The sequence below is a fragment of the Urocitellus parryii genome, chromosome 14, assembly GCF_045843805.1.
Source record: "Urocitellus parryii isolate mUroPar1 chromosome 14, mUroPar1.hap1, whole genome shotgun sequence".
NCBI lineage: Eukaryota > Metazoa > Chordata > Mammalia > Rodentia > Sciuridae > Urocitellus > Urocitellus parryii.
The window spans coordinates 36,046,306-36,107,253 of record NC_135544.1 but is presented as its reverse complement, the minus strand read 5'-3'; the positions used below and the strand labels follow the sequence as shown (position 1 = coordinate 36,107,253).

The following is a 60,948-nucleotide window of genomic DNA, read 5'->3' as shown; positions in this document are numbered from 1 at the left end:
TGTTCATTACCATTTGTAACAAGCATCCTTTCTCTAAGTTACTCTATGAGAATAATAATGTGTGTTAACGTTTAGGCATTGTGTTAAATATTTAGTATATATTGTTTTGTCCTATATCCACAGATGGGGCCAAGTGCAGTGGTGCATTCCTGTAACCCTCTTAGGAGGCTGAGTTAGGAAGATCCAGTTTGAGCTGCATCAGAGACTTAGGGATACCCTGTCTCAAAAAAAAAAAAAAAAAAAAAAGGACTGGGGATATAGCTCAGGGGTAAGTGCTTTATTTAATTAATTTATTATTTAAGCTATGTGAGGTAAAAAATGATATTAACACATATCTCTTTATCACTTGCACCACAGTTGCCATTCAATAGACATTTGCTATATTGCATATATGGCTGCCTGAAAGATAAAAATTAATATTAGAAACTCAACCAAGGATCTCTCAATTTATAGTGAATATGTTTTTCATTTCTTAGCAGTATTCCATTTGAGCAGGGGCTTTGCCTTATTACTGCTGTATTCTCAAGGCTTGGAACTGTTCCTGGCACATGCTAGGCAATTACTAACAATTCTACTTGTATGGCTGTAGGAAAATTAACTGGTAATGAATGATGCAAAGAAGCAAAGGCTCAACAACAGACAACATAAGCCAGGATCAGGTTTAGATCATGTTTTTGGTTTATACCTATCATATTCTATAAAAGGTTTTCTTAACTATTTATGGTTCATGGTTGCAAATTTAAAAAAATTAATTATCCTCTGAATCCCATTTTTATAATTGCAAGTTCCTTGCTGTGAAGGGAGCAAAAGTATTGGTAGATAGTATATACAAGGTCAAGAATTGGCCCAGTCTGAACCCTAAACCCCTTTAAGTATTGGAAATGTGATAAATCAATCCGTTACTTATTATTAACTTTACGTTGTTACAGATTATGCTGTATAGCAATTCCATAGCTATTATTTCCTTTGAGCCCAAGCCTAGAAAGGTTACCTTTCAGTAATCAGAAATTTCTATGTTAAAATGCAAATATTTAAAACTGGTATCACGAACCCTTAGTTTTTAAAACAGCTTTAGCAGTCTGTAGAAACAAAACATTAACAAGAATTGGACCAAGGTTGAAGGTGGAAAGCAAAGGAGCGCAATGACGGTGTACATGTGACTGCTTTAAGGGACCTGGGCAGCCTCCCTCCAGAACCTCCCAAAAGGCTAACTTTGACCAGCTTTGATAGAGCTGGGAGAGGACCAAGCGTTTTGTACAGACCTGCTTCCAAACACGACACATAAGAACAGACTCCAAACCATCTTGGCTTGCTGCTGTTTTTAACTTAAAATGAATAGCACTCAAGCAACCAAGAAGCTGCAGTCCCAAACCACCTGACACAAGAATCGAGAAAAGAGGGTGGGCTATTTCCTCCGTGGAACTAAAGAAGGGAACTGACAACTGGAGGAGGCGGGTCTGATTTGGGACCCCGCCCTCTCCCTGCTCATCTCTGATTGGTGGCAGCGTTTGGAGGGGCGGTTTCACAGACGAGGCGCTCCTGATGGCGCGGTCCCTCCCGCGCGGTGGGTGTGTCGCGGTGGGCGGGTGCGCGCGCGCTCGCGTCGGAGGACCGGAAAGGAGGCGGGGCCGCGGCTGCGCGCGCTCCCGGAACGTGCGCACCGCAGGCGGCGCGGATCGCAGGTCCGCTGCCAGAACCGGACCCCGGGTGCCTGTGTGGCGACAGGGCTCGTGAGAGAAGGTCGCGATGAACACGGTGCTGTCACGGGCGAACTCCTTGTTCGCCTTCTCGCTGAGCGTGATGGCGGCGCTCACCTTCGGCTGCTTCATCACCACCGCCTTCAAAGACAGGAGTGTCCCGGTGCGGCTGCACGTCTCGCGGATCATGCTGTGAGTGCGGCCGAGACTGGGGCTAATGGGGCAGGGCACCTGGACCCGGCCTGGCGGGGGCCGAAGCCGGGCCGAGGAGCGAGGGACGCCGGCAGGACTACCGCGCCGTCCCCAGGGTCCCCTCCGGAGCAGCCATTCACCCCTAAGGCAGATGTCCGGGGCGGACTTGCGGGCTCCCCCGGTTTTCCCGGCTTCCCCTCGAAACTCGCCCCCCTCCGTCGTAAATTCCCGGGCTTGCTCTTAAATTTTAATTTTGAGTTGCTCCGGTCGGTGCCTCCGCTTCCTTCCTGTTCCTCACTTCCCTCACCCACGCCTGGCCAATGAGGGAGCAACACAACAGCAAACCCGCGCCGCCGCCCGGGCCGCCGCCTCCCGCGCGTCCCGGGGCCGGTGGGTCCTCACACGTCCCGAGGTGCTGCCGCCGCGCGCGGGTCGGCGTCGGGCCTGGCTCCGGAGCTCCGTTACGCTTGGGGCTGAAGCAACTTGCAGGACGGCTTTCGTGCCCATCGATAACCGGAGTTTGTCCTGTTTGACATTCCCTTTGCAGTTTTTGTCTTTCCACCTTCAGAACGCAATAAATACTTGGAGCAGCTTGGAAGTTAGGACGGAGGTTAAGATACACTGAGAAAATTTTGAACATCTTAGCCTTCTGATTCAGCCTATTCTTGTTTTTCTAATTTATTTGCATTTTCTTTAAGCAAAACTTTGCTTGAATAAATCTGCGAAGACGTCAAAAGTAGAATTTTGGAATCACAGTTGCATTTCTTTATTGCCTATTTTTTTTCTTTTGTATTTTTACTTTAAAATTCTCCACCACTTTTGTCTTTGATTTGTGACATTTTTGATCTTAATACTCAATTATTCTATTCCATTTACTAACAAGATCTGTCTCCTTCTGCAGCCTTAGTTTAATTTCATTGTCAGATTCACTAACAAGTCAGTCATCTAATAGTGACTCCTCCCCCCCCCCCTTTTTTTTTGTTAGATACTGTTCTAAATTCACATAGACCTGGGTTAGAAGTCAGCACTGCCATTAAGGTCTATGAGGGCTTAGAATGTGTTTGAAACATTGAATAAATGTTTGGTGTTGAGAAAGTTTCTTACTCTTCTGAACCTTAATTCCCTTTTATTCAAAATGAAGGTAATGCCTAATTGGTACCCTTATGAAAATAATTTGAGGTAATTGTGAAAAATACAAAGTGGATTAGACATGTGGTAAAACACTCAAGAAAGAGCAGCTGTTATTTTAGTTTTCCATACTGCCTTGTAGTCATATGTAATCTTGAATCTACCCATCCTCCTGCTGTCACCAGTATTTAAAGAGTCTCTCTCTCTCTTTTTTTTTTTTTTTTAGCAGTTCTTATGTCTTCCTTTGTTTATTAGAGATTTCTTAAGGTATTTGAAAATAATTGAAGACATTTTTTAAAATATTGAATTATAATATTTACCCTGTTTTCACACTAAAGATTTCTCTGGTTTTTACTTGTTTCTTTGTGGAATTGCTGTTCCACCTGTATACCAAGTAGATCTTTAAATTATTATGTGAATAGTGTATGCCTTTATTATGAAGGATGGTAAAACTTTTCTCTTTACTTCTAGAAAAAATGTAGAAGACTTCACTGGACCAAGAGAAAGAAGTGATCTGGGATTCATTACATTTGATATAACTGCTGATATCCTTTAAGGAAATATTTATTTTCTTTTTCTGTAGTTTTGTAATGAGAGACATGTTACTTAGAGATTTGGGGGACAGTGAGTACCACCCAGTTGAGTCAACCAAACTTTGGAAGAAATCCTGTCACATATATTTTCATCAGCTAAATAGTTTTAATACTCGTTCATACTTAGAGAAAACTGTAGATTCATGAGTTTGTTGTGTGTATGTAATTTTAAATTCTTCCTTAAAGTGATTGCAATCTATGCATGAATCTCTTTGTGAAAAAAAATTAATAAAATTAGATCATTTGAATTAAAGAAGTAAAAATGTTATCAGAGCTCAGTCTGCCTGAAATATTTCATGTACAGTCTCCAAGAATCCATATCTTATGATAGAGGAGAGAAACATGTTTAAAAAGTGAATTACATTTGTAATGGTTCAAATGGCTGTTATTGAAATGAATGTTGTTAAATCATGTTAACATTTTGTTATTGTAGTTCTTTTTATAAGTACTGGTAGAACAGTCAAAGAAATCTTAATGAAAAGAATGACTTTAAGGGGATGGTTTAATTATTTTCTCCTAATCCTGAGTTTCCATCTCTTAACAACTCTGGTCATTGCTTATATGTAAATATATTGGCAGTGTTGTTCTCTGCCATTTCTGACCTGATCCTATCTGCCTTTCTAAGACCCATGATTTAAAATGGTCATGGAGATTGAACAGTCTGAACTTGTGTAGAGCAACTATCTGAACAATTGAAGCAGATAATATGCCTGGGGAATTTTTCTTCAGTTCCTACTATCTTGGAATTCCTTTTAATTTTTTAGAAATGACTGAATTTATAAGTAGACTAGGAATTAGTTCTAAAGGAACTTTTTTAGGAAGTAGAATGTGCCATCAGGCAAGTCTTACTCTAAACTTTGTGTGCTTTTAAGTCTTGACATCATTTAAAAAAAAAAAAAATCTATTCAGGCAGTGTAGATCTAGTATGAAAGTAGTCATTTTGTGTATCTGGAGAATAACAGTGAAATTTTCTGATATCTTCACTATATGTTACCAATCTCACTATTTATAGTTTATTTGGGTTTTCTTAATGCTGCTGAAAACACTTGAAATTGTAGCTGTTATTGTAAAGAACTGTCCTAGACTTCTCAATTCCAAACAAGTAATTCTTAGTGGCTACACATAATTAAAAGTAGAATGTGATAAACCTGTTGCTATAAATATATAAATATACATAATAAAATGACAATTTACATATGATATTTAATAAAATACAAATATAAAACTCTGCTCATGTGGAGGTACCAGTATGTAGTTTAACTCTAGTTAAAAGTGTACCTCCTTCCCCCAGGCTGAATGGTACCTAGTTAGCAATCATTTGCTTCTTACCAAAGCACTTTATGTAGACATTTTGATTTCTATGGACACGTAACAAAAGGAACATACATTTTACTGTACTTGGCTAATAACTTGAACTTAGTTCATGTTTGCATATTGTTAAATAGTGGTGATTTGGTTATACTTTAGAGCTCCAGTATTTCATGAATGTCCATGAAATAATAATTCATCTTTCTTTTGGACATAGTGGGTTAATATTAGAAATCTAAATTTTGGATTTTTTGTTATTTTCTTGTTAATCAAGGTATCTTAGCTAGTAATCCTTGCAGGAGTAGGGGAGCATGCTGACCTTACATTCTTTTTTGGCTTTGGAATGGGTTGGGTTTTATAAAATATTTATCCACTGTATTATTAAATTAGTGACTCAGTATGTTTCTGGACCACCTCTTCTTTTTTTCTATTTTAGTGTTAGTATTGCTGTGGATAATTAATTGAAGATAACAAAGATCTTTTAAAAGCTGTGTGCTTCCTTCTGTCTTGTGTATTCCTTAATTTGTTTACATTTAGAGAATATATTTGATTGGAACGTTAAGCAGTTGTTTCTTTATTTATCAGCAGAATATTCAACAAAAAATAATGTAAGTATATGTATTTAAGCATTTTTTTAAAATATTTTTTTAGTTGTTGATGTACCTTTATTTTTTTCATTTTGTGTGGTGCTGAGAATTGAACCCAGTTCCTCACATGTGCTAGGCAAGCGCTCTACCACTGAGCTACAACCCCAGCAATTAAAGCATATTTTAATAGTTACTTAAAACCTTATTCTTTATGCACAACAAATAGAGATGTTCATATATTAAAAATATCTGACCTGCATAGCTTAGTAAACACAACCATATGGAGAGGTGACTCTGCTAAGAACATTTTCTCTCTGGTAGCCTCTTTTTTTTTTTTTTTTCTGTGTGTACTGTAGCTCCTTAGCATTGTGGCTTCCAAAATGGTGTGTATGCACAGTAATTGATAGGTATATAAGGGATATTAGCGTTTCTGTTATGTATTTCCAAATTAAAATTAAACAGAAAAATTTAAGCTGTATTAATAGTTGCTTTGCAAACTCACATTAATACTTATTCAGTCCTTATCAGATGGTCACATGCCATGGAAATATTCTGGAGGAAGAGAAGGAATTCTCAGTGCCCAGAGGTTGACCGTACTACCTAATATATTCATTTATTCACTTTTAGCATTTTACAAAATATTGTAGTATATAGGGGATTGTATTATTAAGTTCTAAATAATTGCTATTAAATAGAAAAATAGCTAAAAAAAATGTCCTGCAAAGAAAAGAAAGATTGAAGATAATGCTGATGTTCCAACACATTAATAATAGGAAAATGGTAGAGCCCATATGTCTGTTCTGTTTTATCTGTTAAATCATGTTAAAGGATTAAAACAAAACAAAAAAAACCCAAAACACCTCAGTAAACTAATTAAAAGAGGAGAGAATTCCATTAGTTAAGATTATTTGAAATGAAAATTTGCATTAACTGTCAATGGTAAATAGTAGATGTATATTATATACATAAAAATGGCTTAGTTTATGCTCAAAGTAATTTATGATCAAAAACTCTTGTAGACTATTAGTGGTAAGATGAGAAATGGTGGTGCTTAACTCTGAATTACATATGAAATGAGGAAGTACTAGTGCTGCTCAGCTATATGTTCTTTAAGCTGAATGTTCTTTTATCCATAGTTGAGAACAGAAAGCTACTTGACAACATAAATAAATCAACAGAATTTGAGATCTGCTTAAAGCTTTCATTATGAAGATAGGTAATCAATACCTGTGAAGATTACTAAAAATTTTTTAATCATCTGAGATTATTTAAAAATGTATCCTAGTACCAAATATTTGTATTTTCTTTTTAAAAAATCTATGATAATGAGCTGCTTTGGTAGTGTTAATAAATCATATATCTTCAATTAATATCTCTGCTTATTGAGAACTGTTTTCCTTTGTAATAAATTTTATAATAAAACCTATTAGGGCTAGAGTTGTAGCCACAGTGGTTCAGTGGTAGAGCGCTTGCTTGGCATTTCTGAGGCCCTGGGTTCAGTTCTCAGCACCACATAAATAAATAAAACAAAAGATCCATTGACAACTAAAACAACAACAATAACAACAAAAACTATCATACTATTAGATAAAACACATCAAAATGATTTATTTTGTGATTGAAGGTGATAAGTTCAGTCTGATTTAGCACTCTGTTGCAGGTTAGGGTAGGCGTTAGGATATTTATATAGAATCTTGTTAAATCTTCTTAGGTTCTATTTTTAGTATTGATAACGAAGGTATAAAGTTGTAGATTGAAAATATATATGTAAGCAAATATAGGAATTATAATGTTGCTTATATGTTGTTGAGTTTCTTTTTTTTTTTTTTTTTGGTTCTAGGGATTGAACTCAGGTGATTTAACTCTGAGCTACATCCCCAGCCCTTTTCTATTTTTTGAGACATCCTCTCGATAAGTTGCTTAGAGCCTCTCTAAGTTCAGGCTCATCTGGGGCTTGTCCTCTTGTCTCAACCCTTTGAGTTGCTGGGATTATAAGGATATTCCACTGCTCGTGTCTTAAGTATAGTGGTTTTCACAGATTTTCATCAGTGTAGGCTAGAGATAGATTGTAGTTAAAGATTGGTCTGTGTTTTATTTGAACTGTATTTGTTTTCAAGGAAAATATATATTAATTAGTTTAGTCAGAATTTTTAGCACTTCAATTAATTATACACTTATTTTGAAAATAACAGGTGTTTCCTTAGGCTGTGGGACTATTGGGATGAAAAAGTTTTGATTCTTGTCCTTCAGCATCAACAAAATGTATAGTTGCTACTCTGATAAAGAGTAGCAACTATACACAAATATTGACAGGTTTCAACAAATTGTTGAAATAACTGTAACCTTTATGATTAATGTACCAAAAATATATTTATAATCCTGGCTTACCCTAGCATAACTAGTAGGAAAATGCTAATTTGGAACTTCCCCAGCATCCCTGGGCCCTTTATTTTTTATTTTGAGACAAGGTCTTGTTAAGTTGCCAAAGCTGATCTTGAACTTGTTGTTGTCCCACCTTATCCTCCCAAATTGCTGGGATTACAGGCATGTGCCACCAAGCCCAACTATTTCTTCAATCATAATGATTTTTAATATTTTTAATATTAGAAAGAGGTTTTAAGATGTTGGTTTAAGCCCTGTTTTAGAAATAACTTCTCTGTATTTCTTTTCAGTTAAGGTAGTCATAACATATTGAGCATTCAGCCTCACTAGTTGATGGATGATAGCTTCCATGAGGACAAATTCCTTGATATTTAGTAGGAGTGACAAGTTTTTTCTTTCCATTTTATACTCTTAATTTTTGTGGAACTTGGTTGTAATACATTGAAATAAAGTGGCTTTAAAGAATTATCTGATATCTAGAATTTTGCCATGATAAAACAGTGATGCACATTTTATTGTAAAGGGGGAAAAATGTTATGCATTCATTACTTTGGTGTTTCCTTGATAATTTTAAGTTCTTGAAGATTCATCCATTTTCCTGACATCATCTCATGTTAACTGGGATTAGCTCACTTTGTTTTCTCAGTATCATCCAGGGTCCACTCTGAGATGGACAGTATAAGAAATTTCACATAGAAAAGAGATTTAAAAGAATATTTCCTATCCAAGGATTCTAAGGACATTGCTTTTGGAGAGCATATAGATATTGAACCTTTTAGTAAGATCTTAGGGCCTTATATAATAGAGTTGACTGAGTAAAAGGAATGATTTCCTTAGGGAAATAATTTTTCTCTCCATGAAAAGTTTGTCCCCTTCTTTATATTATCTACTAGTACATATTTGGTATGCATCAAGATTTTAGCAAGTCTGTTCAAGTTGGGTTCCTTCATATGTGAAATTATTTAATTATTAATACTTTTAAATGATAAGATGCTGTTTCTGATGAGTTACCTAATTAATTTTCATTTTAATGTAGGCTCTGAACCAAGTTGTCCTCTGGGACAAGATTGTTCTGAGAGGTGATAATCCGAAGCTGCTGTTGAAAGATATGAAAACAAAATATTTTTTCTTTGATGATGGAAATGGTCTCAAGTGAGCACTTTTTAATTTTTTAACATTTAGTAAAATGTGAAAGAGAAAGATGTAATGTGTTTTCATTTTAAAAAAATATTAGAGGGTTAAAAGGAAAATTGGGAGAGAGGTATTTATGTAGCGCTGAATGGAAGATTGGGAAGAAATATAAATTGGGATCTAAGATAAGTAATTTGTTCTCTTGCAGTTTGTAAAATGTAATGGTCAAAACTAATAAAGGCATACAGCTTCTACTCTTACGTGTACAGGGAGTATAGGATTACTTATATATAATAAAGCTGTGATTGTCAAATTAAAGGTCACCTTTATAAACATAAGTCAGAGAAACCTTAAATGAGAAAGCAGTGCATTGGGTCTCGGAATTGATACTCAGGTTTCTAATATTGGTTCTCTTGGCTTTTCTAAACTTCTGTTGCTCTCATACAAAATGAGGGAATCAGTGATTGACCTCTCAGGACATTTTTACTTCTTACATTTTCTGAGGTATTATCAGAAAGAATTTTAAAAGAATTTTAAAACCAGACCTACATATTTACAAATAAGAATTTCAGATCATAATACATTTTGATTTGCTCCAGTTTGTGAAACTAGATAATGACAGAATTAGGCTTCAAATCATTGTCTTCTGATTCCTAGCACAGGTCTCATTTTATATTCACTGTGTTTCTTGCATGTAAGCTTTTTAGTTGTTATTAACTGCAGTTGTGAATAAGTTTAGATTGTTTTTTAAGGGATTCAATGAAATGTAATTCAAATGTAATGCTGGTGTCTTTCAGCATTGTCCTTAGATTTCAAGTGAGAAGAGAAAATAGTTCTGTTTACAGATTAGAATTCCTGTTAGGAATAACTAGTTATAAAATATTTGACACCTCAGTGCTTGTTTTAAAATGTTTTTATTGAACTATAAGTGTTTCTGCTGACTTCTGTTTATTATATCTTTTTATAGGGGAAACAGGAATGTCACTTTGACCCTATCTTGGAACGTTGTACCAAATGCTGGAATTCTACCTCTTGTGACAGGATCAGGACATGTATCTGTCCCATTTCCAGATACATATGAAATAACGAAGAGTTATTAAATTATTCTGAATTTGAAACAACATATTTTTATACTTAATGAATTATATCTCATTTATCTCTTCCCTTGCACCTTCATTTGTTTTGGGTTGTTACTTTGTGGGTTTTTTTTTTTTTTTTGGTTTGTTTTTGTTTTTGATGTAGAAGTAACATCAAAAGGCATATTTGAAGGGAAAGGTTAATAGCATACTCAAACTTAACCTTAAAAACAAAACAAAAACAAGGCTATCAGAGATAGCTATATCTCTGATATAAGAATAAGGATATAAGAATAAGGCAACAACATAATAAGAACTTGGTATATATTTGAAGTATTCCCTGTATTTCCATTATTCTTTATGGAATATAAAGTGAGCATGAAGGGTTGTTAAAACTTTCAGGTGCCTGTAGATTTATAAGAACTCTGAATTTTATGCTTGGCATTCATGCAAGTTCACATTGGTTGTGACTTAGATGTAGACATTTTCTTTTATCTCTTTTAGTGTATGTTAGATTACTGGAAAAATTAATATAGGTATTCGTTAGAAGCCTGGTTTACAAAAAAGCCAAAAGTGATAGAATTTTATTCCATTTGTTTTAGGATATCCATAATGTGTGTTTTTCTTAGATGACTAGCAGCTTTCTCCACTTAAATACTAAATACCTCTTCTATGTTGTAAATCATTCAAACTCTTTTTTAAGTCTCAAGTCAACCAAATGTGTGTCTTTTAGTGCTATCTCTAAAAATGTTCCTTTGTGTATCTTTATATACTTTTTAGCATTGCCATTGAAAGTTGAAAATCTTTGCATGATTTATCCTTTGAGTTAAGTTTGTTCTTGTGAGCATGCCAAGTGCCACTAAGTGGTAATTATTTGCAATTATCCATAGGTTCACATTTTAATAATTATTGGAATAGTAATAATATTTGGCAGTGTGCTTTTCCATTTACAAAGCACTCTTGTGTTTTATGTTAGCCTCAATAATCAAAGGAGGTAAGTAGTGCAAATGTTAGTTCTTTGCAGATCAAGAAACTGAAACCCAGAAGTTTATTGAATCACTCCAAAGTTAAGTAGCAAGGAATGAAGTTAAAACTTGAGCTCACATCTCAAGGTACTCTTAAGCTTATCCTTTCTCTTACACCTCAGTTTACAGACTAATCAAATTTGACTTGTAATTGTCATTATGTTTTTTATTACCCCAGACACCCTTTGTATCACTCTTAGAAGATGATTCCCATTGTGTATGAAAAGGACTAATTTTCAAGTTGCCAACACTTAACATAGTGGTAATATCTCATTTTCCACATAAATTCATTTTACTCACATTAAAAGTATAAAAAATGTAAATGTGTGAAAAAATAATGTAGAGATTAAATACATAATACATAATTGAGCATATGAGCATATTTAAGATGATTTATTTTTTCTGTAGAGGAGAAATAAACATCCTCAAAGGTAGCAATTGCAAATTATTATTAAAAGCAAGACCAAGCACTGTAGTACACTATCAGCAACAACCAAAAAGGGCTAATATTTTCTAAGAATAGTTTAAATAATATTTGTTTTGTTTACCTCATGAAATACATCACTGTTTAGTTACATTCATTTTTGACAGCTATCATATGTGGTTCATATAAAAGCATGTACATATGAGTTTTTAAACCAGCAAAAAAGGTCAAAGTTATAATATGAATACTAGACTGGGTTTGGCTCCCAGCTTTTTCATTAAACTTTTCAGGGTCTCAGTTTCTATATCTGTAAAACGACAGAGTTGGAGTAGTTATACGGTGATTCTTCACACAAGTCTATAAAATTTGTTTTATCTGATCAGCTAAGAGATTGAACAGAAAAGCACTTTAGTGATGTAAAGATGGGAAGATGATTAAAAGGTTAGCACATAAGTCATACTGATCTGACTATTGCTGTTACACATTTTACACCTACAAAATTTAACTTTATACAAATATTAGACATGTAAACTTAAAATCTGCAGAAGTAAAAAACTTATAAAAACTGGGAATGTTGTGATTAAATCAGGCTTGCCCAGTAAGCCTGAAATATTAACCAGGCATGGATTCTAGTTTAATAGGTGTTATACCTTTGGGGTGAGCGGATCTATTACTCTAAAAGAGATTAATATTGAAATTGAGTTACGGTTTGTTCATTTGACAAGCCCCCTTTTTGGGAATTTGGTGAGGGAGAGAAATAGACCCCACCAGTACAATATGGATGAAGTTTTTCATTTTTACTGAACTAAGGGAAAATGCTCAGGATTAAGAATGCTTCAACATGGGAATAAGGAATCTGCATCTCAGGAACTCATTTTTGGGTGTGCTCAGCTTTATTAGTTTACCATAATTCTACTTTTTGAAAATTTGATTTGTGTTCAGTTTGATAACCATATCCTTGGTCTCAGTGTTTTAAAGAGATCTCACCAAGTCTCTACAAAGACACAAGGCTTCAGACGTATAACGACCTAAGTATGACCAGAAATATCAGAGCTCGGAGATTATTCTGAGCAAAGAGAATAATAATTACTGGATACTTGTTTAAAGTAATTGCAGTTAGAAGTGAATTTAATTTTAAAATGTAGCACTCATCCTTTAGCAGTTTAACCTTGGAAAACTGGCTAAATCAGTGTTTTTTATTTCCATACTTGACTACCTTTAGTTTCTCTCTGCTGAAAGGGAAATAACAAAAAGCTTCAGAAATTCCTAAGGGTGTAATAGGAAATGGATTATTTTGAATTTCCTTTCCAGCTTTTAATTGGCTGGCCAGATCCAAGTTCTTTGGATCTGGCCAGCCAATTAAAAGCTTTGGAGTTGGGGTGTCAAATTAACAGGTGTTACTTTATAATACTTTGAATTGACTTGTAATGGATTTATGGGGGAAAACTCCATAAGCTGTGAACATAAATCTATCCATTTCAAAAGCTTTTCTTGCTTTTAGCAGAGAGCCTGTGTACATTACATGAAACTGCCAATAGTTTAAAGGATTTATTTCAAAAAGTTGTTGCATGTTTTGATGCAATTTGGAAAATTGTTTACTTCAAAAACACAGATTCACAAGAAAAAAATCCGTAAAAATATGTTTGAGGATTTTCATAATTGCAATAAATATTCAGCATTTTTTCTAATGAAAATGAATTTTGTTTATGAGTAAAAGTATGCATTTTGAAAAACTTTCAGATTTATGCTTTTTATGTGAAGCTGCTGAATTAAAAGTAAAAGGAAGAAACCAAGTCTAGTATGTTTTGGGGGATGGGGTAGAGGGGAGGCAGTTAATTACACCTAAATTATCTTCTCCAGAGACTGTATGCTCCTATACTAGACTGTAAGCCCTTTGAGGACAGGCTGTTGGATTTATCTTTGTACCTTCCCCAGCACCTAGCATAGTGCCTTGCACATGATAGGCACCCAATAAATATTGATAATGAAGCTATTGTGTTTCTGATATGGCCAAAATATGGGGACTGTTTGTAATTAACACTTTTTTCCTTTGTAACTGTTACTTTTTTTCATTCTTGAGCTCCTCCTGACTTTCAAGCTCATTTGACTATCCAACTTAGGTAAATGGTGCTCTTGCTCCAAGTACTCTGACCTACGTTGTCCCAGTCCTTTCATAAGGAAATAGATTTTATTATTATTTTTATTTATATACTTTTGTTACCAGAGATTGAACCCAGGGGTGCTTAACATTTGAGAACATCAAACCCTTTTTAGTTTTGAGACAAGGTCTCCCTAAGTTGCTTAGGGCCTTGCTAAGTTGCTAAGGCTGGGTTTGAACTTGTGATCCTCATGCCTCAGCTGCTTCATCAGTAGGGACAGGTGTACACCACCACACCTGGTGGCAATATGCTATTTTTTAAAAATATATTTTTCTAACTGATGGACCTTTATTTATTTGTTTATATGCGATGCTGAGAGTCAAACCCAGCACGTCACACATGCTAGGCAAGTACTCCACCACTAAGCCACGACCTCAGCCCTGCAATATGCTGTTTTAAGCTAAGCCTCAAATGCTGTTTCAATCCTTTTATATCATGAGATTATCTTCCCCCACCCCCAGTGAACCTAGGTTTGTTAGAAGTAAAATTCCGTTAAATTTAGAGTCTGCATATTTGCCACCTCAATGAGTGTGCAGTGTCCAAAGCTAGCTCCCCCAATACACCATAACCTGTTGGAAAAATAATGGAATTCTAGGCAACTATAGTGCACTGTTGTGTGGCTAATTTAGCTTATCCATTGTCTGTGAGTAGTTCTCTTGTACTTTAATTATTACTGCACTGGGTTCAAGGCCTGGGTAATAAGAAAGCAAAATGATGGTGGCTGGTGATAAAATATATAACTTTTTTACTTTAACACTTTAAAATTCCAACAAACCTGGCTTGAAGACAAACATGCATGTTTAAAACTCTGGGAAAAATGGGTTGAAATGTACAGCTGACTAAAAGCCAAATGTGTTTACTTAGCCTCTATCCTTGGGCTTATTGACTCTGATGCAGCTTCACTGCTACCATACATGTATCATCTGACTGCACTGAACCACTGAACTGTGAAAATTCTACTTTTTCTTTCTTTTTCCACTCAGAAAAAAGCAACAAAACAAAATGCTATCAAGACAGTAGTAAAAAATATATGCATTTAGACTAGATTTTTTTTTTTTTTTAACCTAAGTGTGTATACATCAGGGACGTGACGTCAGCTAGCTTTTGCTTTTGGTTTGGTTTCTTTTCAGTCCTTGGGATATTTTCTGTCTCTCCAGGTGAAGTATTAAAAACAATTCTGAGTTCAGTAGAAATGAATGAGTTATTGCTATAGGAAGGTATCTAATAGGTACACCTTAGTGTATCCAAAGAAACCTTGAGCTTGAAGGACCTGCCTTTTCCTGTGTATAATTTTATACACATTCTAATAGGGAACAGAAATGTGAGCCATGGGAACCTGAGGTTACAGGGGTAATCATATAAACTGGGTTCACTGTCTTGACCCCTACATCTTTTTTTTTTTTTTTTTTTGTATCAGGGATTGAATCTTAACCATTAGGCCATAACCCTAGCCCTTTTTTATTTTTTATTTGGAGACAAGGCCTTGCTTAGTTGCTTTGCTTAGGGCCTCACAAAGTTGCCAGGGCTGGCTTTGAACTTGAGATCCTCCTGCTTCAGGAGGATCTAAGCTGCTGGGATTGCAGGCGTGTACCATTGCACCTAGTTATTTTTTATTGGTTTGTATTAGTTATACACATTAGAATCCATTTTGACAAATGCATGGAATGTAATTTGCTCTAATTACCTAGTACTAAGCTATAAGTACCTAGTACTTCTGTTTACTCTCCCCCGGTTCCTTTTATGTATCTTTCTATTTGCTTATAGACTTTTTTTTTTTTAAAGTTAGTGTCTTGTGGCTATACATAATGGTGAGGGCCACTGTAGTATACTCATATATGTACATAGGAAATTTAGGTCAGATTAATTCCTTGCTTTTCCCATATCCTGTCTGTCCTCTCTTCCCCTCAGTCCCCACTGGTATTTATTTTGATGGAATCCCCTCCCCCATTTCTTCTCTATTTTCCCATTTTAGACTAGCTTCCACTTCCCAGACAAAACATTTGATCTTTCTAGGACAGTCTTATTTCACTTAGCATTATAGTCTCCAGTTCATCCATTTATGAGCAAATGCCATAAAGTCATTCTTTATGACTGAGCAATACTCCATTTACCACATTTTCTTTATCCATTCACTTACATTGGTTCCACAGCTTGGCTCTTGTGAATTGTGCTGCTATAAATATTGATGTAGCTGCATCCCTATAGTATGCTGATTTTAGATCTTCTGGGTATATATGGAGAAGTGGAATAGCTAGGTCATACACTGATTCCATTCCTAGTCTTTTTGAGGAATTTCCATACTGCTTTTCAGACTTGTCCTAACCAACATTATTTGTATTCTTGACAATTGCTATTCTGATTGGAGTGAGATGAAATCTAAATGTGGTTTTGAGTCGCATTTCCCATTTTCTCATATATTTGTTGGCCATTTGCATTTCTTTTGAGAAATGTCTAGTTCTTTTGCCCATTTATTAATTAGGAAAACCACCATTTACAGTATCCTCAAGAGCGCGCGCGCACACACACACACACACACACACACATACATACACATCCCTTGGGAATTAATTTAATGAAGGAGGTGAAAGACCTCTACAATGAAAACTATAGAACACTGAAGAAATTAAAGACCTTAAAAGATGGAAAGACCTTCCATGTTTATTGTCAAAATAGCTATTCTACCAAAAGTGTTATAAAGGCTCAATGCAATCCCCATCAAAATACAAACGATGTTCTTCACAGAACTAGAAAAAGCAGTACCAAAATTCATTTGGAAAAACAAGAGGCCCAGAATAGTCAAACCAATCCTGAGCAAAAATAGCAATGTTGGTGGCATCACAATACCAGACTTCTAATGATACTACAGAGCTCTAGTAACAAAAACAGCATGGTACTGGCAACAAAACAAAGACCTAAAATAGAAGAGGCAAACCCACAAAACTAGTTATCTGCTACTAGATAAAGTTACCAAAAATACATTGGAGAAAAGACAGTCTTTAATGGTGCAGGGAAAACAGGGTATCCATATGTAGAATGACACTTGACCCCTATCTGTCACCCTGCACAAAAGTCAACACAACTGGATTCTAGTCTAGGAATTAGACCAAAAACTACAACTGCTAGAAAAGAAAGTAGGCCCAACACGCCAAAATGTTGGCACAGTAACCGACTTCTTTAAGAAGACTCCTACAGTTCAAGAAATAAAACCAAAAATCAATGAGTGGGATGCCTGAAGTTAAAAATCTGCACAGCAAAGGAAATGTGTGAAGGGAGAACCAACAGAATGGGAGAAGATCTTTGCCACCTGTTCCTCAGATAGGGCGTGCTTTCTTTTTTAAAAGCTGTTTCCCTGTAGCCCTGCCTGGCTTAAGTTGGCAGGATATGTTATGCTTCTCAGCAGACTACCTGTTATCTACAGGAGAAATGCAGGCCCGCAATACCAGTAAGAACACAAGTCATCCTGAAGTGGGGGACTTTTGTGATACAGACCAGATCCCAGAACTCAGATAAGAATAATTTCCCCTAACCACAAAATCTGTAAGAACAGGTTTTATTTATAATGGATTAGTATGGACTAAAGTGACCTAGAATTGTCACACTGGAAAATTGAAAGCCTGATGTCATCCTGAAGTCAGCCAAAAGTCAAGTGGTAGACATGGTGGGACCCTGGACATGGCTGAAGGGCAGTAAGAGTGTGTGGTCCTCCTCTCTGAGTTGACCCATTCTCTTTCTTTAGAAGGTTTCCTTTTCCTATCCTTTCTAATGAACTCGGCCTGTTATTCTTAGTGACATGTTTGATATCTTTCCAGCATAACTGCAGGAGTCAGAATTGGAGTCAGAATTGGAAGGCGTGGAGGCCTCTGAGGCCACCACAGTTTTATGGCAGGCCTCTGCCCTGCAATAATCCACTTGTTTATCTGTGAATGTATTTGGAATTGGGCATCTGGGAGTTGAAAAGTAGAGGGGCTGAGCATAGAATTATTTATTTCAGACAAAAGAGCCTCTGCTCTTACAAAGGTTAATGTTTCTGTGTTTCTAAGCCTCATTCCCTTTTAGGGACTTTTTAGGGACTTGAAATGGTTGTAGCCTCCTGGGTAAATGAATTAGTACAGAGTGGGAGAGAATCTACTGGCTGTGGGTGAGGAGGAGGAATGTTCTCAGATGCACTGAGGGATCCAAAACAAAGTTATTTAAAGGGAGTTGGATCCTGAGATGTCTTCTCAAAGTTGTGTGGGCATCTTTCAGGTTTATTTTAGAAGTCTGGGGCTTGTCCCATTGCACAGCCTCTGCTGCTGCTTTAAGAATTCCCTTAATGCTGTTAATGCTATATATGCAGAAACAACCCCAAACTACCAATAATTTAGTTGGAAATCATACATTTTATAAAAGTTTTCAAATGCCATTTTAGAAGAAGAGACTGATTGCTACTGATAGTTACTCTCAGCTCCACATTTGAGGGCATAATTAAACACTCAGTTAAAATAACACCAACCGAGAGCTATAATAGATAACATTAAGATTTCAGTGACTTAAGAAAACAAGAGTTTATTTCTGCGTATTCAAGGAACAAGTGTAGTTGTTCAGACAGCTTTCATATGGTGTGCTAGGGCCCAGGTGCCTTCCATTCGTGTCTGTGACCCCAGGGTTTACAATTTTTCACTTCAAGCTGTCTGATCTGGGTTGGAAGAAAAAAGTAAGAGAAGGCTTACATGATTGGTTGGTTTGGCTCAGTAGTATCACATCACAAACTCATATTCCAGGGGTGAGAATGAATTGCACAGCCTTGCACAGATACAAGTGGCATGCTGGAATCACAATGTATAGAACAATCACTTCTCAAAAACAACCGTACATCAGGCAGGAAGCATGAATCTTGCACTGCTTATATTCTATTTTTGCTATGTTCACTAGCTTAAATTGATCATGCTGTAACAGCTCAGTAGGGAATAATGAACTGATTAGTGTGAGAATTTAAAAATATTTTTTCTATATCTTGTCTGTAGTGTGTAAGCATTTAGGATTTTCTGAAGATGAACATAATAGATTTATGGGTTAAGGGTCTAATCTGTATTGGACTCGAAACTCACCATATACAGCTAGCTATTCTATTTTAGTACTCTATCCAGAACTATTTTTTCTTGCTCAGTGTTATGATTTGGATATATGGTGTTCCCCAGAAGCTCATGCATGAAACAGTACAAGATAATTCAGAGGTGAAATGATTAGATTATGAGGTGTAGTCTAATCAGTGGATTAATTTACAGACATGGATTAACTGGGTGGTAATTGTAGGCAGGTAGGGCGTGGCTGGAGGAGATAGGTCACTGGGGGCATGCTTCTGGGGTTTATATTTTTGTCTCTGGTGAGCAGAGCTCTCTGCTTCCTGATTGCTGTGTCCTGAACTGCTTTCCTCCATATTCTTCTGCCATGATGTTCTGCCTTACCTCAGGCCCAGAACAATGGAATAGACTGTCTATGGACTGAGTCCCCTGAAACCATCAATGCCAAATAAACATTTTTCCTTCTCTAAAATTGTTCTTGTCAGGTCTTCTGATCACAATAATAAGACACAAAGCTAACTAAAACACATAGATTTGTCCCCACCCCTCCCCTATTGATGTTATTTATATCACTTTATTCAGTTCAGATATGCAAAGGATCTCTTTCTAAATGCTGCTCAAAATGTTAGCCTTAATCCACAGTTGCCCATGCTTGGACTTGGAAGGGATACCTGGAGTGTGTCTCAATTATGTGTAGGTAATTTTAAACATTTGGGACTTGTCAAAACTGCTGGGATCACCATAGGTTTGATATAAGAAACAAAAACAAAATTTGTTTCACTGAAATCACACCACCATATGCACACGCTGCAGTCACTTCTAACTTCCTTACTATCCTCAAACTTGCTAAGAAGATTCCTGCTGTAGGGTTTGCACTCATTTCTTTTTTCTGGATGATGATGATGATGATGATGATCATCATCATCATCATCATCTTTGCAGTGTTATTCTTTATAGCTCTTGTTGGCCCCTGAGACTGGTTACACACACACACACACACACACACACACACACACACACACACACACACTTTAATTGATTGTCAGTTTCATGGTAGGGAGGTTTTTGTTTCTATTTTGTTTTATTATAGGAAACAATACAGATTTGCTGAGTAAATTGAATTAATAAAAGGCAAGAAAATGAGAGTGTGGTTAACAAATTTTATGTGCTATCTACCGTAAGTGTCCTAGGGAGATTGATTACCAAGGAACTCCTGCAGACATTTGAGATATTCAAGTCCCTTATGGAAAATATTATAGTGTTTGCATATAACTTATGCACATTCTACATTATACTTTAAATCATCTGAAAATTACCTATGGTACCTAATACAATGTACATGCTATGTAAGGAGCTGTTAGATAATTGGTAAAGTGACAAGAAAATAATGTCTGTACATGTTCAGTACATAGCCTTTGTAGGTCCAGCTGCATAGTACAGGTCAACAACAAGGAGACTTTTTTCAAATGTGTTTGAAATGCAGTTGGTTGGATCTACAGATGCAGAACCTGCAGATATGGATGGTTGACTATATATTGGTTTACATGGTGTTTTGTTTGATATAAGGCAGGCATTTCAGAATATTGCTTACCAAATTTTCTAAGGATAAATGAATTAATTTTTAGAGTGAAAAAGTTGTAGCAGTATCTCATGGTGACAAATGCTGAATATTAAATAGTGGAAGGAGAGGGATACAGAATAATTTATATTTGAAATGGATTAAGTAAAGGATAATCAAATCTTTTAAAACGTATTTTTAGTTGGAGATAGACACAATACCTTTAATTTATTTATTCATGTTTATGTTTATGGTGCTGAGGATTGAAACCAGTGCCTCACATGTGAGAGGCAAGCATTCTACCACTGAGCCACAACCCCAGCCCAAGGATAATCAAATATTTATGAGCTTATGTCATTTACCTCTTTTTTACCCTTTTAAGGGAGAAAAAGAAATACAGAAAAGTGCATGAGACATTTGTATATGGTTTAATGAGTAATTATAAACATGTGCCTCTGTAACTACTACTCCAATCAATGATTAGATGAGCACTACTACACCAACCTTCTCACACCATACTTCTGGATCACAACCTCTTCTTCACTGTGTTCATTTTTGTATGAGTGGTTTTCTTGCTTTATTTGAAAGCACCTATGCTGCATCATATTAGTTTTAGTGCCATGATGAACGGTAGGATCAACTTAGTTTACTTGCAAAAATTTCTATTTCTTGATTCAATGAGGGTTAATGATTGGATATACTCCTCATGTCTACAGAATCTATTCCAGAATCCAGATTGAAAGCACTATTCCTTTTGGGACACAGAAGAGCAGTAGCATTCATGGAAACTCTTAGAGCTTCCAATAGTTACATTTCTAAGCAATGTAGTTCAGTTTTGTTTGGTTATGAATATAAGTGAAAACTTACCATAGTAATTTTTGGGGGCGTGTCCTGCTGCCTTGGATGAGTGTTAAATTTAAATGATTCATTTACTTTTTGTATAAAACTGTAGTTTATTCATTTTCACCATCATGCAGTGACCTGTTTTTCTATATTGCCATTCATAGAAATCCATAGAAGACATAATTGATTGATGTGTTCTCTTACTGATGGATATTTACTGTGAATATTCTTGTTTAGGTAGTCTGGTATGTGTGTTTGTTTCTCTAAGGAATGGATCTTCAACTTTTTTGGCTTGTATATTATATGAAAGATTTTCTGAAAAATATAAAACATTATTAAGCATCAGAATTTTTCAATATATTAAAATAAAAATGTGATTTTGGCACAAATATCAACATTTGAAAGTACAAACTATCACCTTCTTTTGCATTACTTTTAGTAAATATATTAAGTGCATCTAGAAGAATTTAAATACCATAATGATTTGATACTCAAAACATCCATTTTCTAAAGAACAAATTCTCCCTTAATGGTTAAAAATTTTATCATTTCCTGTTCTCTTTCAAATTATAAATACATTTCTCTTCTCCAGCCAAATTTTATTCTAATGGTAATAGTATAGAAAGAACTTTTCAAGTCTTACTGATTACCATACTTTTTGGCAGGCAACAAAAGTACATACGTAAATCGGAATTGAGCTTTTTGTTTTCTGTCACCTCAATGTTTGAAGTGTTTAAAAATTATTGTAGGGTAAGTTATTTCTGTAATTATCAATAGTATACAACTGACAAGTCATTTTACTGGAAGTTTTGATAAGTAATTGTTAAATGCAACTCTTGATGAGATGGAATCAAGATGGGATAATTTTTGGTATTTTTATTAATGAAATTGTCAACTTATCTCTTTGTTCCCAGGTTTTATCCCTTGCAGCAATGCACCATAGTAAGATTCTGGATGAGGTATGTCTTTCTTCTGAAAAGGTTGATTGTGAAAGGGAAAATGGAAGAGGACCTCAAGCTTGGGCACACTGTCAACCAGATTAGTTTAGAAAAAGAATGCAGGTGAGAGTAGAGCTGATTTCCATAAAGCAGTCTATTCCCATGTACAGAGTTTCATGTTCCTCCTAATTAAAGACCAGTACTCTCCATATATAGCCAAGATTGGAAATTTCTGAATTTTGAAGATTTCAATACCACCATCTTTATATCACCTTACTTTCTCAAAGTGGGTTTTCTAAGTATATGAACTCTCTTAGCTTAGACTTTGCTTACATTTTGGTTTGCAGAGTTCAGTTCATGGCAAGCTAATGAATATCTAGTGGTATGTAATTTTGTTTATAATTTTCTTTTTCCCTGATTGCTAAAATATTAGATTTTTCAAGTGGATTTTCTGGAATTTTTTAGAAAGTGACTATTAAAGCCTGCAAATTTTCTATTTTCTATTGATTTGCTGGTGGCAAGGACTCCTTTAATTCTTCTCCCAGCTTATGTGGTATATAAGAGAACTAGTGTCAGCTTTGAAGTCAAAATATTTGAATTTGCATTCTGGTGCTGCCTCTTTGTGTCTAAGTACACTTGGGTAAGTTGTCTCAGTTTTGTAATAGAGAGTAAGTTGCCCAAGCATTGTGTTTGATAGTGAATTGTATGTGCCTGCTGTTATTATGTGTGCTTTGCATATATTTAACTCATTTAATGCTCACAACAACCCTGTAAGGTAGGTACTATTATTATTCCCATTTTAAAAAAGAGATAGCTCATATAAAGATAGACAAGTAAATTGACCAAGGTTATAAGGGTAGTTACTGGTAATGTCAAAATTGAAACCTTATTATCTGTACCAGATTCTGAACTGTCTTTCATATAGGCTGTGCTGGTTCCTCAGAAACATGGAGATACTCATACATTTCTTTCAGAATTGATGTGAGAAAAATGTTTAAGAAAGAACTTCCAGTATTGTTGGCACATAGCAGATTTATTATTTCTGTGAAAGGTAAGACAGTAGAATAGTTAGGAAACAACTGAACAGGACATAAACTTTGAAGTCTGTTGACAAAGCACATGCTTTTTTCTTTTACAAATAATTACAAATCAAGTTTTGTAGTTGTTTCATGTTATGCAAAACAATGGGTCTTGCTCCAGTGTCTTTTAATTAATATAGGAAGCATATTCTGTAAAGAGCATACCAATTTTTCTGGTTGGAATAAAAAAAAATCTATTAGAAGACTGTGTAGTGGAAATAAAAGAATGGAAAAAATCTGTACCTGAGCTAAATCATGCAGATAAAGTTATTAACAATCCTGAAAACTATGGACAAATTTACCCTCATTTTTACTATCTGGTAAAAAAGCATCAGAGAGAAACAAGAAATAATAAAACTTTAACTAGAAGTTGGTGACACAATGCATCAGACAATGAAGATGATTTTATTCTGGTGATTGCAATATGTGGATCATTCATTTGTGCAGAATAATGTCTCAAAGAAAAGAAAAGAAGGTTGGGATTTTTCAGAGGCAGATAAAAAAGGAAGTCATGGGAAATTGTGGACAGAGCAAGTCTTAACTGATCCAGGAGGTTAGTTATTGAATGTGTCAGAGGAGGTCCCTTGCAACATAAAAGGTCAGGAATTTTTTAAATCATTCTCTTTCCTGGGAGTACATGGCTCAGAAAGTGTTCATCATTGTTATTGGTATTGGGAGAGCTAAGGAAAACGCAGAACCTCTAGTGTAATAGAAAGGTCATGGGTCAGAGTCCAAGTTACAGTGGTCAAGGTAATAGGTCACTAGCCTCATCCAAAGACTAAACCTTCAAAAGAGATGAGGAACATGAGGCAATTCCATCTGAAATGATTTTTAACTTTTACTTTAAAAATTGGTATTTCACTGACTACCTGCTTTTTTTACTGATTATAAATCAAGACATTCTATTAAACAAGTAATATTTACTCAGCATCTTCTCTGTACAAAGTTATAAAAATTATTTATATTTAAAAATCAGTGCATTGCATTATTATTTCTCTGATTTGGTCATAACAATTCTCCACAATCTTTCCAATTGTGAAATAAATTCTGTAAGATGGGTTCTAATATTTTTCTTTTGTCTATACTTCCAGACTAATTAGAAATATGGTTTTGTTAGGTAATTTAGCAACAATTTTAGTTTTGAATAGGGTGATGGGTGGGAAAAAAACTAAATATATTATTTAAAGTCCTTTATTGATCCTTTAAAAAATTACTATTGGTTTACTAGAAGTTGCAAAAACATTAGTTTCAATGTACTTTTCATGTAGTTTTCCCTCATGGTAACATCTTTCATAACTGTAGTTCATTATTGAAACCTCGACCTAGACATTGGCATTAGTACAATCTGTAGACTTTACTCAGGTTTTATTAATTTTGCATTTTTCATTTGTATATGTGTTACATTACACTTTCTTAGGAGATTTATTTTGTTTTGTAGTAAAGTGAGGAGTTCTCAGCCCTTGCCTTTAAGATTTCTCCAGTTGTCTTAGAGAGTTAAAAACAAAGCATTGCAATTTCAAGGATTGTTAATTGCAATTTCAAGTGATAAACACTTTAAGATGTTATAAATCATTTCAGATGAAATTGCCTCATGTTCCTCATCTCTTTAGAAGGTTTGTCTTTTTATAACATTATCACTTGTCACATCAAATCCCTTAGCCAAGATTCTCCAATGGGTGCAATAGGCAAGGAAGTTTAAGCTCCTAGGTGCCTTAGAATTCTTAGAGTCGGCAAAAACACTAAGGAACTTCATTGCCTGGATAACCTGTGCTGTGTTCAAGTTTAGGGTAACTGGTTGTAATGAAATGCTCTTGACCATTGCATGACCCATGAACTGGTAACTCCCAGACTCTGACGGAAAACATAAAAACTGTCTACAATGTTGTTACAACAGATGATCTTACCCATTTTTTTTCCTGTAAAATATGTTTCAGAGCTGCATTAAGTACCAAGTCTTGAGTGATGTCAGCAAAGTTCATATAAAATGACAGAGGTGAGCTGCATTGCTTGGTTGGTATTGCTAATTGAGGCCAGAGAGACTAATCTTAAGTCTTATGTTGGTCACTTCCCTTTGAACAAAGAGGATACAAAAGATCTCCAGAAGAACCTATGAAGATGGTAGATCTATGTCAGTATCATTTTTCTTTTATGACACACTCATACCACATAAAAATGCATTGAAGTTTCACAAAATAATACTTGGATGGAGATATGGTACTTTCTTCTTCTGTTTCATTTTAAAAACTGGTTGTTGTTGGGGTTAACACTAGTCAATGTCTAGGAGAGCTTGTTGTTCCAGGCAGCAAGGTAAGAAGTGCAAGGTAAGAAGAATGTGATAACAAAATGGGAGAGGGAGCTGGCCACTTTCCTTGTCTCCAGTCTTCAGGTTGGAATCAAAACAGAGACCTTGGTTGTAAAGTAAAAGAATGTACTATGAAACACCTGAAGAGATCCACCTGCATAGTGGGCGTGAAATCTATCCCATATATTCCACCTGCTTGCAGGCACAGTGTGTGAAAGAAAATGAAAGAGAATATGAAAAGAAAAAGAAATGGAGATAGGTCTCAAGGGATCAGCGATGCTTTATGAAGCAGTGGAGGGGCACATTTTCAAGAGGGAAAGTGGCAACTGGCTACAATATGGGTCTGAGTTTTATAGGGTTTAGAGGGGCTGAGTCCTAGCAGAAAACGTGTTGGTACAACTGGAAGGAGAGCTTGGGCAGCCAGGGGAACTGCTGTAGATAAGGAAAATTGCAACAAGTTCAGAGTCCATTACTCTCCCTTTCTCCTTGTGGGTGGTTATTTTCCATGTCCTTCAAAGAGTGTGTATAGAGATTATAGGGGATCAGTACCGGGGACAGTCAGTTCAGCTATAGGTGGGGCCCAGGTGCAAGTCCTTTTTCAGCTGAGGCCTGGGCTTCTATTTTATCCTGCTGCAATGACAAACACTCCAATTTACCCCAGACATTTTCCCCCCACACATGGCAGGAGGGCAATTAGAGAAACAGTTGTAGATAAAGGAAGTTCCCTGGGGCCTATTTTCCATATCCTTCAACATGGCCCTCCATGGTGTCCAGGCCTGTCCCATTGAGGAGTACATATTAAAATGTCCATAAGTTCTCTGTTGAGTCCTCCATGTTCTCTCTTTGAGATCAGAAAACAGTTTGCTGGGGTCTTTGCAAGTCTGGGGTTGAATAGTGATCATTACCTAATAAATTAATTTCAGGACTCCTTGTTCAAAAAAAAAGAAAAAAAGTCAGTTCAGACAGAAATAAAAATTGAGAAATTTGGAGCCTAACAAAATTCATAATAATAGCTGTAATTTATTGGCTACTTATTATGTGGTAGGTGATTTTAGAACAATGATCAGTCACAATATTCTTGGGATTCATCATTCAATAAATGTTTATTGTGTTTCTATTCACCTGATAAAGCAGTGACCATAACAGAAAATTTCCTGCTCTCATGTAAAGTATATTTCATATCATAAGTACTACGGAGAAAGTAATCTGAGAAAGGGGTTAGGAGTGTTGGGGTGCTAGTATAAATGAGGCAGTGGGGAGAAACTTTTTTCATAAGATAATCCCTGAAAGAACTGAGAAAAGGAACCATATGCATACCAAGTAGAAGAGAAATCCCAGCTGAGGTCACAAGAGCCAGACCCTGAAGCCAGAGAGGAGCTTCAAGGGATAAATTAGAAGTGTGATAAAGATACAAAATTGGATTTGGGATATTTAGCTCAAAGTGAGACAATAAGATGTTTTGAGCACAGGTCTAGTTAATTCTGAAGTCAGAGCATTCTCCATTATAAGAGATGGCATGTACTAGTTAGAATTCACCTACTGTTTTAGTCAGGTTTTTTTTTTTTTTTTTTTTTTTTTGCCACTGTGACCAAAAGACCCAACAAGGACAATTTGAAGAGGAAAAGTTTATTTTGCGGCTCATGGTTTCAGAGGTCTCAGCCCATAGATGGCTGATTCTGTTATTCTGGGCCCAAAATGTGGCAGAAGATCACAGCCAAAGAGTGTGGAGAGGGAAGGAGCTCAAGACATCACACCCAGAAGGGGGTGGGGAGGGCAAAGGGGAGAGGGAGAGAAGGAGAGCGGTGGTAGCACCTGCACACTCTAAGACACACTAGGTTAGCAAGTGCTCTGCTCAACAAAGACAAAATATATGCCAGAAAGAGCACCCTTAGGGACCTACCTCCTCTAGCCACACCATACCACTCAGTTAATTCCTATCAGGAGATTAATCCACTGATTAGGTCAAACCTCTTATAACCCAATCATTTCACTTCTAAACCTGCTTGAGTTGACTCACACATGAGCTTTGTGAAGGACACCTCATATCTAAACCATAACAACCTACTATACATCATCACCTCACTTTTTACTCTAAAAATTTGGCGGTCATCTGACATTGTCCAGTAAAGAATTCAAGTAGCTCTGAGTAGAAGTCACATAATGAAGGAACTTGTCAATAGAAAAAAGACACTGGGCCTCCGTGAACTTTACAAAGACTAATAGGAGAAAGAGGCAAATATATCCTGTGCATTTAAATGACAAGTGAGATATGGAGAAGAAATCACTTTCTGTGTAAAAGAAATGTTTTCAATTCAGTGTAAAGTCACCAAAGCAGGAAGCAATTTTTAGCAATATATTTTTTCTTGTTTCTTGGTTTTAAAATTCATTTCTTTACACTAAAAAATATCCAGACACTATACCTTGAGCATTTCAGTTTACTTTCCCAAAGTGGAAATTCATGCCGCCAGTTGTGTTCTTATGAAAAGTTTTGGAAAAAACAGAATGCACCATTATTGTAGTCTTTTTCTCAAATGCTAATATTTTTTTCTGATAATTGGTCCTTTGGTGCCCTCTGGTGATTAGTTGGTGAAAACAAGTAATAGTTGTATTTATACAGTATAGCGTTCTCTCTTTCTCATATTGCCATTTAAAGTTTGCAATACTGAAAAACAAAGAAAAACTATCAACAAAAATGAGAGTGAACTTGTAATTCACTTGGTCTTGACTCCATAAAAATCATTAAAAACTTTGAGAGTGTTAAAGTAAGAGAAAGCAATGTCTAACTCCATAAGCTCAGGTAGGCTCAGAAACCAATGTCAGGGACAATAGTCCAATTATGGAACTAACCTAGGTGTCCATCAATAGATAAACGGATAAATAGAATGTGGTATATACACACAGTGGAATTTTACTTAGCCATAAAGAAGAGGAAAGTATGGCATTCACAGGAAAATGAATGGAACCAGAGAACATCATGTTAGGTGAGATAAACCAAACTTGAAAAGCTCTCTCATATGTGCAAGATGAGAGAAAACCAAACAAACAAAACAGAAGGAAAAGGAATTTCATGAAAATAGAAATAAGATCAGTAGAGTAGCGAAAGGTGATGGTGAAAGGGTCTAGAGGAGGGGAAGGGGATGTTCAGGCAATGACAGGCCAAGTTATGCTATGTGCATATACAAATATATCACAATAAATTTCCCAGTTATGTAAATATTGGAATGTACTGATAAAAAATTTAAAGGAAAAAATGCCATAGGAAAAATTTATAAATCTTTAAGAATGAGACTAACAGAAATACATCAGTTTTATCCGTTCAGTGTGCACTTTGTAAATAAATCCTTTCAAATTGAAACAATACAAATAAATTTAAAAATCAGATTAAAAACAAAACACACTAACAGTAAGAAAGAATGGTTATTTTTCTGGGCAACCTGAACTATCAACAGGTTGACAAGTGTAGATGATATGATCCTATATGGTATACAGCTGCTCATCATTTTTACTTTCTCCTTTTCTTGTCATTATATTTTAGGTATCTCTTGTCTCAATAACATGAAGCAGATTTTTGAAATCAGGTTGATAAATTATTTTAATGGGTGGTCATAGTGATTATCAATATATTTAGACTTATTTCTTTCCTTTTACTTTGTACTTCATACACAAATGTATTTCCATGCTTATTTCTTCCTCTTAGTTTTATTTTGAATTAACTGAAACGTTCACTTATTTTTATTTTAGTTTAAATTTTGATTAAAAAAATAGTGTTAACCTTGAAATATTACCAGGAATATGTAACAGATTATTGAGTTAATGAGTCTTAAATAATACGTAAGAATGTAAAGTATTAAAAAGTGAGCTCCACGGTCTGGGATTTTGTCTGTCTTTGCCTACTGCTGCATTACCAGCTCCTAGAAAAGCACCAGGCAAAACATGGGCATTGGAACATTTTAACCATGTTCACTTGCTCATGACCTACATTCTGCTGAAGCTTATTATTTTAGTGGTTTTTTAAAAAACTTTAACATGGATTTGACAACATCATTTTCTCTATCACAACTACAATATAAGAAAATATAGATTTTCTTCTGTATTTATCATTTGATCTACTTGCTATTACTTCTTGCTTTTCACATTCTTTTTGAAGTCCTTTGTTAGATGTTTCTTTGGTAAACAATTGAGGGTGGTAGTGCTCTTAATTTTTACAAAGCAATTTGTTGTCCATAGTTTTGAAAAGTTTTTCTGGGTATTTGAGAGAAGATGGACTATTATTTTCTTTCACATTATCTTTATTTATAGATATTATTTCTCTGTCTTCTGCCATATATTTTAGCATCTAAGAATACAGCTGTCAGTCCAATCACTGTGTCTTAGTCTCTAGATTTCCCGTGGATTCTTATTAGTCTTTTCTTTCCTTTTTGATAAAAGTTGTATTTTGTATGTACATGCATTAATTTCTTTTGTGTATTACAAAAAATTTTCACTCTTTGAATGTTGCCACTCTTTTTCGTATGTTCATATTAGACATGTTATACCTTACTTCATTTTCCACGAACCTAACTTTTCTCTTATTTATATGTATACACATATATATGCATATTTGTTTGTGTATACACATTTTTCTCTGAATTATTGTCTTCAAATCCATATTCCAGGCTACTACTTCTATTTTTCAATTGTATCTAATTAGCTATTTAACTCTCGAAATTATTGTTATTTTTTAAAATTCCACTTTGTTCTTTTAAAATTTCTCTGACCCCCCTTTTTTTTCCTTGAGTTACCTAGTTCTTTCTCATGTATTTAATGTCATCTTTTGTATTTGAACATTTTGTACAGTATTTTTATATTGTGTCTGAAAATTCTAATGTCTCAAGATTTGTTTCCCAACGAATCTCACTCATAATAACTTATTTCTTGTGTATTGGTAATTTAAAAAAATGTGCTCCCACATTTGATAGGACTTTTAAAAAATGCTGGGCACCTAAATTGGTGATTCTCTTTAAAGGACAATTTGCATGTGCTTCTATCTTGGCCCAGTTTATTGCTCTGACCTGAAAACTCATAAATTTTCAAGGATTGTAACTTATCATGAGAATTCTAGGTCTCCACCCTTCCCAGCCCCTCATCTTGGTGTGGGCCCTTTTTAATGAGGGTATTAGTCTTAATTATGTGATATAAATATGGTTACAAATACATAGTGAAGTAAGGGAAGGCTGCATCTGGAAATTAGGAGACTTATGGTAAAAGCTAACAAAATAATGGAATATGTAATATTTTAAAATATTTTTAAAAATCCAAAATATTTTAAATATCCCAATCCAGCAATTCCCTGTACAAAGATTTACCCTAGATAAATAATTATAAATACATGTAAACATATGCAAATACTTACAAATTAAGATACTTAATTTGTAAGTATTTGCATATGTAGTTGAGTCCCTAGGAATGAAGGAAGCCCTGATCACTGTACCAGCAAAGAAATCACAACCAGTTGAGGTATAGAATGGGTAGTAGAGGAAAGAAATTGTAAATTTAAACTAAGCCTTCATGACTAGTTATAGTAATAAACATTATGGTAGCTTCCATTATTTTTTCCCTTGCATGATCAGATATATATTTATTAATTTACCTCACCTATTTGGTTACTTTTGGTTAATTTTACTCTTCTATCCCATAACCTAGAGAATATTAAAATAGAGTATTGAATTGGAAAATGAACAATGAATGCAATTACTGATGAGACTTTGGGTCTGTCTTGTCAGGGTCAGTGTGAGCATATTTTTGTTTGCATGAGGGATACTATTATTGTTAGGAAAAGTTTCTTTTTTTTAATGTAAATGTTGAAAGGATGATGTATATGGATGTTGTATTGTCAAAGAGATGGACTGCCAAGGAAACTGGATTGCCTACATCAACACCTATTCTTAGAGTTTTCTAGTAGGCAGAGGCTACAGAAGTAACATCACAATTCTCAGTCTTGCTTGTTGCTAGCACTGCAGCTAGTGGTTTAGTTTCTACCTAAAAGATGCACTCACAGGAGCCTCATTCGGAATTGAGTCACTAAAGGAGAGAGGCAGAATGTAGGACATCCATTTGGCTGACACAAATTACTTTAGTAAATTAAGTTGTATTTCTGAAATAACTGTGAAAGCAGTGCCATTCTTACCATGGCAGTGACAGAAATTTTATTCTCTGCCCAGGAAATTATTTCTGCAAACTTAGTCTAAACACTGTTCCTTCTGATCTTCTACCAGTTCTGTGAGCTATCTAGGTAGATTTTAATAATTCCTTTCTTTCTAAACTGTAGCAGATTATATTGTTTGAAATTAAAAACACTAGCCAATATTTTATACATAAGTGCACCTACATGCTGACAGATACTCTATCCAATATTCGAGGGACTGAGAGATTAAGCTCAAAAGATAAGTAAGACTTATTTTATATACTTAAGAACCTTATTTTAAAACTAATCATAGCTCTTGAGTTCCAAGCTATGGCCATGCAATGTGGAGAGGCAATAGTCAAGGAGTTGACTTTGAGTAGGGCATATACATATACATGCCTACATATGTATTTAATAATACATATTATGCTATTGTTTATACAAGAATGAAAATTCAAAAAAATATATAAATATATATTATAAATATGATATACTTACAAAAGTGGGATATTTCATATTTACTATTTTGACACCCATATTTCATTTATGACATGAAAATTTTATCATTTTGTTAAATATTCTACAACATCGATTTGTATGTATTACCAATATTAACCAAATTGATCTATTATTTAACATTTAGGATTTTTTGAAATAAAAACACTTCAGTAAGTATCTTTATTTGTAAGTATTTGCATATGTTTACATGTATTTATAATTATTTTTCTAGGGTAAATCTTTGTACAGGGAATTGCTGGATTGGGATATTTAAAATATTTTGGATTTTTAAAAATATTTAAAAATATTACATATTCCATATATTAATTAAAATGGCATTTCAGAGAGGTTATGGTCAATTTTAAGACACCTGATAATTTGTAGGGATTTTTTTTTGCACCCTTGGTCACAGATTTTATTATTTTTTAAAAATTATCAATTTATGGGTGTAAAAAAATCCACCTAATTTTAAAATTATGTGTTTGATTATTGTGAAATTGGAATAACTTTATGAGTTAGTTTTCTTTGTTATATTGCTTCATCATGGAAGCCATGATTTGAATTCATCTCCCAAATTCATGTGATGGAGACTTACTCTCCAGTGAAACAGTGTTGGGAGGTGGGGCCTTTGGGAAAGGATTTAGACCATGAGGACTCTGCCTTCATGAATGGACTGATTCCATTATAAAATGTGTGATGGAGGGATTTGGTACTTTATTGCTGCTTCCATCCTTTCTTCCATGTGAGAACACAGTGTTCTTCTCCTCTGGGGGAGGCAGCAACAAGCCACCATCTCGGAAGCAGAATGGGCTCTCAGCAGCTAGCACTTTCATCTTGAACTCCTACCCTCTAGACCTAAGAAAAATAAATTTCTATTCTATGTAAGTGACCTACTCTTGGATATTTTGTTATGGTAGCAAAAACAGACTAGCACAATGTCTTTGCTAATATTGTCCTATGATTTTACAATATTTTTAGAATTAAAAATAATTGTTTCTTCTTCTGTCATAGAGTAGAAAATATGAGCTTTTGCCACTTACTATTTGTGTAGTAATTATTATTAGTCTTGGTTTCCTTAATTTTTTATTGTTTTTTAGTTATATATATAACAATAAGATTTATTTTGATATAATGATAGAAGCATGGAATTTAATTTGTTCTAATTCAGTCCCCAGTATTTCATCTTTCCCTCCCCTCCTAACTCCCCCTGTTTCCTTCCCTCTACTCTACTAATCTTTCTGCTATTTACTTACAGATTTTTTTTATTAGTACCTTGTGGATGTGCATGATGGTGAAATTCACTGTTACATTTATATATGTACAGAAGAAAGTTAGGTCAGATTAATTCCACTGTTATTTTTTTATCCCATCTCTCCTCTCTTCCCTTCATCCCCCTTTATTTACTCCACTGATTTTTTCTCTATTTTTTTATACCACACCCTCATTTTGGATTAGCTTCTGTATATCAGAGAAAGCATTCAACCTTTGACTTTTGGGGACCTTGCTTTGTTTCATTAACATGATAAGTTTCCAGTTCCATCTATTTACTGGCAAATTCCATAAAGTCATTCTTCTTTATGATTGAGTAATACTCCATTGTATACCTATACCACATTTTATTTATCCATTCATCTGTTTAAGGGCACCTAGGTTGGTTCAATAGCTTGGTTATTGTGAATTTTGCTGCTATAAACATACATATATAATAAGAATTACAATGCAAACAAAACAAAACAAAGTACATGTATAAAGGCATGAATTGGTGTGACCATACTGTATATAAAGATATAAAAAAGTTGTACTCTATATGTATAATAAGAATTGTAATGCATTCCACTGTCATGTATTTAAAAAAATAAAATCAATAAAACTAAAAAAAAATGGGAAAAGGAAGTTGAAAATAAAGCAGTGGGTTAAAGATCGAAACAAACAAACAAACAAAACAAAGAAAAACATTGCTGTGGCTGTGTCCTAGTTTTTTGATGCATCTCCATTCTGCTTTCCAGAGTGGTTACACTAATTTTCAGTCCCAAGAACAATATACACATTCTCACCAATATTTTTTGTTACTTGTATTCTTTATAATTGCCATTCTGACTGAGTGAGATGAACTCTCATTTTACAAAATAAAAATTTAGTTTTGCTTTGCATTTCTCTAATTGCTAGAGAACATTTTTTCATGTATTTTTTGACGATTTATATTTCTTCTTTTGAGAAGTGTCTGTTTAGTTCCTTTGCCCATTCACTGATGGGGTTATTCATTTTTTTGGTGTTTTTTGAGTTCTTTGTATATACTAGATATTAAGGCTCTCTCTGAGATGTAGGGGGCAAAGATTTTCTCCCCTTCTGGTGGCTCTCTGTTCATGCTTTTAATGGTTTCTTTTGTTGTAAATAAGCTTTTGATCCCCACTTGTTGATATTTTATTTTACTTTTTGCACCCAAGGAGCCTTGTTAAGGAAGTCAGTTCCTGAGCTTACATGTTGGAGTGTTGGGCCTACATTTTCATCTGGTGATTGCAGGATTTCTGGTCTAATTCCAAGGTCTTTAATTCACTTTGAATTTACTTTTGTGCAGGGTGAGAGACAGGGGTTAAATTTTATTCTATTACATATGAATTTCCAGTTTTCTCAGCACCATTTGTTTAAAAGGTTATCTTCCCCAATGTATCTGTGTAGTATAATTCAAGGCCCAGTATTATGATGCCTCCTACGTCATTTTTCTCAGTAAGGATTGCTTTAGCTATTCTGGGTCTTTTATTTTTCCAGATGAATTTTGCAACTACTTTTTTTTTTTTAGTTCTGTGAAGAATGTCATTGGAATTTTGAAGGAGATTGCATTGATTCAATATAGCACTTTTGGTGGTATGACCGTTTTGACAATATTACTTCTGCCTATCCAAGAACATGGAAGATTTTTCCATCTTCTAAGACTTTCTTCAATATCTTTCTTTAGTGTGCTATAGTTTTTATTGTAGAAGTCTTTCACCTTTATTGTTAGATTGATTTCCCAGGGTTTTTTTTTTTTGCTATTGTGAATGGGATAATTTTTATAATATCTTTTTCAGTGGGTTCATCATTGGAGTACAGGAAAACAGTTGATTTACAAGTGTTGATCTTGTATCCTGCTACTTTGCTAAATTAATTTACGAACTCTAGGAGTTTTCTGGTGGAGTTTTTTGGGTCTTCTAATTATAGAATTATGTTATCAGCAAACAGATAATTTGAGCTCTTCTTTTCCTATTCATATCCCTTTTATTTCCTTCTTTTATCTGATTGCTCTGACTAGAGTTTCAGAATTATGTTAATTAGCTGAGGTGAAAATGACCACTTTACTCTGCTAAGGTAAATTCTATCACATGTTTTTTTTAGTGTTTTAAACATGAATGAGTACTGTACTTTGTCAAAGTTTTTTTCTGCACCTATTGAGATAATCATGTGATTCTTTTCCTGAAGTCTATTTATGTGGTGAATTACATTTATTGTTTTCTGTGTGTTGAACCGAACTTGTATCCCTGGGATGAAACCCACTTGATCAGGGTTCTCTATATTATTAATGTGTTTTTGTATATAGTTAGCCAATTTTTTTTTCAAGAACTTTTGAATTTATGTTTATCAAGGATACTAGTCTGAAGTTTTCTTTCCTTGATGTGTCTTTGTCTGTTTTTTGTATTGGGGTGATTTTGGTTTCAGAGAATGAGTTTGTAAGTGTTCCCTCCTTTTCTCTTTCATGGAATAATTTGAGGAGGGTTGGTATTAGTTCTTCTTTAAAGGTCTTGTAGAACTCAGCTGAGAAACCATCCAGTCCTGGGCTTTTCTTTGCTGGAAGGCTTTTGATAGCTGCTTTAATTTCATTATTTTAAATTGATCTGTTTATGTTTTCTATATCTTCCTGGTTAAATTTGGGTAGACCCTGTCTCTGGAAATTTATTAATACGATCAACATTTTCTGCTTATTGGAGTATAAATTTTCAAAATAGTTTCTGGTGATCCTTTAGATTTCAGTATTATCTGTGGTAATATTTCTTTTTCTATCTTGAATTTTGATAATTTGAGTTTTTCCCTCTTTCTTTTGGAGATATATATATATATATATATATATATATATATATATATATAAAATATCATTAACTGTATTTTTAGTTTGTAAAATCTTTAGTTAGTTTTTGTTTGGATGATCTATCCAATGGTGAGAGAGGCATGTTATAGTCACCCAATACTATTGTATTGTAGTCTATTTGGCTCTTCATATTGAGAAGGGTTAGTTTGATGTATATAGATGCTCTGTTGTTTGAGGCATAAATATTTACAGTCATTATATCTTGTTGTATAATTCCATTAAGCAGTATGAAATGACCTTCTTTTCTCTTCTGATTAATCTTGGCTTGAAGTTCACTTTATCTGATATGAGAATAATAAACCTTGCTTGCTTATGAGACCCATGTGACTGGTGTATTTTTACCTATTCTTTACCATCTGTCTGTGGATGTCTTTACCTGTGAGTTGAGTCTCTTGCAGGAAGCATATTGTTGCAGCCTGTTTTTAATCCAATCTTCCAGTCTATGTCTTTTGATTGAAGAGTTTACACCATTTAAATTTGATGTTATTATTGAGAGATGATTTTTATTTTATTTCCTGCCATTTTGATTTCTTTCTTTCTTTCTTTCTTTCTTTCTTTCTTTCTTTCTGCTGGGGATTGAACCCAGGGCCTGTGCATGCAAGGCAACACTTGACCAACTGAGCTATATTCCTAGCCCCATTTTGATTTATTTCTAATACTTAAATTGAACTTAATTATCCTTTAATTGACTATTTTAGTGTAATTCCTCCCTATGTTGGTTTTCATTTTATTTTTTATTTTTTCTTCATGAAATATTTTATTGAGTATGCTTTATAGTGTAGACATTCTAGTTATGGATTCTTATAGCTTTTGTTCATTATGGAAGATTTTTATTTCATCTTAAGTTCTGAAACTTAATTTGGTTTTCTTGTTTTGCATTCTTTTCTTTCAGAGCTTGGTGTATATTATTCCAAGTCCTCCTGGTTTTTAGGGTCTGGATTGAGAAACTGTTGAAATTCAGATTGGCTTACTTCTAAATGTGACTTTTTTTTTTTTCTTGTAGCATTTAAAATTCTATCCTTATTCTGTGTTGGGAGTCGTGATTGAATTGTGGGCTTGTCTGAGCCATCTCTAAGTGGAGATGTGCCCCTCAGAGAACTCTTGGTGTCATCTCACCAATCTGTGATCACTCCATTGCCTTGGCAATGTCTTGCTCAAATGGAATTCTATGATACCACAGAATTTATTTGTTCAGACAGCCCTAGGTTCAAATGCGACTCCCTAGATGTGGAAAGAGTGTGCCCATATAGCCTTGAGGTACCAGCTGCCTAGAGGAGGGAGAATTACTGTGCAAGTGATAAGTTTCCAATCAGGCTAATTCCCTACAGCCTCTTACTTCTTGTTTATCTTGTAAATGTTTTTCTAATGATAAATCTCCCTTTGATATGTTTTACTGTGAATAAAACATTCATGGACCTTTTTCTTGGAGAAGAAAAACTAGTTATAGAACAGACCCATCAGGTCCCATCTACCCACCAGGCCCCAACTGTGAATCTATTTTCCATGTTTTTGTCTTTATTTCTAATATTTATTTCACATTTTAAATTTCTTAGCCAGCTCACACCTCTCTGTGTAGTTAACTGACAACAACAATTGTCATTGTTGTTGGGACACAATGACAATTATGTATGTTAGGCATTTTCATTATAATATGTTATGGAGTTAACCTATTGTGATTTTGTATATTTGGAGTCTTATATGCTTCTTGTATTTGAATTTCCATCCCATTATTAATATTTGGAAAAAATCTGATATTATTTCATTGAAAAGATTGTCTATTCCTTTAGCTTGTACTTCAGAGCCTTCATCTATACCAACCACTTTTAAATTTAACCTTTCAGTGTTACCCCATGTTTCTGGAATATTCTGTTTATGGTGTCTTCTCATCTTGTCTTTATGGCTAACTTTGTTTTTAAGATTATGTACTTTTTATTTGAGAGCTGAAAATCTATCTTCAAAATGGTCTTATCTAAGGGTGATGCTTTCCATTGAATTTTTTTAAAAAAATCTTTATTTACTTATTTTTATGTGGTCCTGAGGACTGAACCCAGTGCCTCACATGTGCAAGGCACTTAGCTATAGCCCTAGCCCTCCACTGATTTTTTAAAAAACTTTTTTGTTAGCTGTACATGGACACAACATCTTTTTTAAAAAATGTATTTATATATTTTTATGTGGTTCTGAGAATACAACCCAGTGCCTCACATGTGGGAGGCAAGTGCTCTACCACTGAGCTACCATCTCAGCCCTTTCCACTGAATTTTTAATTTGAATTATTGATTCATTCATTTCTAGGATTTTCATTTTCTTTTCCAGAATCTCTATCTCCTTATTGAAGTTATATTTTACTTTCTATGTTTTTTCCTCTGATTTCACTCCTTAAATCTTCTTTTAGCTCATTGAACATTTTAATCATGAACTTTCTAAATTCCTTCTCTGATATTTTTCCACTGAGGCTTCAATGAAATCTATTGTTGAAGCATTATGGGCTGTTTGAGATGGTTTGTTCCCTTGTTTTTCATATTATTTGTACATCTACCCATCTACTGGTATAATTCTCATTTCTTTTAAGCAAAGGACTACTTTTGAGCTTCTTCTCTTAAAAGCGCTAAGTTGAATGAATATACAGAAAGTGACCTCTGTAATATCAGCATCTCTTGAAGAGATGCCACTTAGCCTATTTACTATAATCACTTCAATACCAAGCCTTGTTCTATTCAACATTGTAAGGCACAAAAACTTGTTGCAATTACTATCCATGGGTTTTTGAAATTCAGGTATAAACCTATGGTAAGGTTCTGGGATAGGTTAAATTTACTAGACTTACTATAACCTTAAGTGAGGGCTAAAAGTGGGGAGGAAGAAAGATTGGACAAAAAGGAGATGGAAAGGGGGGTGGAAAAAGATATAAAAGAATAATTTACAGCAAGGTAGAAAGGAGAAGTAGATGAATGGTGAGTATTTGAGGTAGTAGTAGATAATGCAAGAGGATGACTAGGGGGTAAGAGGAGCATGTATAACTAGAGTTAGGGAAACAAAGATAGGAAGATTGATTCCAATTAATTCTTCATATCATTAGATGAAATATATTCAAAGGGTTGAAGGTACAATGTTGGTTACTGAGTTAACAATTATCATTTAAGTTATAGAGTTATTTATATGATTAAAGCTGACATTATAGTTGTTTATAGTAAACCATGTCAAGGTGAAAAAATTCTTGTTGAATCTTGGTTTGGATTTCATTGGAGTTTGAACATTTAGCAGATATCCCTCTGTCTTTGGCTGCAGATCTCTCTCAAGTTTCAGGGGCATCAAAGCCAATTCCCTAGTTGCTATGAACCTTCTACCAGCAACTTCTGGTTTGTCAGCTCAGGGGCCTGAAGCTGACTGTTTGGAGGGCACAATGTTGTGTCTCGGCTGTTTCTGTTTTGTGCAGAAGTTCAGAATGCAAGCTCTGGAGCATCTCAGTGTACTTGTTCCCCTCTATAGGATCCTTTTAAGGGTAATGAAGATCCTGGTGGCTATCTCTTGAGTGCCAGAACTCTGATTGTGGGTTTTCTGTGGGTATTTTGTGGTACAGAAGTATTCCCCTGGACTATGCTGCTCTCTGTAGTGAAGGGTCTCAGGTGGTTCACCTTGACTCAAGTTTCCACTGCCCCAGGTTGTTAATAGCACGCAGTCTGTTTACGCAGTCTGATGCAAAGTCCCCAAAGTATCCAAACGATGTCCTTTCACTTGCCAGTTGTGGTCAGAGCTTAAATGTCTACTGACTTTATGACCTTGGTTTACTCAACATGTCAGGAAGTCATGTGTCACATAAAACATACCATGTCCTCAGGGGATGTGAGAATTTTACAACAGATTAAGCAATACTCTTACTTATTTGCTCTTGGCATATTAACATGTATTTCTGTTTACCCAGTTAAATGCATTTATGAGTTGTGTTATGTATTTTACATTTAACTAACCACTCTTTTTCCCATCAGGGTTGCCTGGGTTATGCTGAAAATGTGAACAGTCCCAAAATTTCAGTGGCTAAATAACACATATTTATTATTATTTATAATACATATTAAAGAGATTAAAAGGGTTCTAACCTCTGTAATCCAGTCCCTGAACTTGACAACTGAGGACTCAGTCTCAGCACAAACTTCAGGATTTCTGAGGCAAGGAAAGACAAGGAGAAGGAGAAGAAAAGTGAGGTGGGTGGGGTGAGGGGTGGAAGAGGGTGGAGAGAGTGAATCAGAAAATGTCAATTTTTCAGATCATTTTGAGTAGGAGGATTATTTGCAATCTATACAATAACAACAGTAAACCACAGTCATCAGCTTTTGCTTCTGAATCCCCCATGACTTCTAATCTCTTTTTCTTGACTGGTTACAAATCAGGGATAAATAACAAGTCTATTTGTTCTTGGAAGGATTGTCCTGTTTGGTGGCATTTTGTCAAAAATCCAGTTATTTACCTCCACTAACTTGGTCTTAGCTACTCTCCAGCATTAAAGGAGAATTAAAGAAGAATTTCAGAACTACTCTGCACAACATGGGGCCTCTTTTCAATAAAGCACCAAGAGTGGATCTGTACAGAAGTGAGTTCAGTAGAAGCCAGGTAGTCAGGATAATTTAGAGAAAAACAGTACTAGAAATGGCAAGAAAGGGAAAGTTGGTATAACTCTGGAGTTGAGTTTAGTGTTTGTCTGTAGAACATTAAGCAGACTATAAGAGTTTGTGCAAGACTACTGAAGATAAACATATAGCACCAGAGAAGAAAATTTTTAAAAATTACATTAAGAATAAGAGCAATTGTTAAAAAAAATGAGTGAATGGGTGACACACACACATCTACAATTTGACTCCTTCAAATTAAGTACTTTGCATTCTTCAGATGAGTAAATCCATAGCTAACATTGGTTGGCTGATAAGTGATGGTGCTACTATGCTAATCCAGGTCAGTTTGATTCTGTGGCCCATGGTTTTCTAATTTTCAATAAGGAATATTATTTCATTTAGTCCATTTCATCTTAACTAAAGAACATTTATCAATGTCTTGAATTATGAGACATTGGTTGTCGATAAGATCATGATACTTCATATTTTATAATCAGATTGTATAGCATGTTCAGGTTATTTTCAAGCAAATAACATTCTGTGGCAAAGAAATGCTTATTTTAAGGTCATTCCCATCAGCCTTTTGACGACTGAATTAATTATTGTGAGGCACTGGAGCGAAGAAGAGCAATAACACTTATAAAATGAAAGCTAGCATTAAGTATTCACTTAAAGTAGAAAGTGAGTCTATGACAATTTTAGTTGATTTCCACTAGATGGTACTATTGAGTTCAAGATTTAACCTGCTACTTATTTTCATGCAGGAATTTGACTAATTATAGAAAATGTGTATATTGTGTCACTTTCCCCTTCCATATTAATATTTCAAAAAAAATCCACATTATCTTTTATTCATTTTGGAGGTTTAAAATATCAAAATTTATAACCTCTGTAAATTTGAAAACACTAACTTGTTAATGATTTGGCATGATATCTGATTTTTGAAAACATACTTTATATAAGCAATCTTTCATGAAAATGGTTCTTCTGCTAATTTTTCATGTGTTTTAAGTTTTTATAACAGCTATTTTTCTTTTGAGGCAAAATGTAGATTTTATTTTCAAACTATTCAAAGAGTAGAAAATGACAAGAAGCTGAAGTTTTTCAAATTTTGTGTCAGGCAAGATAACATTTGAGTGGATGTGTTTATGTGTAAAAATAGACTACCTGTGGGTTCAAATTTTTGTGTGAATTGCCAAGAGACACTACAAAAATTCTGAAATACAAGTAATACTTCTTTCATCTTTTAGTTAGTGAATGATGAAGACACAATATATAACTAATTTCTCTGATTCTGTGAGTATGTTATGGAAGAATAATAAAGAAAAATGGGGCACTATATTTTTATTTTCTGTTTTCCTAACTTGATGTACAACTGGAAGGGATTCTAGGAGTTATCTAATCCCTCTCCATTCTTGTACTAAGGAAGAAACTCAGAACTTGGACTACTTTGCTGAGTACTTTCTTGCTGCCTGCAAGCTTTTACCTGACTCTTGCTTACAGACTGTCCAAATGCAGGGCCAGAATCATGAGGAAAGAATCAGGGCCTTCAGTCAGTGTTTATGGACAATCTCTATTCTCTTCAATAACATTTATATAGTTAAAAAGTAATATCAACAACATTAGCATGGATAAATAAAAAATACTATGCCCCTTGAATTAGTTTATATAGTAAAAAGGCAAAGACCTTGCTGTCATATAGAACTGAATATTGAATGACAACTTTCTTGTTACAACCTGTGTGAACTTTGGCAGTTTTCTGTACCTCCCTGGCACCCAGACTTCTCAATTGTAAAATGGAATTAAGCAGCCAGATGCTATGACTGTATCTGGAACTGCAACAACTTGGGAGGTTAAAGCACAAGGACAGCTTGGGAGTTTAACATTAGCATGGGAAAACTAGTGAGACCCTGGTCTAAATAAATAAAAATAAATAAATGTACTATAAAATGGAGTTAAAATACATACCTCACGGAATTGTTCTGCAGCCTAAATGAAACAACACACTAGACTTTCAATAGTTACCCCTTTGTCTCATTAAGAAATCATTTTTTAATGGGAAATATCTTTTAAAGCTTAACTTAAGGCATGGATCAGCAACATTTGAAGGCCCGAGTCTGTCCATTTAGGGGTTGAGTTCTGACCCTTCTAATAATGATCAATCCTGATTAATTCTTTGGCTCTAGATTGACAAAGCCTATTTGATTGATTGCATAATATGGCCAGATCAAGCTAATACAAACCCATAGACTATAAAAATCAACAATGAGATGTAGAAAAGTCACAGACAACAGGAATGCACTATTTATAGAGGTTGTGTAACTGTTCTAGGATTGAAGTGACCTCGACTGAACTTAGCACAATGCAACAAGGCAGGATTACACATTGCACTCTTTTTCATTACACTCCATTACTTTTCTATTCCGAAGAATTTATAATAACATTTGGTGACAGATTCTAGACATGGAAATATTCTAAAACTGAGCATTTATGTACTTGAATGGTTCCTTTCCATTTCTCTTATAGTCCAGCAGATGTCAGTCATTCTCTTTAGATAGTATTTATTCCCACCGGCCTATAACTAGCTGAAGAGAAATCACCATTAGTTATGTCAAAGTGACAAGTTTGTTGATCTGTAACAATAATAACACTCCCCATTAACCTGTCATGGACTCAAGGCATTTTGCATTCAAACAATGATGAATTTTTATTTTCTCATTTAATTTTTCAAAAAAAATTTCTTCATCTCAGTTTCCAAATTGTGTAACTAGGAAATAAATGAGAAAACAAGGAAGACATGCAGGGAATGTAAATGTGCATTTGTGCTAGAATAATTTGTTCAGTTGCTAAAAGTGAAGAAGTGCCTTTTAAAAACAAAAAATACATTAAGTATAAAAGTCACTGTATTCTTAGATGTTTCTCAGAATATTTTTGTGTTTTAAGCCTACTTTCTCTTTTTTATGGAGATTAGTAGAGTATCCTCAAGGAGTATTATGTTCATTAAAAGGGAGCAGTATTTATAGTTTTTTTTTTTTTTGCAAACCCTGAATTTATTCTGGGAAAACTGATACTTTCTATTAAAACTTTTTTGATTCTTGTTCTTCAAATTAGTTTATAGAACCAGTTTGGCTAAATAAAATATATATATTTAATATTTTTTTAGTTGTAGTTGGACACAATGCCTTTATTTTATTTATTGTTATGTGGTGCTGAGGATCGAACCCAGCACCTCACACGTGCTAGGCGAGTGCTCTACCACTGAGCCACAACCCCAGCCCCTAAATAATATATTTTAATACAGATGTTTATGCTCATATCATGTTGAGCTAGACCCTTCTGGATCTCATGTAGAAGCATCTTTACCTGCTTCAAAAGATCCTCATTATTCATAGGCCATTTACAACCCAGAAAAATAAAAAACTATTATGTTTCTCTTTATTTATTAGCAATTATTTATAATTACACAGTGCATAAATTCAAAATAATTTACATGGCTTTTAAATAAAAAAGCCAATTATAAGAAGTCTGGATTAAACAGTAGTTATACTTGGAAGAAAACAAATAATCAATGAAAAAAATTATGACAGAAAATTAAGGCAAGAAAAAAAAAAGAATTGTACACGAACACCTGTTAATAACTTTATAAAAAAGTACAGTGTCATAGTTGAGTAGGAAAATATGCTATTATAAAATTCTGAAAAAATTACATGCGGAGAGTTTTACAACATGACAGTAGTATCTAGAATAGGTTCTTCCACTTTTTTATAGTAGACCTTTTCCTCATGGACTTGGTTATATTTGTTACATTATAAGACAATACATCAGAATTTATAAGGTAAAAGAAGAGAGAGGCACTTTTATTCATTTGGTCTCACATGGTCCACTTTTGTGATTAATTATTCAGCTATCTAAGTGACCATGTTTCCGATTTTCAGGGCATATGGAAAAGTGAGAAGACACAACAGAAAGGAAGAGACAATAGAACTGTTCAGATAGTAATGATGGACCAGAGACATGATGAAAATTACAGAATAAAGTATAGAAGGGAGCTATATGTGTTCCCTGGGTGGAGGTTGTGCTAATGAGCTGCTAGCATTTGAGAAACACTGATTGATGAGCTTTGCTGACAATTGCTATGCAGCCATATTCCCATAAGAAGTCACAATTGTTATCACAGTATCAATGCACAGTAAAACAAACACACTGCTTTTTGCATGAACTTGAACATTCAGTCTTAGAGATGAGTACAATGGAGGTAAGTAAATCTTCTTCTTCCTATTTTCCCATATCCCCATTTTTAAAAAGTTGTCAGGTATTCAATCATTGTCATGGTTATATGAAACTCTGAGTCCCCATAGTTTATTATTTTTCAGCAGTGTTTTTGAAATACAATAATTTAGAGATCTCTTGACTCTTGGATTTACATTACAAATGCTAGTGTTATGAAAGTTTTGTTAAATTAGTCTACACTATGAAATATGGGCTTTTAGTATGTTGTATATAAACGTGAAATTGAAACACTGCCATGATCTTTGTTTAAAGAATTTAAAGCTAGTTTTTAAATATTAATGAGTTTTTCTTGAAAATGTTTTGCAAATACAGTTTATATTTCTGAGGATTGAGATTGTAGATTTACTTAAAACAAGAATGGCAGTCAGAACCTGGGTCTCTTCTGGGTTCAACATTTTTTAATGTTTCTCTGTGCCACCTGTCAGGGGCTGAGCTGAGCTGATCTGAAGAAAGCTGAGCCGCCAGTCATTGGAGTAGTCAATTAAGACAACACAGCAAAATGAAAGCGACAGTCCAGTCTTGAATGGCTTTCTAAGATAGTGTAGCATGAGGGAAAAGTTCCAACTTCCATATTGTTCCATTTTCATCCCAGAAGGACACTAGGTAAGGATCAGGTGTCCTAGTGCACCCTTGGAGGGAATTGTCTCACTACCATAAGAGGCCTGAAGAAAACTCTTATGATTTTTTTTTGAGGGGGCAGGGCCAGGGGTTGGGGTTGAGAGTCAGCAGGAGAGGGAAGGACTGAGTGTAGGAACTATGAGTACTGAGTTAATGCGGAAGTTTCCTCCTGAGTAAGGAGGCCTCAACAGAGCCTTGGAGGAAGTCTTCCACATGGAGTCAAAGTCAACCAGGCTACAAATGCAGATATGCCCAAGAGTATGGGTGGTAGCGGATGAAAGCAGGGAGTGGGGATTTCTTAATTCTGTACTTTAACTCTATTCAGTGTGCTGGCTTTGCAACTAGGTCTGCTTTGGGGAGAGCAGCTATCTCTGGAAGGCCTGCCAGGAAAAGCCTTGGTGGTTTGTTCATGGCTGAGCATGAAAGATCAGGTGTAGCTAGGATTTTGGCCAGGTGTTAACTGCATGCTTGTCTAAAGATTTTTGTTTAATGTGATCTGTACCATTGATTGCCATATTGTTTGCTTCTAAATCACTAGTTACACCATCTCGTTCCTTTATTTTGGAATTGAGTACATATTATTGTTATATCAAATCAAAATCACTCTAGCTAACATTCAAGGCCTCTGTTATCCAACTCTGTATTTGCTCTTCAGACTCTCCTAGGCCTAAGATGTTCTTTATCTTTTACCCATGACTTTTCTTTATCAGTTCTAGTCTTTCTATCATGCTTAGACCATCTTGTCTATCAGCTCCACCCGCCAACTTACTCTATTTCTTTTAGTTTTTGTTCTTGTTTGTTTTCTGTGGTGTTGGGGTGAAATCTAGGACCTCATACCTGCTGAGGGAGGGCTCTACCACTGAGCTACATCCTTTGCCCCTCTATTTCTTTTAAAACTCAGCGAGGTTTCTCAATGAGGTCATTGCCTTGCTCCTGACCCTGACTCTTTTTGCTTTTGCTTCTGCTGCTCTGTAAATCCTTCAGCCCCTGTTTGCCTCAGATTTTTCCATCATATTACCAAAATAGAAACACGTATTTATCAAACAGCTTCAAATTATTGTCAAGTTGTTATTTTTTTTAAAGATGCTATAGTCCCACCTAAATATTAGGTGTTACATTCCCATCTTGGGCACTATATCTGTGTCTCCCTGGTGGCGGGCATCGTGCTTGGTATTTTCATTTATGTCATCTAATTTAATCTTCACAAAGGTCCACAGTCAGGTGATTTTTATTATGTTTTTATACAAGATAAAACTGAATCTCAGACAGTTTAGGTAGTTATATCATATGTAAAAGACCTGTAGAGTTGTGAGAAGTTGTGAACTCTTTCTTGCTCCAAAGTTCATGCTTTTTTTCTTCTCCAAGATGCTGCACAATAGTGACAAGCACATTATTGACAAATACAAGCACAATAGTGACAGAATAAACAAAGGAGAAGTGATGATAATTTATGTTTATATATTCTCTGCCTTGAGAAAGAGTGTGTCTATTTATCTTCATTGATAAAGTTGTTTCTAAGGTTTTACTATTTTAAAAAAAAGATGCTTAGTATTACTAACAAGGCAGTGTCATAGAGTCATAGGCCTTGTGTCTGTGGTCCAATGTCTTCATATTTCATCCAAGCTGTGTCCTTTTTTTTTTTTTTTGGTAATTGGTTAAGTTGCTACCAGCCTTGGGTCTTGTTTTCCTCATTTCTCAGATGATTTCTGAAGTCCATTCCAGGCTTAAAATTCTATATTATTTATTTTTACTAAACTCTGGATTTGTTTTATTAAAAAAGTTCTCAGTCCTCCTTCCCCAATATATAACCTTTATATCTCTATGTCCTATCATGGTGTTATCCTTCTGTGGGAGAGATTTCCATCTGAGAATTAGAGTATGATACTTTAAACATTTTTTTCCATCATATGACTTAAAGTGTCACATCTTTACCTGAGTTTCTCTTAAAAGGTGCCAGTAATGTATTAGTGTTTTATGTAAACATTTAACCTAAGCATCATTGTTGATTTAGTCTCATTCTTAAAGTCATACTTCTGTAATTTCTGGAGTCAAATAAACAATTTTGAGGGTGCTTTCAATTTCTTCGGGTTCTGCACATGTTTTTAATACATTGATATTGTCATTGTCATTGCTACTTAAAATGTATTAAAACATTATCTTCACAGCAGATATCATAGGAAAATTCTCAAGGACTTACATTCAGTTGAAGTAGAACAAAAATGCAATTCCCTTTCCCTGGTATGACAAGAGGAGAAAAAGAAAAAGGAATTTATTAAAGGTATTCCTACGTGAGTAATACTGTTTTCTATATTTGAACATGATTTGTGTGTGAACTTCAAAGTGTGTACTTGTGGAAAGTCAAAGCAAAATTGAGGAACTTAGTAGGATGTATTTTTCACTATACATTCAGTATATGTTTTAAAACATTGATTTTTTTTCCATGACTGTTCTTTGGTCTTGAGAAAAGGGAAATGATGCAGGATGAGATGGTGAGAATAGTTAATGGAAACAATAGTAATGAGTCACAGTGTGAGTCTGTGTTTCAGAGATTCCCATGTTTAGCAAAAATGCTTGCAGAGGGTAATGAGAAAAAAAAAAACACACTGCTTTCAAAAATATTGTAGTAGCCAAGAAGAAAGTTCAAATTTTAAAAAGCAAAATGAATGTCCACGTCATTACATACTACCCCATTTCCTTGAATTATGGCCGTGTGAAATTGATTTCTCTGTAGATTGGATTCACTGGCAGTTTCCTTTCCTGCACGGTCCCACAGTTCCTTTTCCTTTCTTTAAAGAGCAAAAGTGCCCCTCAGATTTATTATAAATCGTAATGTCCATCCTCGCCACAGGAACCAATCTGATACGGCATCTGCTTTGCTGAACGGAGGTGGGCTTTGGAGACCTCCCTGCTTTCTTTGGGGACGTGCACATTTCTGATAAGAGAGGCAGCTACTTCTTTAAAACAATGTAGCCCGAGTTTACACTGGCAAGTGGCGTTTCCTTATTGGTGTGGAAACACAGCTGTACCCTCTGTTTACCAGGGTTCTCAAAATCAAATCTCTGAAGTTGTGATCTAGCTAACAACCATTTCTACTGATGATAAAGTAGAGACTTCCATGAACTATAAAAGGAAACAGATTTGCTTCTTGGGAACCTGGATCTTGACAAATAGAGTTCCTTTCTCAGTGGCTAACCTTCGCTCCTTTGTGCATATGGATCTTGTTAGGATAAAGCATAGCTTTGGAGACATTTATTTTCTAATAAATATGGTAACTGCCACGCTAAAGAATACAAAAGTCTCATGTTAGTCATTTCTTAGTGATTACAAAGACTTACAACCAAAGCTACCTGTCTATGTTGGTTAAATCTACCATCAAGTATACAGATGTATCCAACTGTTTTTCCATTAATATGTCCCTGCTTCCTTACTAAGATCCTTGATTTTTTTTGTAAGATAGAAACAACCCTAGTTTCCACTGTAAGTCTATTATTGCTTATAAGTCTACCTCTAACATTAGCAGAGTCCCAACCAAAGAACAGATGTAAGATCCCCTATGATTTGACTAAGTACCTAGCAATTTTAAACTAAGCTAACAGCAAATAAAGTAATAATATGTACTATTTTTCTTACCAACTTACCTTATGACTTGGAAGTGTTGATTTGGACTTAAACTTCTTGGACCATCTCAAATTCTGAGTTGGGATATGATGGTAGGTAGTGACAGCTGGCTTGTCCTTTTCCCTACCCACCATGAAAGGCCTCAGATGCATAAATGTGGATACTTCAGTTTAGTTGTGTTCCTAAGCTCCATCCGTACCTCCCCCTTCCAACAAACAGTTGATCAACTGCAGGACTTATAAGCGTAGACACCAATGGCATGTAAGTCCTTGTGGAGAAAAATCCTGGAATTGGGCTTGAGGCTGTTAGGACTGGGGCTTGTCAACTAGAGTATAAGAAGAGTGGTCTTGAAAGGTTAGTATAGGCTCAGTGGTGAAAGGGGTAATGTTCCCTTGATTGCATGTAATCCTCGGTTCTTTTGAGGACACAGTCAGGAAAATGCAGGATGTCTAGGAAACAGTATTGTTACTTGAATCATGGATACACAGATTTTATGAAATTCTGTATTGAGGATAGCTAAGAATATATAATAACAAAGCAACAGCCATAAGGTGTTTCTTAAACTTACTTTTAATATGCGAATCTAATTAGAATAGATATCATCTATGGCTAATCACATGATGTCATTGAGGAGCACAATATCCTGTGTCAATTATTAAGTCCATCTGAATGACATATTCAACTTTTCAATTCATTTCTATTTTTGAGACTGATATACAAATAAAATAATCTTTTTATATCTTGTATCTATATCCTTAATAACAATTAAGTCATTTTCAACACAATTATTGAGCACCTGTATTGTGTTAGACATTGTGTGGGCTGCTGGGCAATTCATGTGTAACTACCCCCTTAGAGATAGATAAAACACACATCCTATTTGCAAAGTGTTCAATATTGGAGAAGATAATTATGATGGCTTATGGTAAGTAATACCTGAAGGGATTTAACAAATTCCTAGAGTTAGGATAGTGCAACGTGAAGTAGATGGTCTTCAAGTTTAGAGATTCCTTTAATTCTTAATTCTACAACTAACTAACTTAGGTTACTTAATTACAAGCCTTAATTTTTTCTCTATGATAGATTGTGATCATAAAAAACATATATAAATGTAATATTTACTATGTGCTAAGCACTTTGTATATATTACAACAAACTTGTGAAGTATTATTATTGGGTCTTTTGTATAGAGGAAAAAAAATGGAAGCATAGAGGGATTACTTAAGGTACCAAAGGTTATGTAATTAGAGAAAATGAAGTCAAGATGACAACCCAAGTAGTTTGATGCCAGCATTTCTTATTTTACCTTCTATCTTTACTTTCTTGAATGGAAAAATACATGTCCTGACATATAGTAAGAGCTTGGTACCCCATCATTATAATTATTGTTAGGGACTATACCTCCCTAAAGGGGAGGAGGCAGGATGGTAAGGAAAGTTTTCAAATAAGCAGAGATGAAGAAACTGAACTTGAAGAAGTCATGAATAGACCAAATAATTCCAGGCAAAGATCAGAGAAAAGGGCAGATGATACTGAAAGAAGACTGGGACTAGAGTGAATGCTAGGGAGCCACAAGAAATCGGGACCAGAGTGTGGAGCATCATATACACCAAACTAAGGAATTTGAGCTTTATTGTGTAAGAGATTGGGGGTGGGGTAGATTGACAAACTTTAAACAGAGAAATGATATCAAGTGAATTTCTATTAATGTTATAAATAATGGAAGATAGCTTTAATGATCCTACCACTCATTTATATGGGAATCATTTAATTCTAAAATCCGAGTGGTTGCTGTCTAGAAACTAGCCCTTCACTAGCAGGAAAACAGAAAAAGCTGATATGAAAGTTGTATTTCTCTTCATCTAGTAGCTATAAAGAAAGTGTACTGTGGCTTTGCTGTCCTTAATGACCAGTTTCTTTTCATTGGAATCCCCAAATTCAGATGGTATCCCAATGATGAGTCGACTTCCATGTTGTGTCTATTTGGACTCTTATTTTTTCCGTATTGAAATACATTAAAAATAAACTCCATATAATTCTTTTCAATTTTTTATTTTTTTGGTACTGCAGTTGAACCCAGGATGCACACATGCTAGACAAGCCACTGAGCTACAACCTCAACCTTTTTATTTTTATTTTATTTTGAGATAGAGTCTTCCTAAGTTGCCCAGGCTGACATTGAACTTATGATTGTCCTGTTACAGTCTCCTAAGTAGCTGGTATTACAGGCGTGTGCCTCCACAGCTGACTAAATTCCATATAGTTCTTAAAGTGGATTTGCTCTAAGCCCACTAGAAGCAATTCTTTATGTAAAATCGTCCTCAAATATTTTGGAAGTACTATAAGTACAAGTTAGTATACTAAGTTTTGTGGAAGGGGAAAAAATATAAAAATAAAAGGCTAAGTTAATTAAACATTTTGTGTAATTATGCAAACTTTATAATTCAAATGAGTTCTGTGCATGCATCTATATTTTCTGCTTAGCTCAGTCTTCTTGTGATAATCCTGAAAAATCATGTTGCAGTCTTTCCAAGTATCTATTACCGCCCCCATCTCCCATGTCTAATGTAAAGCTAAACTGTTTATTTAACAATGGTGACTGATTCAGTGGATTAGTTTAACTGTGTAAAGCTGATCCAACTGTTTCCCTAAGGATATATATTATAACATGAATTTTTTGGCAGAATTGGTATGGTGCTACTGTTTTTAAAGACTATGTTTTGATTTTTAGAATATAGTAATTCAAAATTCTCGATATGTCAAAGAGTAGTTTTAAAAAATTTGATCTGTTAGATCCCTCATTGAAATATAACAAATAAAAAATATAAAATTCATGGGCATGAAATATTAAATACATGCAACTCTCCTACGTACATTCACCATGCTTTTTTACACTATGACTGTGACAGCATTGGGTGGAAAAATGGGTTCAGCAATGTTGTTTGAATTGGCTTGTTAAGTGATTGAGTTGACTGACTATTCTTCACAAAGACAAGTATTTCTTTGTCTGATTTAATTTAATTGGTTAATTATTGTAGTGTGAATAAACAGTATGTTTTCATACTTGATGTTCAAAGGAGAGAAAATGTAAGTTCAATTGTAAGAATCTTATGTTTATCACACTTTCACAATTTTCCTTCTACCTGATAGGTTTCTGGGCATCTCTTTCCTTGTAAGTACTATAGCTATGACCCAAAGCTATACTACTTGAGATTACTTGAGTAGTAAGGGCTATAATTTGCACATAGGCCCAAAATGCTGATAAATGAATGAAAATGGAGAATATGCAAAGACTAAGATTTGTTTGCTGTACTCAAGAATCTTATGTTTATCACACCTTTATAATTTTCCTTCTACCTGATAGGTTTCTGGGCATCTTTTTCCTTGTAAGTACTATAGCTATGACCCAAATCTAGTTATTACATACAATAATTTCTTAGTGATCCCCTTCGTAATCATATCCTCTTACATTTCCAACAAGATAAATTTCCTAGGTTTTTTTTTTCCAGGTACTGTTAACTAAGTCTTAAGGTTTATGTGACTCACAAAGACTTTGTGATTTATGTAAAACTTAAAGAAGACTTAACCAGTTAGAGTTTAGAAATATCCGGTGGCTGTTCTGTTGCAAGCATTCAATAAGCTGCTAAATTCATCTGATATTTTGGTGATAATGGTGACAGTACTACTGTGCCATTATTACTGTTGTTTATTGAGAACTTTCTACATTTCACTTGACATACAAGGTACTGCATATAGGTTATTTCCTTTACTCACCGCCAGGATCCTATGAAGTAAGCACCATGGTCATTTCCTTTTACAAAGAAGAAAAATGAGACTTAGATTGAATAGGTTCAGTCACATAGTCAGCAAATGTCAGGGTCAGCATTTGAAGGTAGATTCTTTTAATGAAGAGCAATAGTTCCCATCCACAAAGCTGAAATCCCATGTGTATGACCTGCTGTATTTGTCCCTATCATTTATTTTACATAGCATTTACATAATAATAAATAATATTTGTAGAGCCCTTTCTATGTGATGGGCACTGATCTGAACACTACAGTTCATTTACTTGTTAAATCTCCCCAACTTATGAGCTATGTATGATTTTTACATATGAGGAAACTACATAGAGAAGTTAATTATCTTGACTGATGTCCATTGAGTCCCCCTGAAAGATATTCACATGCTATATAACCTACTGTCACTAGGTTATATGCTTATAGGTAGGCAAATTGAATAACAATGACTCTAGACATAAATTTACATTAGTTCTACAGAGCAAAAATAACCCAGATTTTCATATTCAGATGTTATAACATTATATAAAACCCAAAGATCAAATGCAGAGTACATTAAACACACATAAAAGGCTATACAGAACTCTCAGGGTTGATTTTGATTATTTAATTAGAAAAAGTCATATCTTTGGTCAAAATCAGGCTGTAAATTGTCATGACTGAGGGTTTAAAGGTTAATTTTGTTTCAAGCTGTTTGTAAAATTTAGCAAGAGTGAAGTTTCATAACCCCTTAATTAACTGATCAAATCCTTTTAGCAGAATATATTTCAGTGTTTCTATGCACCTAACAAAAGCAGAGCCTTATTAATTTTTGATAACGTTCAAATTAGGCTTATTATTTGACCCAATACTTTGTACATAAGATCTAATTTACAGATACCTTCAATCCAAAGAGAAAACTTCAATCCTTTATTTTCATTTCCAGTGTGATTGTTTCTCCCTGGAACATGTTGTATTCATATATATGTTCCTCTTGATGGACAAAAAATACAGGATATAGCCTAAGAATATGCAAAGACTAAGATTTGTTTGCTGTACTCAAACTAATAATATCCAATAAACATGAATAGAAGCTGACACTTTTGTTTTAAAATGGTGTCCATTTATTGGCATCAAGATAGACATGAAGACCTATGGAACAGAGAGAAGACACAGAGACAAATCTACACACCCAGACACACACACACACACACACACACACAATGGAGTTCTACTTGGCTGAAAATAAATAAATAAATAAAAAGAATGAAATTGTAGCATTTGCTGATAAATGGATGAAAATGGAGAATATCTGCTAAGTGAAATAAGCCAAACTCAGTAATTCAAAGATTGAATGTTTTCTCTTATACAGAAACTAGAGTAACATAAAGAAAAGGGGGAGGGTAGGATAGTATAACATGAAGATAAAGAGAAGATCAGTAATGAAGAAGGCTGAGAGGCAGAGTGGAGGGATGAGTTAGAGGAGACAATGCAGAATGAATTATTTAAGAAATTATGTTAGGTGCATATGTAACTATACCACAAAGAATTTCAACTTTATGCATAAGTAAAAAGAACCAATCAAATATAAATAAATAGGTAAAAAAATCTAGTAAAAGGAGGAGAATGAGGGCATGGAGGGAAGACAGAAGGGAAAATGGGGGATTATGAACTGAAATAAAATTCCACGCATGCGAGAGTTTGTCAGAATGAACTCAGCTACTATGTATAACTAAAAAGCTCTAATTTAAAAAAGGTAAAAAAAAATGATGTCCATTTAGAGTTTGTTTGTTTTGGGGCTGGGGATTGAGCCCAGGTCTGGAAGCATGCTAGACACACGCTCTATCACTGAGCCTACATTTCTAGCCATGTGTTAATTTAGTATCCCAGATTAATCTACCCAAACATCAAGGTTAAGTTTCTTATCATGTCCTAAAAAAATCTCTGATTTTAATGCTGTGATTATTCAGATTAACTCTTTCTTTATATAAATCATTTCTCTCTTTATATAAGAGAAATAATTCTAGTCTATATATACACAAATTAAATATATTATTTTATCCTAAATTAAATATATTATTTTATCCTAAGATATTCTCAACAGAGTTAAACAGAAAAACAAGCAAAATGGCAACAAAGAATTTGTCTTAATCTTTTTTTCTGACATAATTGTTTCTAGTTAGAACTAATATTTTAAAAATATTGTTACAAATCAATACCATGAAGAGAGAGCCTACAGAAAAGGAGAAAATCTTTATCACATGCACCTCAAGTATAGCATTAATCTTTAAGATATATAAAGAACTCAAAAAACTTTTAACACCAAAAAACCCAAATAACCCAATTAATAAAAGAGCAAAGGAACTGAAAATACACTTCACAGAAGGAGAAATATGCATGGTCAAAAATACATGAAAAATGTTCAACATCTCTAGCAATTAGAGAAATGTGAATTAAAACTACACTGAGATTTCATCTCACTCCAGTCAGAATGGCAATTATCAAGAATACAAATAACACTAAATGTTGAAAAGGATGTGAGTCTTGAAAAGGTACACTCACCCATTGCTGCTTGCTGGGTCTGCAAATTTGTTCAAGCACTATGGAAAGCAGTATGGAGATTCCCAAGAAAACTTGAAATGTAACCATTATTTAACCCAGTCAGCCCACTTCTTGGTTTATACCCAAAGGACTTAAAATCCACATACTACAGTGAGGCAGCCTTATCAATATTTATAGCACCTCAACTTACAATAGCTAAGATATGGAATCACCCTAGATGCCCTTCAACAGATGAATGGTTAAAGAAAATGTGGCATATATACACAATGGAATATTACTCAGCCTTAAAGAAGAATGAAATTATGGCACTTGCCCGTAAATGGATGGAGCTAGAGAATATTATGCTAAGTGAAATAAGCCAATCGCCCCAAACCAAAGGCCAAATGTTTTTTTAAAAATTTTTATTAGGTATATATAACCGCAGAATACATTTTGATTCATTATACACAATTGCAGCACAACTTCAAATGTTCTTTTTGATATGTGGATGCTAACATAAAATAAGGGTGGGCTAGGGAAGAATAGAGGTACTTTGGATTGAACAGAGGGGAGTGAAAGGAAGGGAGAGGGGTATGAGTAGGAATGATAGTAGAAAGAATCAGACATTATTACCCTATTTGTATATATGATTACATGACTGGTGGGATTCTACATTATGTTCAACTAGAAGAAAGAGAAATTATATTCCATTTATGTATGATGTGTCAACATGCATTCTACAGTTATGTATAACTAATTATATATAAATAAAAAATATTGTTGCAGTCAAATAATCCTTGAGTTGACTAAATTTGAAAGATAAGTGGCATTTGTCTGGTGAAATACTTATTTGATTATGTCAAAAGATTATGGCTTACTTTAAGAGTTACTTGTGTGTATATTTCAAATATGGGCTTATGTTTCCTAACCTGAATAAAGAGTGAAGCAAAGACGAGAACAACTTCAGTGAGGACAAGAGGGAACAAGAATTACAAGGTGAATAGGTTAGTTTTAAAGAGTATAATATCAGAATATGGCAGTGTCAGTAGAGGCACTGCAGAAGATGACATGGTATACTTTGGACACAGGTAGGGCAAGGACACAGTGGGAACCAATGTAGAGCAAGTCAAGGAAGGAGGATAGTGGAGTTCACATATGTCATCTACATGGCTGTAGGAATCACCTAGGAGGCCCATCGGAAAGGAAAATCATAAACCAAGAGTCATGGCCAAGGAGAAATCTAGCAGAGCTTCAATTAAGGGGCCCAAGTTTCTGAAATAAAGGTCTGAAAAGTGCATGGAGTATAAGGAAGGATAATAAGATATTGGAGGCTATGGGTAAATTTGCATTTTCCCCTGGAGAGAGTTTGACAAGGAGACTAGGGCCAATAGGGCAAGACTGAGTTTCAGGTAAATGAATTGATGAAGAGCATGTCCTTTAATAGATCAAAGATAATAAATTACAGGACTTTCCTTGGTAGTATAGCAAATGTAAGAAAGACAGGGTGGGAGTGGCTAAAAGATAAAGGTGCATTAGGTAGTGGAACCTCAAGCAAGAATTGAACTAGCTTTGGATGAAAGCTGTAGTTATTTTTCTCTTGGATGGTGAATGACTCATGACTCAGGAGTAAGGGGAAAGACAGGGATGGGAGGTAAACTGGAGGATTGGTGTCACCATGGGGAAGGAGCTTTGTGAAGAACCGACTTATCCATAATTTTAGTTGGGATAAATCTTGCTGGACAAACAACACATCACAACACTTTCCCTGACTTGAGGTCTCACACCAATAAAAACAGCCAACACTAAAGAGACAACGGTATGTTTGACATTATGCTAAGATCTTTGAATTTGCTATTTTATTGAATCTTCTCAAGAAACATTCTTATCTACGTTTTAAACAAAAGGAATCTGCTTCTCAAAGTTAAGTGACTTGCTTGAGATTACTTGAGTAGCAAGGACTATAATTTGCACATAGGTTGGTCTCACTCTGGAGTCCCAACTTTGTGTCACAAAATTACATTTGCTATTACCTGAAAGACAGCACTAAGTGGAAAAAAAGAGAAAAAGCATTAAGTGAGATAATATCATCATGTCACTCTGCTTCATGCAACTCTTTGCCTATTGCTTAAAACCCAACTCATTAGTGTTATCCAATGCCCTTTCGGGACAGTACTTGTCTACTTGTAAAAATTCATCTTCCGTAGCTCCACTTTCTCATTTCCATGTCAACTATTCAAATTTTTCTGCAGCTGTTAAGTGCCAGAGATCTGACAAAGATTTCTTTTAACTATTTGGCTCTAAAAAGAGAGAAAAAGTATTCTGTCTCTTTTTAAATCTTCCAGTGTAAGCCCCCATGACTGAGAGGACTGGAATCAAAGCAGGGAAGTAAGCTGGTATCTCAGGGCACAGAGAAACATGTTGCACAACATTTTTAGAGGACAAACTTCTCAGTGCCCATTCTGGCACCTGCTAGACATCTTGACACCTGCTCCAGGAAAACAGGCTGCTGTCCCCCTAGCTACAGTGTGGTGGAGCAATGGCGGCAGAGTTTGTGGGGATGCATGGTTTACACAGGCAGTTCATTTAGGGGGAAAAAAAATCAGCATTCTCTTTATCAAGCACTTCCCTGGGTGTTATAAATACCCAAGTCAATTGTAGATAACCAAACTCATAAATACCAATCTATTTTTCTGCCTGGATGGCTGCTTCACTAGAAGTAGTGACTCTTAAAGAGTTTCCTGCTCTCTCATTCTGCATCTTAGAGAGTTTTTGAACCAGTATCCATTTTAAGTTTATGTATTACTTTTTGTTATGTCTCTTTTAATCTAAAATTCTCCCAGACTAAGTTCACTTATTCCATTGAATTGGGGATATCAGGACATTTTTTTGGGTAGAATATCCAAAATTGGGGGTATATCTGGTCATTATCTAAGTGAGAGAACAGTGAAAAATATAGAAACCTAGAAAGTGTTTTTATCTTTGCATTTTCTGTTAACATGCAAATATCTGTCTCAAAAAGTGCCTATATATTAGTTAGTAATTTTTAGTGTGTATTTGTATAAGCTTTCAGCTAAATTAAGGATTTCATCTTCATGATTTACCCAAGCCAGCATCTTATATCTGTCCTCAGCTCTGGGATCATTCTTTCTCTGTTACCATGTTTATTCACTGAGAGCATTCTACAGAACTCATTTTTTTTTTCATTTCCCCCTAATTTTTCTACCTCATTGAAACAATTAGTTATTGCCTAGGTAATTACATTTTTAGAGCTTTCAAACTCTCTTAGTCCATCTTTCTTAAGAGAGACCCAGAATATAGAATCAAATCCTTCCCTTTGTGTTTTCTGTCTGCCTCAAAGAATTTCACGATGAAAGCTTTCTTGCTCCATACCTCTGAAATGACTTACTTCTTTCTTTCTCATACTAATTTTTTCCATTGCAATGTATTCCTCTCTATTCAATGATATTAATTCTAGTGTGGCAGTCTCCATGCTTCTAACTTTAAATCAATAAAAATATCAGCAAGGTCAAACCTTGACAGGTGCTGTTTTGAGCTAATGAGTCTTTGTCAACTCTTTGAATGGATGATGTTTTTCATCACTGCTATATATCAATTCTGGGTCAGCTTTATTGTATGATTTTTCTTTCTTTTAGTTTTATCCAAATGAACTCTCATATTTTGCTGTCTACCATAACATTTATTATTACTAGCTTCCCAATTAAGATTTCTATTGTTTCTTTTGTTAAATCTTGAAATGGTATTGTGTATATAACAAAATAGTGTTGAAACATTTTCTATATATTGATGATGATACACATTTCACACACACACACACACACACACGTGAGAGGAAGAGAGAGCACATTAAAATGGTTATATTCTGGGAATGTAGCTCAGTTGGTAGAGTGTTTCCTTATTATGCACAAACTCCTGGGTTTGATTGTTGTCACTACAAAAAAATAATATTTTTCAATTCCAGAATTTTTCCAATATAAATTATGAAAGGTACAGTTACAAACTTATGTAAAAGCATTTCACTCCTTAGTGTCATTTATAATTATGAAATTACAACAAACACTCCAGGATTACATAATCAATGTCTGCTTTTATGATGTCCAAATAATGATATCCTATAATAGTTAAAATAATGTATTTGTAAGTTATTTAACTTTGGCAAAACAACATATGACATAAAGTTAAGTAAATACAGGAGTATATGAAAGATACTCCAAAATGATCTGAGCCCTCAGCCCCAATGCTGGGGATTGAGCCCAGGAGTGCTTTACCACTGAGCTATATCCCTAGTCCTTTTATTTTATTTTATTTTGAGACAAGATCTTGCTAAGTTTCTAAGGCTTGCCTTGAACTTGTGATCAGTCCTCCTGCCTCAGCCTCCAAATTGCTGGGATTACAAAGGAGGGCTATCATGCCCAGCTCTCTGTAGCTTTTCATACAATTAGCTGGACAGCCAAAGGATTCCACAGATTCCTCTTTTTGCTGCTGACATGTCCTGTATGCCAGCTCCGGAACTATCCTCTGGATAACTGAAGATAAATGATCTTTCAGTTCCTTTATTCTCCATCAATCTCTTTCTCTACCCATCTTTAGTTGCCTTCTCTCGTGGTCATACCCTAGAGCTCGTATTTACCTCCATCTCTGTCACACTCTGTTATCTCAGTTTTAAGCATCTCTTCCTTTGAAAACTTTGTCTTATCTTTCCGATTTATTTTTCCTAAATGTCTAAGACACCAATAACTTTTTGACCCCACAGGCATCTCTAATTCATTGACCCTATCACTTCCATAGTGCCCTCTAGAAATCTTTCACACCTGCTTTAAATATTACACTTTGAATATTCTCATTCTCAGAAAGGTGACCATAGCTGGAGTGATGTGTACCATCATAACGATATGAAAAGTATATAAATGACCATGAATGTCAAGCAGACTGAGTGTTGCGAGGAAATACATTACCTTTCCCTAATTTCTTTTTGCTAGCATTGTATGAAACCACTATCTCCCCCAAATTCCAAAATCTCTTCTCCAATTATTCTCAATGGCTGATCTTGCTCCCTATTGCCCTGAGGAAACTGAAGCAATCAGAAAAGATCCAGTATAATTCTCAGCACCACATCTACCAACCTGTCTCTGTGAGGGCTTTATTGTCTTCAACCGTGATTGAATTGTCCGTCATCTTGATGAAAGCAACTCTTTCTATGCATTGTATCCCATCCTCTGT

General features: G+C 34.9%; 1 protein-coding gene across 1 annotated transcript; it reads left to right on the top strand.

The window, feature by feature from the left end:
* The first annotated feature begins 1,615 nt into the window (after nt 1-1,615).
* Nucleotides 1,616-13,532, top strand: Spcs3 (signal peptidase complex subunit 3). The gene is made up of 5 exons (XM_077792414.1): nt 1,616-1,889; nt 3,489-3,564; nt 5,452-5,526; nt 8,924-9,039; nt 9,986-13,532. Exons 1-5 carry the CDS (start codon nt 1,747-1,749, stop codon nt 10,116-10,118), a joined length of 543 nt encoding a protein of 180 aa, XP_077648540.1. The 5' UTR covers nt 1,616-1,746; the 3' UTR covers nt 10,119-13,532.
* Nucleotides 13,533-60,948: the final 47,416 nt, after the last annotated feature.

What these genes read in the sequence shown, in the direction of transcription:
- Spcs3 (XM_077792414.1), top strand. Translation starts at nt 1,747, where the DNA reads ATGAACACGGTGCTGTCACGGGCGAACTCCTTGTTCGCCTTCTCGCTG. An exon ending in CACGTCTCGCGGATCATGCT is followed by an intron (nt 1,890 to 3,488) that starts GTGAGTGCGGCC and finishes CTTTACTTCTAG; the next exon opens with AAAAAATGTAGAAGACTTCA. An exon ending in CATTTGATATAACTGCTGAT is followed by an intron (nt 3,565 to 5,451) that starts ATCCTTTAAGGA and finishes ATTTGTTTACAT; the next exon opens with TTAGAGAATATATTTGATTG.